The sequence below is a fragment of the Phyllostomus hastatus genome, unplaced genomic scaffold (assembly GCF_019186645.2).
Source record: "Phyllostomus hastatus isolate PE091 unplaced genomic scaffold, TTU_PhHast_1.1 phas_scaffold_193, whole genome shotgun sequence".
Lineage (NCBI taxonomy): Eukaryota > Metazoa > Chordata > Mammalia > Chiroptera > Phyllostomidae > Phyllostomus > Phyllostomus hastatus.
Window position 1 is genome coordinate 4,112,623 of NW_025334015.1, and position 72,089 is coordinate 4,184,711.

The 72,089-nt window shown below is 37.6% G+C and overlaps 2 protein-coding genes and 1 pseudogene across 2 annotated transcripts; 1 reads left to right on the forward strand and 2 right to left on the reverse strand.

Annotated features, from left to right (window-relative positions):
• Window positions 1-31,279: 31,279 nt before the first annotated feature.
• Window positions 31,280-32,226, forward strand: LOC123832515 (annotated as a pseudogene).
• Window positions 32,227-35,322: 3,096 nt separating this feature from the next.
• Window positions 35,323-36,264, reverse strand: LOC123832516 (olfactory receptor 958-like). The gene has a single exon (XM_045860189.1). It carries the CDS (start codon window positions 36,262-36,264, stop codon window positions 35,323-35,325), a length of 942 nt encoding a protein of 313 aa, XP_045716145.1.
• Window positions 36,265-62,173: 25,909 nt separating this feature from the next.
• Window positions 62,174-63,109, reverse strand: LOC123832517 (olfactory receptor 149-like). The gene has a single exon (XM_045860192.1). The coding sequence runs from the start codon at window positions 63,107-63,109 to the stop codon at window positions 62,174-62,176; it is 936 nt and encodes a 311-aa protein (XP_045716148.1).
• Between the last annotated feature and the right edge of the window lie 8,980 nt (window positions 63,110-72,089).

The following is a 72,089-nucleotide window of genomic DNA, read 5'->3' on the forward strand; positions in this document are numbered from 1 at the left end:
CCAAATGCTTTCACAGAAGAATTCTATGAAAGAACAAATAATTCTAATACTATTTAAACTACTTGAAAGCCCAGCAGATATTTCAGCAGCATAAAAAGTAGTAACTCATCATACCTAAGTAAGTTTTATTCCATGGATTCATGATAGTATAATGTTAGGAAATCTAATATGATTTACTAATAGAGCTAAGGAGGAAAATCATATGATTATTCCCATGGATGCTGAGAATGTATTTATTAAAATTCACTATAAAATCTTGATTAAATTGACCTTATAAAATAGGACTTGACAGAGCCAATCTGAAGGTTAGGTCTCTGTTCCCCACCTTCCCAAAGATAGAACTGAAAATCCTATTGGCTCTATTCCATTTACTTTATTTATAGAGATACACAGTGGTCAGCAAACTGCCTGCCTTCTTTAAAGAAAACTCACAGAGACATTTTATTTGTCAAATTTCTTTCCTGGGCCATGCTACATTAGGTAAGATATAATATTCTCACTGTCTTATTTACTCGTATTTATAAGTCCTTTTCTTCTGTGGCCACTTTCAAGTTCTGGACAACTATTCTGGGCTCCATAATTATAAGACCAGAAAAACATAGCGTATTGTCCTTAGCTAAGGCCAAGTGCCTATATGTGGCATGAAATGTCTGTTTTCTTAATTGTGCAAATATAGCTCTCTTGTGTGAATGAAGATATTTTATCCCCCTTTGAAAATGAAAAAAAATGCATCCGAGAAACTTCTAAGGAGTAAATTGAATACCTTTTCATGTAACTCCCATCTGTCCTTAGCTTCTTAGAAGGTAGAAATAAAGAGTATTCTCCTGGCTACCATCTTTTAAAGAGGAGGATGCTTTCAGAATTAAAGAGTCTGCTGAAAGTCACCAGAATGTGGCAGATTGATTTTAAACCCCACATTATCTGGCTCCAGCTCCATGTTTTTTTGTGCTAATACGCATTGCCTTCTGGGAAGGAATGGGAAAAAGTGGGAAAATGAAATAGAGAAATATGAGAGCACAGAAGAAAAATGGCAATCTGGAGAAGTATGTGCAAATCCACACAGCAGAGGGGGAAGCAGGACAGTGGGGTCCCAGAGCCCTATCAGTGCAATAGCCTCACTGGTTTAGATTCCAGAGTGGAGGCTTGCACATCCTGGGTTTTCAAAAAGTTTGTATCTAGGACTTGGCAAAAAAAGTCTGCTACAAAGGAACATTTGGCCTTGATTTGTTTCCAACAACAAATCTCACAAGATTGGGGAGAGTCAAACTGGTTCCAGGAATATGTCAGAACCCTCAGGGACATCATATGTACTTAAATAAATAGTGTCACATACTTTTTGCATATTGAAAGTAAAGTTAGTACAAACAAGTCCATAATTCAATTCAGTGATACAACATATTCTGGTAAGAATACAAAAGAATTTATGTTCCTGGCACCATTTATTCTAAAGGATGGGGGGAAAGGCTATTCCTTTTACATATGTCAAAGACTTGAGTATTATAAAATTGGAATTTTAAACAAATGGTTTTAATATGGTTAAAAACACAATTTTATAAGAAATTTCCACCATAGGTTATATTAGTAAGCATTGAAAATTAGAAAATAAAAAGAGCTATGTTCATAGAAGTTTTTATAAACATTTATTATATACTAATTAATTTATCAACTATTTTATTCAGTCAAAAACTATTTATTGTACTCCTAATGTATTCTAAATATGGGAATAGAGCAGTAAGCAAAATAATTTTTAAAACATTTATGCTAACAGTCTAATTTTTTTATGTTTGAATAATTTGTGTATTACTTATATTGTGATTGTCATGTCTTATTCATTACTTCTTCATAACACTTCTTCACTTAACACTTCATACTTCTTCATAGTAAGAGCCCAGTAAGTTTTACAAATTGAATATATTCAACTTGTTTATTTTTCTATTTTTTATTTCATCTTTACTGTATTTTTTCCATTACCATTTAGTCCCTTTACACACCCCTCCCCCAGCAATCACCACACAGTTGTCCATGTCCAGGAGTCCTTCTAACCTGTTTAATTTAAATCTGTTCTAAAGAACATCTTTTTAAAACATTTGTTTTAATAATGAATTAAAATTTTTATATGTGTTATATAAAATCAATGGCTATACATTCTATGGGCATAAAAATGCAAAGTATAATCTTAAGTAAATTCATATATATACATGTGTGTATGTATATGTATGTATATACATACAATTTGATTTAAACAATGTTATTGAGTCAGCAGCACAACCTGGTGGCTGCTTAAGTGAACTGCTTGGTTCTGTGTTTAAATTTTCTATTGTGAGCTCTGTTTCCATTCTTCTATTGGCTTGGTCTTTTTTTTTCTTTTGTATTTATAAATCGCATTATAAATTTTATAACTATTATCACTAAAATTTACACAAATTTTCACAAAACAAATAGGTATTTCAAAATATTGGTTCTCCCTGGCTGGCGTAGCTCAGTGGATTGAACGTGGGCTGCGAACCAAAGTGTCACAGGTTCAATTCCCAGTCAGGGCACATGCCTGGGTTGCAGACCATGGCCCCCAGCAACCGCACATTGATGTTTCTCTCTCTCTCTCTTTCTCCCTCCCTTCCCTCTCTAAAAATAAATAAATAAAATCTTTTAAAAAATACTGCTTCTCTAATAACAAAGTAATTAGAAGATTCCCTCTCCCCCTCAAAGTTAATTTCTACAGGGCCAAATGAAGTGTCATTCACCTTTGAATTATCAATGTCCTGCTCCCTTGTAGGAATTCATCCATTGTAAAATGAAAGCAATTATTGTTTTATTTCTTTGCAATACTTTAATGGGTTTGTGGGTTTTTTGGGTGATTGTTGCCCACTTAAAAGAGTTTGCTAAAAGTATTCTTTGTCATATTCATACCTGTAATCTGCATTGGAAATGGCCCTTCTTCCAAGTGACCATGACTAGAAATATCTGGATACAAACCAAATGACTATCTGCCAGAGAAATGTCTTGAAAGGTACTTCACCATTGATGGGAGTGACTGTCCTGGAAGAACTCTGATTCTAATATTTTAAAACCACTAATAATTTATTAAAATAGGTAGGGTTTTTTTAAGTTTTATTGATTTATTGGAGTGACCATCAGGAAAAACACATACCTTATGATTTTACTTGTATATGGAATCCAATGAACAAAATAAAATAGTTTTAATCTGCTTGTGCTTCCACAAACTAATTCAGGAATTCAGCTCCTGGGAAATCCCCTTAAGGATTTCTGGCGGTTTACAGAAGGATCTGGTTGTGCTTAGAAATCAGTCATCTCTCTGGTCCCTTACTGACCCTCTCCTGCAGCCTCCTCCTCCCTCCTAGTTGGAAAATACACTGTCTGGCAGAAAAGAAGGGTTGCTTGTGCCCCAGAGTTTCTGTAGGATTTACTACCTGTAACCCTCTCGCATCAGAAGTCACGGGAGTACAAACACATTTTATGAGGCTCTGTTACCAGCCCCTGGCACAGAATTCCACTTCTTTGATCCTTCATTTCCCACCACCCACACACCTCGGCTGTTGTCTGGAGGCTGACCCCTTTCCGTGCTTTTTTCTTTTTCGTGTATCCATGTAAGAAGCGTTAACCCGCACGCCTGCAGTGCACTGGGCTCTGCATTCGGCATTGGGCATACAGCTTGGAACTATGCAGGTACGGTCTTGGTTCTCATGCAAATAAATGCAGACATGAATTGTTAATGAAGCCCACCACTGAATCGGATTTATGAATCTGCTTGGGGTACTCCTGTTAAATAAGTATTGATTTTAATAACTTTGGTAAATAATACATTCTTTATTGAGTTTTAGGTGAAAATGTAGACTTAACCTAGATTAAAAAAATAGAAAAAAATTAAAAAAATAGAAAACAAACAAGGGAAGTCCAAGTAAATATGCTGTGTTAAAATACATACATATGTATTTTATGTATGATCTGTGTTAATATATGCATGTATGTGTGTGTGTGAATATATACACACACATTTTTAAAAAATGTAGATGATATAGGTAATGGAGTTCCTAAACCTTTAGGGAGTCCAGAAACTGAGTATTTTGAAAATTTGGTCTTCTGTTTTTCCTTTGCGCCCTGGTGTTTTAATTGCTATAAAGCTGCTAGAAGACTCAATGAAATGAATACTCCCTGGGAAGAAAGAGCATGGATGCTTTTGGCAATGGAGAGAATTAGAGGTTTCTGGTAATCTATTTTAGATTTGAGATAACTAAAAAAAACACCTGAATGCAGAAATACGGGAAGAGGGTAGGGAACTGAGGTGGCTTAAGGCAGTGTTGGACATGGGCAACCCTGTGCACCAAGAGAATGAGTCAGACAAATGTGTAAGGATTAGGGATATATGATCAATGCTTTCGTCCTGAATACAAAGTCTAAGTTGCTTGGATGCAATTTTATTTTAATCAGTGTGAACCAATGTGGGATGAAAAAAGCGTTTAACACATGCATTTCTAGTGGGCTCATTTGAACCTTGGGAATCATTTGGAATGTTGAGTGGCTCTATAAGTGGGGAGAAATTAATTCAGGTAGGAGCAAAATGCACAAGAGGATACCCCACAACAGTGTGTATTAAGGACACACCAAAGCCTAAAAATGCTGTTCTAGTATGTAAAATGTTTATTATACTGAAACCATACATTTAAAATAAATACAAGATAATGGTAAAGTGAACCTAAATGGATAATATCTTAGGATTTCACTTTCAAGGATAATACAATTTAAAAAACATTTTTGAATGCCTCAACTTTCCTGTTTCCGATATAAAAAGCATATACTTTCAATTATTTAGAAATAAACTTTTAATTTAACTACAGATTCATGTGCAATTATAAAAACATTTCAGAGAGATCCCATATATCTTATACAGGGTGGGGCAAAGTAGGTTTACAGTTGTGAATATGTGAAACAGTTTGGTTTTTTTAAAGATTTTATTTATTTATTTTTAGAGAGGGAAGGGAGGGAGATAGAGAGAGAGAGAAACATCAATGTACGGTTGCTGAGGGTTATAGCTTGCAACCCAGGCATGTACCCTGGCTGGGAATCGAACTTGCGACACTTTGGTTCGCAGCCCGCGCTCAATCCACTGAGCTATGCCAGCCAGGGCATGAAACAGTTTTTCTTCATTATTTTCCATACTCACAACTGTAAAACTACTTTTGCCCCACCCCGTAGTCCACTTTCCCCAGGGGTTACATTTTGAGACTATAATATAATATCACCCCCAAGATATTGACACTGATACAATCCACTGTATTTCTATTGGACAGTATGGTTCTAAGGAATATTGAATGAGAGAAAACAACTGTTTACATGCTCTTTCATTTCAATCACAGTTTACACCCATGAAGCAAACATCTGTGGCCTCTATGTAATAAGAATGCTCAGAAACTTTGAAAGAGTTTGGGGATACTTAAAGGAGTTAATTGCAGAGAAAGATGTTTTACTAAATCTTGGCTGTGGAGGACTTAGTAATAGTCACAAATCAGCTAACATCTAAAATATTGAGCATACCATTTGTAAAAGCATGGGGTACAGACATTCCCATTCCATGTAATCAACAAAGGCTCTACCCAGGGGACACTCTTATGAGTAACAGCCCTGACCAATATGGGCCTGATCTATGTACACCCATGGTTAGGGAACTGTAATTCCTATACTCAGGGCCTCACAGTTTTTCACCTTGATATAAAACACTAGATTGTTGAGTAAATGATTTGATTTAAAGCAGAGAATTATTAATTAACCCTCAAGTCAGAGTCAGGATAACTGAGGGAGTCAGGACACAGAGGACTACAATCTCCACTGAACTGGGGAATAGACATCTCTAGATAGAATTTGAGTAAAAGATGGTGTCCCTGAGGAGACATTGTGCACATCCTAGCTCAAATATAAGTATAAAAGTGTCAGTTTTCTGGGAGATGCTCTATCTCTGGGTACTAATCAGTTACCTAATATGACCAAACACAAAATATTTTCCTTTGTGCTGTATTGCTAAGTTGTACATCTGATAATGACCAGGCCACTTCTTCTGCTGCAACTGAAGTAGACTTGGCTGAAGGTCAAGACATGGAAGCTAGATCTTCAGCTCCAGGGGACTCCTGGAGCCATTGTGAGGTTGAGGTCTATGCTCTGATGCCCTCAGCACTTAGAGCAGCTACAGCTTTTATTATCAAAACTATTTTATCCAAAATAGTAGCAAATGAGAGAAAATAGGGGCCAACACTGACTTCTCAAAGGGGTAACGCTTTGAAGGATTTTTTTCATCCCCTAAAGTCATAGCCAGTAGAGTCAAGGGCTGTGTGAGCTCCATCTGTCTCTTTGTGGCAAATAACTCTGAGCATGAGGTCCTCTGATTGCAGAATCTGCAAGGGAAAATGTAGCCAATGCAGAGAGAGAATGAGAGTCACTTCATAGCCAGACAAAACCTTGCTCTTGAGACTTTCCTCTGTGAGCTCATCTAAACTCAACAGTCTTCCAGCAATTTGATCTTGGGTGAGGCCCAGTTGCTATGCTAAAATATTTTCTAGCCATGCCTGGAACAGAAAGAACAGTTACCTTGAAATGTCTACACTGTCAAGGAAATATCACTGATGAAGATAGTAAGAGTAAGTAATGGGAGTCACATGGGAGTAATATCCAGAGAAGGATAATTTTGAGTTAGTTTTTATTCCACAACATCAAAAATGTGTAAGGTGTGTAATGTGTGTCTGAAATATATTATACAGAATGGATGCACAGTGAATGAGGCAGGCAAGGGGCTGGTCTTCATGAATAAAGTTACACTCTAGCAGGAAAAAAATGACACTAAATAATTAACTACATAAATGCTGTCCTATCCCAGAACTTTATTTTATCTGAGTCTTTCTCTTGTTTCATTCCAAGTCTTTACCAGCCCCAGAAATTTCATCCACCTAACTCCATGTTCTTGCTCCCCTCCCAAGAACTTCTCTGTAGCCCTCATCTTAACTCTGACTTTGCCTCCATACTTCATTCCTTAGTTTCTCCTTATCATTCACTCAATCTCTGATTCTAATTCTATCATTAATCCTTACCAAGTTCCAGATTTTAACTCTTTTTCACCCCTGTCCAACTTCCTGATTTTATTGAATCCTTATTTCAAAAACTCTCACCCTATTCTTTATATCTGAACACTGTCCTATCCACTGAGCCTTAAATAATATTTGAGGTTCCCTTCAGTCCTCACTCTGTCTACCAGCTTTACTGTATTGTTGGCATTCTCTTCATCTTTGGACCTCGTTCCATCAATCACCACATCCATTAAACTCACTCCATCCTTGAACCTCACTTCTTTTTGCACTTCACCCATGTCCTCCACACATTTGTGACCCTCACTTCTAAGAATCTGACCCACACCATGTCTTATGTTCATCCACCTCTCTGAGTGAAGCTTAGAGATTGGATGAGGTTTAAGGACATGGGACACAGTATGAGGTTTAAAAAATGTGAAAGTTCAATGTTTTAGCATCAGGAAACAGATGTGTATGCCAAAGTGTCAACTCTATGAATAATGCTCTGCCAAGTTATCATATGCTTCAACTCTTCCTCACCCTTTTATCTTTATATTTGCTCTGATTACTCCAGCCTTCTCTCCTCAGGTATGCTGGAACAGCCAGCTGTCTGACATGGTAGCCTTTCTGTACATTTAATGTTGCTGCATATCCTAGGGCCTGAAAAGTCACCCCAATGATGCCAGTCTGCATGCCATTTCTTGGGTGAGAAATGGCTCAGAAAACTGAAATTTTCCTCATGGGCTTTTCCTTCATCTCAAGGATGATAGATTAAAATTACTCCTTGGTCCTGGGGTTTGTCCTCAAGGGTTTAACCAGATCCACACCTTAGGCCAGGACTCCAGATCCACACCTGTTTCCTATTCCTAGGGATCTGGTTCCAGTGGCAGCCAATTTGGGCTTGATTACATTAATTTTTACTAAATTCATACCTTCACATAACCATCTAATATTTACTCTTTAATCTATTTTCGTATATATCTATTACACTTCTGTCTTTCCCCCCAAAATGCTAATGAATTTTGTGTTGGAGGAAGACATCCTCTCATATACAGGATGCCAAATGCAGCTCTATTTCCTTTTTGTATCGCACTGCTAAATGTTATGTATTGACAGAAATGGTACACAATAACATGTTTTTGTTGGTAAACCACTGATATATAAGAGATACTGTCCTCTTGTGTTTGGGATATATGCGATGGGATGCTGGGGCTCCCTGGCCTACACTCTGTGTAGTGAGACTGGCCTTCTGTGATGCCAATATTGCCCACTATCACCTGTGTGACATACTCCTTGTGTTCCAGCTTTCTTGCAGCAGTACCTACAAAAATTAGATTGTTGTGTTTGTCTAATTTGCATGAATGTTTTGGTGTTTACAAACACTACTTTCACCTCCTGTTTTTAACACCTCCAGCATCAGCTCCATAAAGAACAGGGAGAAAGCCCTCACTAGCATCTGTAGGTCCCACATGATGATGGTTTTACTTTGCTTTGGGTCAGCAGCATTGAGGTACCTCCAGCCTCCCAATGAACCAGGGGAAAGTGTCTTTAGTCTTTTATACAAATGTTGGGCCCCTGCTGAACCCCTCTATTCACAGCTTAAGAAATGAGGATGTCAAACTTGCTCTGAAGAAAATCTCTAAGAAGAAAAGTATTTTTTGAGCAGCAAATGTATTTGTATGAGAAATTTTCAGGACCGAATTATTCTGCTGATTCAGTGAGGGTGACTTCATGCCTGGAGTTTTAATGTAATCAAATGGAATACATTTTCAAATGTTGAAAACACTTTCTCCATTGCTTCCTCCCTTTCTCCCTCACTCTCTTCCTTCTTTCTTCCTTCCTTTCTTTCTTTTCTCAAATTTTTCTCCTGCTTCTCCACTTAGCTTTTATGAACATAATTATATAATTGCAACATTAAGAAAAAAGAAGAATTATTATTACCTTATTTTTTATGCTGAATGACATGTATGTGGGACAAATATTGTAGGTTCTATAATTAATTGAATAACATTACAAAATATACCTACACATCAAAGTAATATGTTTAATAGCCTGAGGACTCTGCTTTGCTACACATGTCTTTTTTGTCAGTAGTGGAATTCATATGACAGAGTTCTAAATTTGTTCACAAAAGCAAAAATGGTCAATATGACTTTTTGATTTACTACTTTCATTTTTTCCTTGTTTTGTTAACAGTTGCAAAATTCTTACCAACTGTTATTAGTCTTTAAAAATTATTAGAGGGAAAAATATAAAATGGCAGCTTACATATCTGTGTATTAAAAATAAATACTATGATTGTTACAGAACAGATCTGGGGGTTGGGGGGGGTTGAATGATATACTGTTGCCAAATGGACCCCCCTTGTGCTTCAGGGGTCCCCCACCCCACACTAGGTTCACCTTGCCCACCACCAGGGAAAGACATCTCTCAATGCCAGAGATTGGTGAAAAGGAAATGGATTATTTATTTAAAGAGTTATACAAACTTAAGAGCAATAGCTTAATGTCTTCATTGAGATCCCACAGTCCTTTAGACTACCCACAAATGCACTGTCCTTCCTTCTCCCTCTGCCCAGTCCAGGGTACCATATCTCAGAAAAAGAAATAGAAGTCCATGGTTCTTCTCTGCCCAAGTGGCATGGTCCCAAGAAGACACCCCATGGCTGCTTCACCATTAATCTTCCTCTGCCTCACCATTTCCAACTCCTCCCACAACTGGCCACAGCTGCCAGCATTCCTGTGTTTTCCCAGCTTTACTGGACTGCCATAGTAAGTCCAGGCAGGTGTGGCCCCATGGTGTGGAGCCAATGATCTCCAAGCTCTTACGCAGGCTCTATAACCAGGGGGAGTTGCCTCCCGGTTACATCATGGGTCGAAGTCACTCCCATCCCCCTGACTCAAAGCATGGCCACAGCTGTTCAACATATCCATGAAACCAGTTAAAAGCTGTAGATATGTTAAACAACCATTCTAGAAGTTATCCGCAAAATTGTTGCTATTCAAAACAGCTCTAAATGGCCCTGCTCCATGTGTCCCATCCCCCAGCTCAGACTTGTGGAGGTGAGGACATCCTATATATGTATACATATTTTTTTCTAATATTTCCTGGACACCAAGTCTGGACCCCATAATATATCCCTGTTTGGGGCCCCCTCCTTGGCTGTACCCTCTTATATAATGAGTACTGCCTTTTACAATTTGAATATTTTACTTTTTTTGGCAGAGTTGATCTTGAATAAGAATTATTCTCTGATACACCTAACAGATCATTAACTTTTAGAGAGTACAAACTCTTTTTACCTTTGTATCTCTGGTGTTTGACATAGTGTTGGTTTTGAAGTCCTTGACTATTTAATGCTATTAATGTTATAGTGTATAACAAGTTATAATATTTTCCATTTTCAAAACATAAAGGTTAGTATTTCTCTCTTTGCAAAATTCAGTATGATGAAGATAGTCAAATTAATATAAACATTTAAAAATGATTAAATGCTTATAAAATTCATGCAATGTCTATTTTGCAGATAATATTAGTAATTTTTAATTCTAAATTTTCAGAAAGCCAAAATAAAACATGAGTGTATGTTCTATTTTTATTGATTTAGAGCATGAACTCATTACTACTCATATTAAATTTCTACAGTTTCTTTTCCTTTTTTTTGGTTATGATATTATAGTTGTCCCAGTTTTCCCCCTTTGCCCCCCTCCACCCAGTACCCCCACTCTCTCACACAATCCCCACACCATTGTTCATGTTCATGGGCCATGTGCACAAGTTCTTTGGCTACTCCACTTCCTACACTGTACTTTACATCCCCGTGGCTATTCTGAAACTACCTATTTGTACTTCTTTTTATTTTATTTTGTTTTAGTTTTTGTTGCAGTACAGTTTTCTATCTTTTACTCCCATCCCAACCCACCCACCCATCCCTCCCCTCCTCCCTCCCATTTTCCACCCACCCCTAGTTTTTATCCATGTGTCCTTTATACTTCTTCCTGTAAATCCTTCCCCTTTTCCCCTGAAATTCCCTCTCTTCTCCCCTCTGAACCCTGTGAGTCTGTTCTCTATTTCAGTGTCTTTGGTTATATTTTGCTTGTTTCTTAATTCCTTCACCTCTTCACCCATTCCTCCACAACCTCCTCTAATCTGGCAACCATCGAAATGCTCTCTGTATCCATGATTCTGTCTCTGTTCTTCTTGTTTGCTTAGTTTGTTCTTTTAGATTCAATTGTTGACAGATATATGTATTTATTGCTGTTTTACTGTTCATGGTTTTGATTTTCTTTTTCTTAACTAAGTCCCTTAACATTTCATATAATAATGGTTTGGTGATGATAAAGGAACAAGTAAGTACAATATGTAAACATGTTTGTTAACATTTGCAAATAGTATCAGTATCCAGTTTTTGAAAGTAAATGTCTGAAGTGAGTATCAGTTTCTCAGCAGGTCATAGAAAAAGCTTTCTATGATGGCTGGGTTGATTCTACTTAATACTCTAATTAATGATTTCTTCTTCACAATATTAGATTAATAGTATCAAACATATAACAATTCATATGTATCAGGGGCTTTTTAATAATCTCTCTTAACTAAAAAAGAATTATGAGCTAAATGTTACAGATGAGAATATTGAGTCACAGGTGATATAATTTGTCTGTGGTCACATACCTGTGAATTACAAAGCCAAGATCTGATCCCAGGTAGGCTGGCTCCAGAGTGGTATTAAAGCTCTAATTGCTATACTGTTGTATTTATTTGTTTTAAGTTTGTATGTGTTTGTTTTATAAATGACTTAAAAGAACATACATTGCAAAACAGGCCAACTGTTCTGAAAGGTAATCCTGAAGAAAGGTTATTCTCAATTTTCCATGTATGAACGTATTTACTTTCTTTCAGTAATACACTGGATGACTTCATTTCCTTGATATGATGTCCCATTATTTGCATTTGATTTTCCTATCAGAAACTCCAGTGAGCCAAGCAGTTTGCACAGACCCCAAAATTTAATGGCCCCTGTCCTATTACATTGGTTTAAGTAAAAGATTTTGCTTGTGTGGATTGCTTTTTTTAGTAAAATGATATCTAGTGAAAGTCACAAATGGCAAATGAAACACCGAACTGTCAAATTGAAGTTGCTGAGCTGTTAGCCATCATTGTTAAAGTTGAAGAAATTTGTAAGAATATAAATATGCAAAAAGGCTGACATGCTTGGTGTCAGTGACAGCAGTAATGACCTCACCCTCCTGTGGCTTCCATGCTTATCTGGGGGTGTGGCGGTTACTTCAACAGCTCTTCTTAACAGTGAAGAAAAAGAGATTGGCACAATTGCCAACACAGCTCCTTCTTAAATTTGAATCATAATATCCCATTATTCATAGCTTGCAGTATGCACCCAACTCTTAATAATTCTCCCAAAGTCACTGTATGAACCCCAAGAATCTCCTGAACTCTCTGTTCCTTGAATGATAACTTTGTAAGTATTGTAGTTGAAAGAGAGTGCTCTTGATGAGGCCAACAAACAAGCACTGTTTTTCTCTCTAAATACACTCGTCCACTTTCCAGTGTATGCCCTCTGAGTAAAGGTGTCTGTTGTTTGGGAGATCTTTGGAGTAATACAAAGTAAAGTCAGAAATTATTTTATAAATGTAAAAGAATTTTTAAAAAATAGTGACTGATAATTGATTCTACATCAAGTGTGTTTAGCCTGTACTTCTGACTCCAAAAAAGATGTTCTCCATCTGTGTCATTATACAATCATAAGGTATGAGATTTGAAATTAGCAAAGATTTTGTTACTATGAAATTCATAGAGATTTTGTGTCATTTGCTCTGGTTAAAGTTGCAAACACAGCAATATCGCATCCCAACAGTATCTGAATCCCATGAAAAACTAAACTTCATTCTCTACTTCAAAAAACTGAATTAAATAAATTATATTTTCTTCAAATTATACCCACTTTATTAGAGCCCAAAGAGACATCCATATTCCCAATGTTTGGGATTCTGATATCTAACCAATTTTATTAGTTTCTCTTGAATGAAGAAGTTACATCACAGGAAGGTATTGGCCCCAAGAATGAGTGTACCTGTTGGAAAGGGCTTGTATTGGCTAACCGGGCTCAGACTTAAGAACAGAGGCCAGCAGCTATTACCTACCACACAGGTGGTCTCGCACACAAGCTGGGCTTCGGGGAGCACCCACACCACTGCCTTCCTCCTGCACTAAAGTGCTTGTCTTGCTGTTCCCAGTTTTCTTTAACAGTTCTCTCATGTCCCACCTCCGTTTTAAATTGGCTGCCTTCATTCTAAATTCCTCCAGATTTGTTAAAATCATTTCTTTAGCAAAAGAATAATGTGGAAGTAAGAAAGGATCGATGTGGACTGATATCTTCAATGAAGAGATACTGTGATGTTGATGTTGATGTCTTACAGATGTTTTTACTTACATTCAGTTTCCTGGCAATACTAAAAGTTTTAAGTCACTAGATGATATCCTCAGATAAGTCAAGTATTACTACACAGTTGTTGCTTTCCTCAATCTACTGGGCTCTCTCAAAGCATAATACAATGGGTTTGTTTATTCTGACATTGGCAATTTTAGCCACAATATCAGCAGGAATACCCCTACAGTCACAGAAAAATAGATATTTTTGTTCTGACCTCTGAATGACCCCTCCTAGTGGTAATGCCTTAAATATTATTTGGAATTATAAAAGAAAATTTAGTAAGTTTATGTGTGAGCCTATTAAAAAATGGTGATACCCACTATGTGGATCTCAACCCAAAATGCCCCACCTGTTTCCTGACTGACTTTCATGGAGTGTTGGCTTCTATATGAATAACAAAAACATCAGGCAAGCCCTGGTCGGGTAGCTCAGCTGGTTAGAGCACCAATGATATGTCAAAGTTGCAGATTTGATCCCTGGTCAGGGCACATACAGGAGTCAAACAATGAATGCATCAATAAGTGGAACCACAAATCAATGGTTCTCTCTCTTTCCCTCATTCTCACTCTCTCTCCCCCACCTTCCTCTTTCTCTCTAAGATCAATAAGTACAAAATATTTTAAAAATCAGTCTTATTCCTATGAATCCTTGAACAATTTCCAAGCTTGTCTGGAAATGGCCTTATGGTCATTACTACTCAGGCTACTTTCAGTTGTATCCTGGAAACTCCGGCTTCTTCTCTTAGAGTGTCATCCAATTTCCTGAACCCAGAAACATGGCTCTCTCCTCGTGTGTTTCTGGAGCTAACACCCACACAAATGTACCATACTTTGTCATGTATAATGTGCTCCCTTGTATAATGTGCACCCACATTTTGGGCCCAAAGATTCAGGAAAAAATCTTCATTTTAATTTTTTGATTCAATTTTTTTATTTATTCATATTTAGAAATAAAACTGATTGTCATATTCCAGGATATCATTTTGCATACAGATATCATTATAACTTTCTAGAGTTATACTTTTAAGCATAAGCATAAATAAAATAATTCAAAATATTTTATAAATACAAAATTAGTACTACCCATATATTATGAGCATCCTTACTTTTCCCTAAAAAATTTAGGCAAAAAAATGCTTATTATACATGCCAAAATACCGTAATTAAGCCTCTTAATCAATTATAGAGAACCCTTAATATGCTATGGAGAGTATAGAGAAAAAATAGATTGCAGCAAAGTTTCAGAAATATTTATTTTTGATAATATGAAACTGATCACATGTTACATATATTTTTTAATGATTTTATTTATTTTTAGAAAGAGGAAAAGGGACAGAGAAAGAGAGGAAGAGAAACATTGATGAGGTAGAGAAACATCCTTTGGTTGCCTGTCATATATGCCCTGACTAGGGTCCTGGCCTGCAACCCAGGCATGTGCCCTAACTGGGAATTGAACTGGTGGCTTTTGCTTTGCAAAATGACTCTCAACCAACTGAGACACATCTGCTAAGGTAAATGTTGCATATCTTTCATGCGAAATCAAAGCAAATTATGTTTTTTATTCTATGTAAGAAATTTTCCTCCATTGATATATTTTCTCCTTTTGGAAAATAAATTTAAAATCATACCAAGGCCTAGATACTACATATGTTCTTGCTTAAGTACCATGAGACAGGAGCATTTGTACTATTTAACATGACTAAATAAAACTTTATCACTTTATTCCTTATGTTAGCGATTTTCAACCTTTTTCATCTCATGGCACACAAACTAATTGCTAAAATTCTGCAGCACATCAAAAAACATATTTTATGGCAATCTGACAAAACTAGGTATAATTTTTATTCACTCACACTGAACTATTCTGTTAGCTGTTGTCATTTTTTTATTTGACAATCTCAGGGAAAAGAGCTCAGTGCCCTGACTGAATAGCCAGGCACTGCAGGTGTTCAAAATTTTTGCGGTACAACAGTATGTCTCAGACAGCGCACCAGTTGGAAACTGCTGCCTTGTGTAATGTATAATGTATAAGCTGAAATCAGGAAACCCTTTCCTCTGAATCTTCTGCTTCTACTTTAGGGAAAACTAAGTTAGGAGAGGTGAAATTCCCCTCCTGTTCTGATCTAACAGCTTTGAGAGAGAAAGGTCAGTGAGAGCCTGGCCTCTTAATTATGGACAGCAGGGAAGAGTCAGGGAGAGATGCAATGACTGATGGTTCAGGTATCACACCTGAAAGACAACCTCACGTTTTTGCTGGTTCTTACACAGAAAAGGTTTAAAATATAATCTAAGAATAGCTTTGGGACCACATCTCTGTCAACCACATTTATGCTGAAAAGAAGAATTTCCTGGCCTACTGGAGTTTTCTGTCAAAGAACAGAAGTGGGAGAATGAGCATCTGAATTTATTAAAGCCATTTCAATAATTTCTTTTTGACCTCATGGTATCTGTATAGCAGGATTTTATGCTTCTAAGTGCCCAGTTTTAAAGAATATTAATTATGTTGACTCACGTAGATGGCTTGAAAAATTGAAATGAACTACTTTCATATTATCAGAGCCAATTTGAAAGCCATTTTACAACCAAAACAGAAGATTCTATTATTATATGCCCAGAAAAAGAAGGTGAGCAATGTCCTTTTCATAACATTAATGAAAACTAATTAGGTCTTAAAATTTTTGCTTTCTTTCAAAGTGAGGTGGTTAGAAATGGAAGGTTAAGAGCAAAATGAAAGGGTTTTGACTTAAAAAGGAGACTTTGAAAGTGTTGGGGGGATCCGAGGGTCTACATGACATTCTTGGTTTTTGTCCAGAGCTTTTAAGTAGCCCCTGGAAATGATCAAGTCATGTGACAATGAGGAACAGAACCAATCAAGACAGGGCATGTTGGTTTGCTTATAGCCCATTATGTTACAATATTATCATGTCCCTTAGGGGCTGTTCTATAATGATGGCTGTGGTGTATTCACTGGGTTTGTTTAGGACCACAGTCCATGCCACCTGTCTGTCAGTGCTGTCCTTCTGCGGGTCTCCTCTTGTCAATCATTTTCGTGATAGTGGCCCCTCATTGACTCTGTCTTGCTCCAGCACCCACATGGATGAGATACTGTTCTTTATTCTTGCAGGAGTTAGTACCTTAGCACCTGTGCTAACTGTGCATATCTCTTATGCTCTCACCCTGTCTAGTATCTGCCATATTTGCTCCACTGAATGACAGTCCAAAGCATTTGTAGCTCCCATCTTTTTCTCATATTTCACATCCCTATACCATCACTGTGTCAGTCAAAGGTCATTGGCACCAATCAAATGCCAATTTGATTGGAATCCCCAATTTGGAGTGAAGTAAAGAAGGAAACTTTATTTAGCATAAAACAGGTCAATTGTGATATAGCACAGCTATGAAAACAATGTGACTGTGAGGCGACCCAGGGGCCAGGTCCCTCTCCTGCTAGACAGCTCTGTTTTGCTCCTTGCTGGTCTGTTCCAACCTGTAATGGTCTGCTCTGCTATGCTCCTGTGAAACATCTTCAAGATATCTTCAGTGTTTCAGCTCAAATGGGAAAAAGCAGTTGTCAGGCTTCAGTGGAAACAAAAAGAGCACTACAGAGTCAAAGGGCAGCTGATTTACATAGACAGAAGTCCCCACCCCTAGTCCCTACTTGGCCTGTTCTCATGTAAATGAGGACTCCAAATTCTTGCAGTCTGATTGGTCCAGAAGGCACTGTTCTAATTGGTCAGAAAGGAGCCACTCTGCTCAGTGAAGAATCTGATGGGGATACTGTTGCACAGCTATGATTGGAGAGGGGAAGCCTCCTATTGGTGCTTGAAATAGGATTCCAGGAACTCCTTTAGAAGGGCTGGCTCACATGGCAGGAACACAGTTCAGGCAAGCAGTTCAGTGCAGGTTTCTCCCTGAACTGCAGTTTGCATGAGAGGTCCCTGTGCAGAAATGGTGACTAGGGTCTGTTTTTATCTTGTTTTTTGTTTGTTTGTTTTTTTAACTGGGGTCCTGTTAGCCATGGGGAACCCTTTTTAGTAGGTATGTTTTCACTCAGGGCTCATGAGTATGTGTCTGTGGGCTGAGATCTTACACTGCTTCCAGTTTCAATGTGCTAAATTCCTGGCCTGCACAAAGGCCCTTATAAACTGAGGCATATTTAAAGTATGGGAAAATCCTTCTTTTCAATCCTATTATCTAAGGTGATAATAAACAAATCTCTGTCTTGAGCTCTATATTAGTTTCCTGTTCTGTCAAATTACCACAACAGAACTTTATTCTCTTGTAGTTTTGGAGGTCAGATATCCAAAAATAGTGTCAGCAGGCTGAAATAAAGGTACTTGCAGAACCCAATTACTTCTAGAGGCTCTAGAGGAGGGCCTGTTTCTTGTCTTTTCCAGCTTCTGCTGGCATTCATTCCTTGGTTTGTGGATACATCACTACAATCCCTACCTCCACAGTCAGATTTCTTTCTCCTCTTCTATGTGAAATTTCCCCATGCTTTTCTCTTAAAAGCACACATTTAATTGAATTTAGGGTCCACCTGGATTATCCAGAATATTTTTCCCATCTCAAAGTCCTTGACTAGTCACATCTGCCAAGTCCTCTTTGCCATGTAATATTGCATTTACAGCATCCAGAGATTAGAATGTAAATATCCTTTGGGAGATATGTCTTTTCAGACTCCTTCAGGCCACTGGGGAACAAGAAATTGTAAGACTATTTTAAATTGCATATTCTTTCTGGTGTTCTCAGAGGATTGACTTAGGCAAATAACATGAAAAATGATTTAAAACTCTGTTACTCATAAAACTCTGTTACTATAATTCCTTCAGGATACATGTCCAAGTGCCTAGAAAGGGTCATTCACTGAGTCCAAGTTATTCTCAGGTTCTGTCAATACATAAAAATGATGCCTTTGTTTTATATTCTACATCCTGGTGGCTTCTTAGAGGCATTGTCTGTTCTTAGCAAGCACTGGTACCATAGCCAGCCATAATGATCCCACTTTTTTTTGCTTGGGGAACTGTTTGATTACTCGAATTAATCAAAGTAGAGTCTCTTCCATTTTATCTGACTTTCTCCAGTTTAGTCAGCTAGTTTCTGAGACATCAGGAAAAGGTCCTATATGTCATATTTAGCAAACAAATCCATCCCCACCATTACCAACATACAGAACATTTTTGCCCAGGGAGATATCTCCATTAGTAAGAAGAAAAGACATATATGAATGGTACAACATTACAAGCATACCATTGTGCATGCTTCTTGGGTTGTCTGTGAGGTGGGTTATGGAATATATTAGTTCATTATTTCTTATAGTACATCATAATTTACAACATTAATTTTGTATCATATGTGATCTTATTTTATGACTTTCCTGTGAAGCAGATGGGGATATTTTAAAGTTGAGGAAATTAAAGTTTAGTAAGCTTAAAGTGACTTGAACACAGATAATGAGGTAGGACTGGAGCTGGAGTCTCCTGAATGTCAACCCAGAGCCCTTTCTGCCTCCCCAACACAAACAACTATTGGAATAAAATTGAAAAGATTTCTAACATGGCTTCCAAATTAAAGGCTAGTTGGACCACAAGGAATGCCTTTCTTCTTTTGGTAGAAGTCTTTCTTATTATAAAAGTTACAGCACTAAGACATTTGGAAAGTACTCTATTTGATTTCCGTTATTCTACACATGAGAAGCTGAGTGTCAGAGAGTATTAATGACTTCCTCAGAGTCACAAAGTCATTTTGATCAAAAGAATATTATATATGTAAAGTGCCTAGTCCTATGTCTACTATACATAAGCATCTATAAATGGTATTGCTAATCATAATTGTTAGGATGGGCGGGGTAGGACAAAATGGCAGCTGGACTACAATCAATCATGGCGACTGAACTACGACCTGGAAGAGATGGCTAATGTCAAACCAGGGCACGAGGGGAACCACCAACGATATGTTGCTGCTTTGTTCACAAAGGACCAATCCCCAACTCCCACGGAGAGGCAACCCAAAATAAAATCCCACCATTTTCCCTGCTCCACGTGACTTCTCTGGCCCCCTTTCTCTGGACCAGAGAACCTCACCCGGAAGCGCAGACCCCAATAAAAAGCTTCATACTGCCTAACTTTGTGGCTGATTAGCATTTATTCCTTGGCGGAGCCTAAGAAAACTTCAATAATAATACACAGAGTAGGTATTATAGTCAGTGCTATTTTTTTTAAATACTTGAAACAGATTTGGGACTAAAAGATACTACTGAGCAAATCCAGCTCTGATTCAACTCTGCTATATTATCTCTGTGTGAACTTTTCTAGATACCCATAATGCTTTACAAATTGACTTCATTAAATCAGGGATTTCGCTGAGGAAACCCTGGTATCTCTAGCAAGCCCAGCACAGAAAGGCTGAGGTAGCCCTTAAGTGCTACCATCCCTTTGGAAAGATGAAGAGTTTGCCACCCCAAAATATGCCTTTTGAGATATTGATTTTAAGCTGGTTATTTTTAAGAAACAAAAGACTCGGGAGAAACCTGTGACCTTCCCCACAACTGTCTAAGAGGAATTTGATAGAAGACCTGTTCCCAGAAGGGAGATGTCACCACAGATAATAATACTTCAATACATTAGTGTGTGATAAAGAGGGGCCCAGCAAGGCCTACTGGACCAAAGTGCTCTTGGTGTCCCACAGTTAAAGAAGGCCTAGCAAACATTTATTAACCCAACACATGCTTTTCCTTATGCACGTGAGTCACCTCCTTGTACCCTGAAGTCCCCAGTCACAGGCCCCTCTTCTCCTCAGTTCCACACAATGGCATACAAACCTCCACCGCCCGATGTGTCGCTGCCTCATGCTCTCGTGGCACGCCCACACATGTCCATCATAAGTTTGGAACATTTCTTCTCATAATCTTCCTAATGCTAATTTTAATGTGAGCCCAGTCGGAAGCACTTAGAATAGGAAGAAAATTTTGATACCCACACATTTGACAGTGGCTCTAGTCAGGAGAACACACCTCTCATTTACCCTGGAATGGGAAAGCTGTAATAATGAAAATGTATTAAAGCTGTTCAGGCTGTTCAATGCTATAAACTGCTGTCACAGAAAACAGTGTAGGAGCAGAGGTGAAATAATCACTGAGTTCTGGCAATTAAAGATCGGCTCACAAGCAAAGAGTTCATGGAAAAGAAGTTTCCGACCTGTTAAAGGCTCTGCTTACACGGACAGGAAGGGCAAGCAAGACTTTTCTCTATGTCACAACATGGCACAGATCTCAGGGTTTGGGCTTCCTAGGACATGGACATGCCGATGATGACACCAAAGAGTTGTCAACATTTCAGTTTGCTGCATGAAGGCATTCACACAGAAAAGAAATGAGAAATGTAACTATTATCTGCCATCAGCACAATATCACTGAATAAAAGGGTATTCTGAATCCCAACCATACTGGAAAAAATGAAGTGAAAACGATAACCTGAAGAGAAAAGAAAAGCCTGCGCACCCACACTCATCCCAGCGCTACTCACCGCAGTCACAAGGTGGGAGCAGCCTTATTTTCACTGACAGGTAAATGAATGATCAAAACGTGGTCCATACACATATTGAAAGATTATTCGGCCTTTCAGAAAACACTCTGGCACATGTTTTAACATGCATGAATCTTAAAGTCATTACACTAAGTGAAATAAGCCAGACACGCCAAAAAATATTGTATGATTTTACATATACTCATATGTAGTACCCAGAATAGTCAAATTCATAGAGACAGAATGTAGAAAGGTGGTTCCTGAGGTCTGGGAGGGAGAAGAGGGAGTTAGTGTTTAATGAGCACTGAGTTTCAGTGAGGGAGATAGAAAAGTTCTGGAGATGGGTGATGACGATGATGGTTGAATAACAATGTCAATGTTTTTCATGCTTCAGAACTGTACACTTAACGTGGTTAAAATAGTAAATTTTATGATATGAGTATAGTACTATGTCAATAAAAAGAAAAAATAGAGCAAGGTGTTTACACTGAATAAATTTAACTTTGAGAAAAAATACATTTTATTATATTTCTCCAGTTTTTCCTACTGGCTGATGAAATCATAGTCAAGAATCAACAATTGTCCACAGATTTGCTTGGGTAATCATACATCTATTTTCCTTGTTTCAGAATCCTCATTGGTCACATGGTATTATTATAAAATAAGAAACTCCTTTTAGGGTATTTATTTCTCTTGGGAAATATAGCAAAAAGGAAGCCCAGGGGATGATATAAATATCTTTTGCAGAGTTATTATATGCCAAGCTCTCCAGTAATCTTTAGGCTCAGTATGTCTTGGACCTGTGTATGCAGGGGAATTAAGTATTTTTAATGATGTTTTTAAGCTCGATAAGCTTCAAATGAAAGTGATATATATCAACACCTTGCTTTTAAGATTGGGGATGCTAAATACCATAATTTGCTTCAAGATCCAGAGGGTTTGTACTTTCAGATGAATTTTGATGTTTTGCTTCTAGCCAACCAAATAATTCAACCACTGACATAGAAATATAAACATCAGGCAGCATAAGAGCCTTTCCTCTTTCTTACTCTAACAAGAACCTATGACAAGAACAACATGAACGAGTCCTAATAACGTCTATCTCTGTGCAGGATCAAAGTAGGTGCCCAGTTTCATTTTGGGGCAATTGTACCCTACCTAATAAAAGCTTTGTTGGTGATTAGCAGCAAAGTTAACCATGTATAATGTTTTGGCTTTTCCCAGAAACACTTGCCCTTTATTCTTTCTACTTAGTTATATTCTTTCTTTCCTTTTTATTCATCTTACCTTGTCACTTCTTTCTAATTTGGGTCCCAGTCCCCTCCAGTAGTGATTCACAGGCTAAGTTCACCCAACTGTGGTACGGGGAATGGCACCAGGATTTCCACAGGACTCTGAAGCTTTTGCTTCCCTGAAGTGCTTCTGGTTTATGTATTTAGTAGTTTTCCTCATCTTCTTCTACACCAGCCTAGACCAAGTACTATCTAAGAAATAAAGATACAAAAGCAGATAGAATCCTAGGTAGGGTATTAATTATTGGATAGACTATTAAAGATGAATTCCTACCTTTCATTGATCTTGAATGAATATCCTCTGCCCAGTGAGGGATAGATTAAGAATCCATTCAGCCTGCTTAGCCCTGCTTTGCTTCCTCCTGGCCTCAGAAGCACTTGACAAAGGTATACTTTGGGATAAAGAAATTTCTATACTTCAGTTAAAAAAAAAACTCAACTCTTTCAATTCCTTTCAAAATTTCCAAATGAAGAGACACAAATCTTTAAAAACTTAATCACCCCAAATGCTTACAATATTTTCACCATTCACATTAAGGTGAAGGATCTAGGATAAAGAAGAAATGCACATGTCTCTTTGCTTCATAGCAAGGTGATGCATTTCCATGTCTCTATATTGTGTTCCTTTCTATATTCAATCATATTTTTTAAAATGCACTAAATTTTGATTTGCATTTTTAGATGGTGAACCTTTAAATGTGAAGCAGACACTGGCTCACAGTGTCCGCATCATTATGGATGAAATGAGATATTCACAGACTACCAAATTCAGTGGAGGAAAAGGGACAGAATGGCTTTTCTCTCAAGGGGAGCAAAAGCCTTGGCCTCTGCCATGACAGGCCTTTTTTGAGTTTCTCTTTCTCCACCCATTACAAGATGGTCCTCATTTACTATGCATAGGTTCGCTTTAGGTGGTTACCTTTTACAGAAAACAAAGGACCAATGTTGCTAATCACATCACAGAAGAGGGATATTTGCAAATGAAAAGGCAAAAGTGGTTGAACTGGTTACACTCATCCTTGGAAGGTTTAGCATGGTTTTTAGGAAGTTGCTTTGCAGTAAATGTCCTCAATTCAGGGTGAGGGAGTTTTAGCAAAAAGCAAGACTCATAGCAGCCTAGGTGCATTGCAGGCCTAATTCCCCACAAGAGAACCTATCCATGGGTGTGGGTCCTGTGCATCTCCCAGTGGAAGCTGGGCCCATGACTGCAGAATGGTCTACTACATAAATGTACTATTTTCATTGATTACAATAAACCTTTGAAGCAAGTACAATATTATTATTCCCACTTCACAAATTAGAACACTGATGCGTATGTTACATGATTTTGCAAGATGTTGCAAACTGGTCAGTAGAGAAGTGAGACACTGAATCAAGCTGTCTTGGACACCCAGGCCTTTCCACTGGTTTGCTGAGGGTACGCAGTCTGTACAGAAGGTATAAAATAGAGCCATGACTCTGTTTTATGAAAAATAGAGACATTTACTGAAGAAGATACAAGATACAAGAAACATTGTACACAGGACAATGACACCTCAGTCCCATTCAGTGTAGGCACCTTGGGACCTCACACAGTTCTGATCACTATCAGCTGCCCTGAGGTATTTTCCTGAATCTCACTGATGGTCTGAAATCTCTTCCCTTTCAAAGACAATTTTAGTTTTGAGAAAAGGCAGAAGTTATAGGGCACCAAATATGGGTTATAGAGGGCTGTACAAGATGTGATGCATGAGCAGGCACATTGTTGTAATGAAGTTGTTAATCACCAGCTGCCCATAGCTGTGACCTTGTGAATCATCCCAATAGTTTCCCTGGAGGAATGTTCAAGCTTGATGCAAAATTTGATGCAGACTCGTTGTTCTGTTCACTCAGTCATTTTGAATGTTATGGCCACACAGCACACATGCTCATTCAATGGCATCTACTGACCCCACTGACTAGTACAGTGAAGTTATCATTGTTCACACATGTGCATTCCAGTCCACTCTCCTTGGCTGCCAGGTTACATGAATGTTGGTCACACAATTCTCATTATGTTAACAATGGCTACGCTTTTTCTGGGCAGACCTTGGAAATCCTTTCTTCCTTGTTAAGTTCATTAAACATTTTTTGTTATCAAATAAATATAAGAAGTACTGAGTTTACAAGGATGAAAACATTTCTTTCTACCAGAACTATTTAAAGCCTTTAATGCACATATCTTTACTACAGACTTCCAGAAGTATATGAAAATACTTACTTGGAAATGAAAACACATGTATTTGTTTTGTTTTGTTTTGTTCTGTTCTGTTCTTTTTCTTTCCAGAGCATCATAAGTATTGTCTCAGAAATGCTGTTCTAAGCTATGAACATACAGTGCCTTGGTGTGTCACTTTAATTTCTTTTTATCCTTACCAGAGGACTTTCTTCCATTGCTTCTAGAGAGAGAGGAAGGGAGAGAGAACACACATGCAAGAGAGAAGCATTGATTGGTTGCCTCCTGTATGCACCTGGACTGGGGGTTGTAGGCACCCCAACAGAGGATTGAACCCACAACCTAGGTATGTGCCCTGACTGTGAATCAAACCTGCAACCTTTTTTGGTTATGGGATGATGTTCCAACCAACTGAGCCACACTGGCCAGGCTTCAAGGTATCACTTTAAAGAATGTATGAAAAGAAGTTCTTGAAATAATTTTGTGTACATTTTATATTCTATTAGATAACAGTCTCTTCAAAAGCAAAACTATGTTTTTCTTTTCTGTGTTTCCTCCAAGCCACAGTCATTGTTAGGTAACATTCTGAGATCTAAAAGTTTGTATTAGATCTCCAACAGGCCTGTTTTAACCCACTTCAGGATGTGCTGTGTCCCCAGGTGGCTCACGATACATGAGCCGCATGTCCCTGTAGTAGCACATCACCTAGGTTTGTTCTTTCCTTGAATGTTTTGAAATCTGAACCGTTCTATAACATCCCATGATGTCCAAATTTCCTTGTAGTCTCAGTCTTTTAGGGTTTTGTAGTGAGTGAGAAGATAAGAGATGTAAAAAACAGGTATTAATCTATCATTTAAGTAGAAGTAGGGGGTTCTGTAGACAAGAACAGGAAGACTGTGGCACTAAATTCTCTAGGTTTAAATCTTGACTCTTAAATTCTCTGTGCCTCACTTTCTTCACTTGTAAAATAGGGATAAAATTGATACCTACTATTTCAAGGGTGCTTGAAGAATTAAACACTATATGTAAAGCACTTAGAAGTGGTATGAAATCAGTGAAGGAGAGGATCTTTATCATCTCTTTTCACCTATTCTAAAGATAAACTACCTCCCATGTGTATTATAAATGCCTTAACACAATTAAAACATGTATCCTCAGGAAGTGTTATTGGGAAGCCTAGTTTATTACCTTTGAAGAAGTGGCAGTGAAGTATTGCTAGAGAGTAATTTTCTATCTTTCCTTCTAACCAAGCCCAGCCCTGCCTTGCTATTCAGTAATAACTAGTGAACAGCAGACTGAGCCCATTTCAAGTTCCTCTCAGAAATTTTCCACTAGTGACCCTCAGACCCCAAGCCTGGACTTTTCCCTACTTTTCCTACTAAAATAGTCACATTCTTTACCTCTCAGATGACTGGCTTGCTTTTACTTCACCAATGCTACTCCTTTCTTGACCTTCAATGAGGGAAATTGTCTTCAAGTTGGAAAAGGAAATCAATAGAGTAAAGTTTTGAACAGATATTTTCTGAGGAACATTTGATTTAGTGAGAGCCTACTATGTTCCAGGTACAATATTAGCATTGTAATGCTTCTTATTTAAGTTTTAAGTTTTGATTATAGTTTTAAAAAATGATTTAGATCTCTGGTGCTCATGGTTTGACTAAACTAAAAAAATGTGATGATTTTGTGCATGTCATTTGACTGTAACAGATTTATACCTCATGTAACTCCCTTCCACATCTGCACATTCAAGCTACCCTTGAAACTTTATTTTCTCTTCAATGTTTCTCTAAATTTTCTTTGTAAAAACCTTTTTAACCAGGTGCCTTGTCAGCACAGTAGACAGCATGTCAGTCTCATAAAAATCTTTTTAACCAATACTGAAAATCTAGAAGCTATAAATTAAAAAAGGTAACTATAGTCAGCTATTTAAATATTTAAGAATCTATAGCAAAGATACCATAAATAAAATCAATACATAAGTAATAGCTGAAAAAATCACAATGCAAAGGAGAGACAGAAGGTTAATTTTTTAATGACAAAGAGTATCAACAGTTTAAAAGAAAGCAATGAACATCACAATAGACAATTTAAGAACAAATCAAGACAAATTGCATAATAATGAGTTATCATGAATACCCAACACACTGGGAAAAACAGATGACAAATATTGCTGGTGGGGATGCACTAAAATGGGTACTTATATCTTGCTACCAAAGTGTAGAAGTTGCAGTTTTGGGAAATTAAAGTTGCCTCCTTTATATTTAAAAAATTATAAATTATTTAATACATAAATATCTCTCCTTGGGAATTCCTCCATAAGAATAAAAAACAAATATGTGTATGTATATATTTTAAAAATAGCATTATACTTAATAGTGGCATTTTTAATCTAAAAAAAGTTCATGCTTATCAATAAGATGTAAATATACTGCAGTGTATCTGTCACAGGTAGGCATAGGTAACCAGGTTCTTAGTGATCGGGACAAAGAATTGAACTAAACACCCAGAGTTTATAGCAGAGAACATGGGAGCAGGCCAACTACAAGCAGAGTTGACTTCATGGGCTGGAGGGACTCTATTTTTATAGGGCGGACCCTTCCTGGCTAGTTTTGGTGGGCTTTTACTGAGTATATACAAGTAGTTGTATTACTTTAAAGCTACCACTCCTTCTCCTGGGGTCTCCCTGTACTAGGTTCACCTTTCCCTTCACCAGAGAATTATAGCTCTCCATGTTAGAGATTGGTGAAAAAGAAATTATTTATTCAAGTTATACAGACTTAAGAGTAATGACTTAATGTCTTTGTCAAAATCCCAAAGTTCCTTAAAACACCTAAAAACACACACAGTCCTTCCTTCCCCACTTTGCCCAGTCTGGGGTACCATATCTCAGGAAAAAAAATAGAAGTCCATGGCTCAGGCAGCTCCCAGTTCTTCCCAGTAATCCATGCTCGGCTGGTAGGCCTCCCTCGGTTCCTAGCACCATCAGCTGTGTTGCCAGGATCTCCTGCTAAAGCCGCGTGGTGGTTCTCTGCTAAAGCCACATGGTGATTCTTCTCATGACTGCTGGGGGGGTTGGGGGGGTCCTCCTGTGCCAAAAGTGCATGGTCCTCCTTACATGGCTGCAGCCACACGCTTCTCTCTCCAATGGCTGCCGAGTCTGGGTTTAAATATCCTTCCAGCTTTACTAGGCTGCCATCCATGAGTCTGTGCGGGGGTGGCCCCATGTCATGGAGCCAATCATCTCCAAGCTCTCACACAGGTGCTATAACTAGGGGGAGTTGCCTCCCAGTTTCATCTTGGGGGAAAGTTCCGTCCATCCCCCTGGCTCAGAGCATGGCCACAGCTATTTAACATATCTATGCAACCAGTTAAAGGTTATAGATATGTTAAATGACCATGCCAGAGGTTAGCTGCAAAGGTTAGTTGCAATGCAAAACAGCTCTGAATGGCCCTGCTCCATGTGTCCCTTCCCCCAACTCACACCTGTGATGGAGGGTGAGGACATCCTATATATCTTTCTAATATTTCCTGGACACCTTGAGTTCTGAACCCCATTACAAATCCTTCTTTTGGGGCCCCTCTGGCTGCACCCTGCTGCATATCGACACCACTAAATATCACGGCACTATTTAAAACAACCAATCAGAGCTCCACATTTGCCTTGAAGGAATATTCTAAAGGCACTTTTAAAAGATAATAAATTGTATGTAATAATATTATCTTACATTCTAAGCAAATGACAAATGTGTGTGTGTGTAAAATTATTTGAGCACATAGAAACTTAACTGAGAAAACTTAAAGATTCCATGAACAGGGGAAACAAGAAACAGGAAAAAAGTCTATATTAAGATAAAAATAGTACACAAATTATAGTTATTCACTTGTGTGTAGTTACAAACATGTTTGATATGTAATGGTTTAAAATTCTGGCATCTAAATAAAGAGAAGAAAATTTAATTTTTAAAAAAATCTTAATTAAAAGACAGTGGCTAGTGAAACTGTCACAGGTGTGCACAGGTGTGCACAGGTAACCAGGTTCTTAGTGATCGAGGACAAAGAATTGAACCAAACACACAAAGTTTATAGCATAAAGAAAGAGGGGAGGTTTATTAAGTGATAGTACACGCCACAGGACACGGGAGTGGGCCAGCTCTGAGCAGAGGAAAAAAAGGCACACGTGGGCTGGGGGATTCTATTCTTATAGGGACAGAAGCTCCCCTGCTAGTCTTTGGCGGGCTTTTCCTGCGCAGGTACAAGGAGTTGGATTTCAAAGCTACTGCGCATGCGTGGTTTCCCATGACTTTCTTGATTGGCTACTGGAGAAGGGAGTCCCACAATGTTATTTCATTATAATGATATTATAATGAATCAGGGGTAGCGCGCAGGTGCATTCTATGATTCAGAGTTATCCCAGAAAACAGGAACAACCCATCTTAGGGGGTCTTTGTCATGTATAGATGTTTTCTACCTCAGCCCTGCGGGGCCTCTGGAGCTTCCCTCCTGACTACCTCCTGCCTCAAAACTGCACACACAAAAAAATGTGACTAGTAATTTTTCCCACTCCCTCCAATAACCTCATTATCCTTGAGGAACAGCCATGAACATCACGCCTTCCTACAATAAATATATATTGATTGTCCACAATGATTTAGGCAATAGGGGCACAAGCTGGTTATATACTGTCCCTAACCTTGAAGAGCTTAAAGCCTAGTGCAGGGAGTTTTATGAGTAAACAGCTGTCACATACAGACTTCATGTCAAAATGAAAGTATATGGAATGTTTTGGGGACATGGCAAATGCCAATGATTTTAAAATGAGGTGCTGGTTAAGTTGAGCTAAGAAGGATGAAAATAGTGCAGATGGTATACAATCAAGAGAGAGAGGAGAACATTTAATGGTGTGTAGGCATGAAAACCTTCCAGTGTACTAAAATAATATGCAAACTCTCTTATATAGATGAAGCACAGCATGTGTGAGTGGATGTATAGGGTCAAAGAACTGTGGACAAAAAGGGGCCACATACTAAACCCAGCAAGCTCAAGGGAGGTCTGCGTGGCAGATTTACAAACTCAGAGACTAAAGTAACCACAAAGGGTGGTCTGAAATGAAAACTTTCTAACTAAAACAGGTCATGGTGGACAGTCATGTCCTAGGCTAGAATCTTCCCTGACAAGTCAATCATGACCTTAACTGAGTCTGTCTGTTGTCTTTTTGCATCTATGATCTCACACCTTTGAAATGTCAGATTTCCTTTTTCTGGACCCCTCCAAGCATAAGCACCCACTGCAGCAGAGACCACAAAGCTCCCAATTGTCATTCTTACTGTGTTAAAAGTTGTTAACTATCTTGTACTCACCTGTGAAAAAGAAGTGTGTCTGTCACTTTACTTTTTATTCAGTTCCAGAGACTTCCCCACTTTGCTTTCTCCCACTCCCTAATCCATCACCAACAGGTACCATGAAACTCATTTACACCTCTTTCCATTGTAATGTATAAAATAAGGCGCCAAACTTCCATTCTCAGGGGTATTTTCTCAATCCCTTGTGCTTTTGCTTCCTGGCAATTGTCATCAGTTTGTTTCAAATAAACTCATAAAAATTCTTACAGGTTTGGATATTTCTTACATTGACAAAATAGAAGCTTGAAAGTTCAAGTGGGGCCCAATTGTGATAGGTCTTAGGTGTCAGGTAAAGAATTTGGATTTTTTTGCAAAGGCCATGAAGAACCACTGAGTGGTCCTAAATGGGAGAAGAGAATAACTAGAATACCACCAAAATTTACATTCACCTAAACGGTTCTAGTTGGGAACCATTTCATCCTGCAAGAGGACAGACTAATTGGATTTCAGCACTTCTGGAGAAAATGCAGCATTCCACACTCCTTTTCTTCAGACCCAGAAGCCAAACCACTGAGGTCACTGAGCCAATAACAGCATTCATCTCCAATGTCCCCAGAGGCACCTCTTCCTTTCACAGTAGGGAGTGTTCCCTGTGGCTTGCGGTCTCATAAGTAATGGGACAGTAGTTCACCCCTAGGGTTGAAGACAGCCAGCATTTCGGTTAATGGTTGAGGTCTGAAAAGATTCTCATTATAAACTTCGTAGTGAGCTGACCCCTGAGTTAAAAGAAGTTGTATTTCATCAGTGATTCTTACAGTGAATTCCTGGTCTCCTTCCCCAGCTCATCCTCCCCCAGCTGAGTGGAGAACCAGACAGGGGTGTTATGAGTAATTCTGCTTCTGTGGTGCTGTAGACTATTGGAGGCATATTCGTTGAGAGGATGTTCATACACACCTCATGCCCAATGCCATGCCCAGCTCCACACCACCACCATTCCAGGTGGAAATGGAAGCCACTGTCAGCACCCAAGCTGTTATTCTCCTCTTGTTTTCAGATGCTGTGGGGGATGCCTGCAGGCCTCAGAGTATGAGAAAACTGAGGACATTGGAAGACTAATTAGAATTTGAATGAATCTTTTCTTCTGTTTAACTATCAGCAAACACCTCTTGGCTGATAGAACTTCACCACAAAAGGGGCTTCGATTTCCCTGGTTAACCCTTCTTAACCAGACAAGGAACACTTGTGTGTGCATGTGTGATGGAAATCCTGGGACCCACTTGGAGGAAGCTCGGAGTGTTTTAGAGAGTGCCTCTGTTCCTGGCCACCTGCCTTATGTAGATCTGGTTCCATTTGGAAAGTGAAGATCCATTTTGGTATATTTCTTATGTAACATTCCCACAGAAATTTCTAAAGAACAATGGTCACAGGAAATCATTCCACAGCAACCCTATTCATCTTAGTGGGTTTGACACAGTAGCCAGAGCTCCAGCTGCCTCTCTTCCTCCTGTTCCTGGGCATCTCTGTGGTGACAGTAATCGGGAACTTGGCCTTGGCCCTACTGACTGCTGTCAGCCCTCCACTCCATACCCCATGTACTACTTCCTCATCAGCTTTTCCTTCATCGATCTCTGCTACTCTTCGGTCATTACCCCCAAAATGCTGGTGAATTTTCTAAGGAAGAAGAATATAATCCTTTATTCTGAGTGTATGACACAGCTCTTTTTCATTATGGTCTTTGTGGTGGCTGAAGGTCACCTCCTGACTGCAATGACATACAACCACTAAGCTGCCATCTGCAACCCGCTGCTCTACAGTGTGATCATGTCCTCTTGGGTCTGCTGCCTGCTCATGCTGGTTGTTTTTATTCCTGGGCTTTCTCTCTGCCTTGTCCCATACGTGAGCCATGATGAAACCATTCTTCTGCAAGCCCCACCTCATCAGCCATTACTTCTGTGATATCCTTCCTCTCCTCAACCTTTATGACTCCAGTACACACCTCAATGAGCTTCTGCTTTTTGTCATTATGGGATTTAACACCTTGGTGCCCATCCTAGCTATCTTCATTTCCTACGCCTTCATCTTCTACAGCATCCTTAGCATCCAGTCCTCAGAGGGCCAGTCCAAAGCTTTCAGAACTTGCAGCCCTCATCTTGTGGCTATGGGGGCCTTCTTTGGTTCTATCACATTCATGTATTCCAAGTCCCCTTCCAGTAACTCCCTAGAACAGGAGAAGGTCTTCTCAGTGTTTTACACAACAGTGATCCCATGCTGAACCCTCTGATATACAGTCTGAGGAACAAGGATGTGAAGGAAACAGTAAGGAAGATTTTGGTGAAGAAATGTTTTGCTGCTGGGAATTTATAGTCTAGAGAAATAAATAATTTTAATGAAAATATGTTTGTGTTCATCATGTCCTTTACCATTTAGCAGTCATACTGAAAGCATCAGGGGAAGAGCCACTACGTCTAGCACTCTGCTATGCTCAGATAAAATAACCAGACCTTGTAACAGAGCTTGGTAATTTTGTCAAAAGAATATTACAAGGTGCCTAACCAATCTTTGTGGTGTTTTATGGATGGGATACAAATAGAGGGATTGATACCAACAGAAGGAAGATGAGCAACTTCTGAGAAGATTGTTATTATGAGTAAGAGTAATGACCATTTATATCATGCCTAAAAAATTGGACACAAATTTATCTCTACTACAAGTATAACAGGTGTGGAATGAGGTCCAGAACTTAGGGGTTTTGGCTAGGGTTCTCTCCAAACAAGAGAATCCCCTCCCCCAGGAATATAGAGAAAAAAAAACCAAAGCCTCCACAACCTGGCAGGGGGGAAGGGAAAGCACAGCAGGGCCATATCTAAAGAACTTAGCCAGTATTTTAGTAATGTTAAGTAGTTGTGCCTGCCATGTTGGAAGCCAGGAAGGTGGGCATGACCCTAACTCTGTGATGTAGCTGGAGGGGCTTGCTGCACCTGCAAGAGAGGCTTGGAGGTGGCTCCTACTATTACAGAATGGACCTGTGGAGGGGTGGAAACAAGATAGTGTTACTGAATGGACACCCTTCTCTCCTAGGGTCCCTCTATACTAGGTTCACCTTATCCACCACCCTTAGGAATTATGGCTCTCATTGACAGAGTCTGGTAAAAAGAAAAGGAACTGTTTATTCAAAGGTTAATCAGGTTTAGAGTAATGATTTAATGTCTTCTCTAAAATCCCAAAGTCCCTCAAACCACCCACAAACACACACAGTCCTTCCTTCCCCTCTTGCCCAATCAGGTTAGTCAGGTGCACCATATCTCAGGAGAAAAATACAAGTCCATGGCTTGTCCAGGCCCCAGCTCTTCCCAGTAATCTGTGCTCAGCTGGCAGCCTTCTGCAGTTCCCAACACCATCAGCTGTGTCTCTTGATCCAGTTCTCAATCCAAACCCACATGGCACCTCCTCCTGGCCCACCAGTGAGAGTCCTCTCACCCCTTTCCTTCTTGCAATGTTTCTCCTGCATTCTTGTAAACTGCTAAGAGAGAGCCCTGAATGGCTGCTACATCTTGCTTTCCTGTTTCCTAAGCCCCATGGTTAAGGGAGCCCCAAACCCAAGGAGTTAACCCCCAAAACCACATGTTTCAACCCAAAACCAGTGCTTCGCACCACATGGCTGCCGTGTATAGGTTTAAATCCCGGCAGGAATCTTCCTCTGCAACCCCATTTCTGACTCCTCCCACAATCAGTTACACCTGCCAGCACTCCCATATTTTTCTAGTCTTTCTTAGCTGCCATAGTAAATCCAGGCAGGCATGGGCCCATGGCATGGAGCAAACTGTCTCCAAGCTCTCACACAGACACTCTAACCAGGGGGAGCTGCTTCCCAGTTACATCATGGGTCGAAGTCACTCCTATCTTCCTGGCTCAAAGTATGGCCACAGCTACTTAACATATCTATGAAACTAACTAGCTGTTATAGATATGTTAAATAACCATTTCTGTGGTTATTTGGAAAACTGTTGATAAGCAAAATAACTCTCAATGGCCCTGCTCCATGTGTCCCTTCCCCCAGTTCAGACTTGTGAGGGTAAGGACATCCTATATTTTTAATATTTCTTGGACACCCTGAATTCTGGACCCTGTTACAAATCCCTCTTTGGGGGGGGGGGGCCTGGCTGCACCTTGTTATACTACATCATGGGTTCACACATGTCAGGACTAACAATGGGAGCCAAGAAAGGGAGAAGAGATCAGAGTATTGACAGGTGTAACCCTTTTGGAAGGAGTCAGAAATGGGGTTATGGAGGAAGAACCGTGCCAGGATTTAAACCCAGGCATGGCAGCCATGCTAGGACTTAACCAGGCAGCTTAGAAAGGAGAAGCCTCTTGACCATGTTGCAGCAGTGTGGGGTCTTGGTCATGAGGTTTGAAAGGATGCGGAAGGACCCCTACCAGCTCACCATTAGAATGTGGTGTGTTAGGTTAAGTAAGAGCAGGAGCCTAGCTGCACCAGTATTCTGGGAAGAAGCCAGAATACTGATGGGAATCTTCCCTGCTAAGCTACAGACTTCGGTTTCTTATCCTGAGAGGCAGTACCTCTGTCTGGCCTTATTTGGCAAGGGGAGGCTGGACTGTGTGTTGGTGGGTATTTTTTGTTTCTGAAGGGTGTGGGATTTAATGGCAGCATTCCACCATTATTCTTAACTTGTATAACTTCTAAATAAGTAGTTCCTTTCCTTTTCATAAGACTCTGGCATTAGGAGTCACAGTTCTTATCAGTGGCAGGCAATAGAGCCCAGAGCAACAGAGCCCAGAGTGGTTCCAGTACACAAGCACCAGAAGCATCAATACATAGCTGAGAGTTAGTGTGGTTATATCCAGATGGACCTGCTGTAAGGAGAAGTCCTCACTAGGTATGCTTGAGGTGCTTAAAATGTCTCCTTAGAGAGTGCTCACCGTGTGCCTTAATGTCCGTCTCTTCACAGACTTTCCTTGATCAATAGTTTAACTCATGCCCTCATCAAAGTTCACTCGAACCATTATCAATATAGCCTTGAAAACAGTGTTTCAAATTTAACTAGTCTCTGTCTCAAAGGTCAGCAACCTATGGCCTGTGGGGAATATCCTGACTGCTGCATATTTGTGTAACTGAAAATATATTGAAACAAGCTTTGTCCATTTGTTTATGTATTTTTCTATGGCTGTTTTTATGCCACCATAGCAGAGTGCAATATTTGTAAGAGAAGCCATACAGTTCTCAAAACCTAAAATAACTACTATCTGGGCATTTAGAGAAAGTGTTTGCTCATCTCTGGTCTATGGAATGGGGACAATGGCACAGGTTTTTATCAGGCAAAATTACTTCCCAGCTGTCTTTATTAAAGCAACATCTTTACAACTGCCATGGATACATGTTTAAAACTTACTTTAACAAACAGATGGGGAATTGAAAAATCATCTTCACTCACAAGTAGACTAGTTACCTCCTGATGAAACAATCTGGCCCCCAGCAAGTTTCTTCAGGGCTCCTTTGACATCTTTGTTTCTCAGAGTGTAGATTGTGGGGTTTAACATGGGGGTGACCACGTTGCCAAAGATTTGCACTGGGGTTACCAGCATCTCACTCAAAGATGGCTGGGTATAGATGAGGGCACAGGGCCCAAAAAACAGTGTGACCACAGAGAGGTGGGAAACACAGGTAGATGCTGCCTTGCGCCTCCCTTCAGCAGACCGCATCTGGAGAATTGCAAGGACGATGCAGATGTAGGAGGCAAGGATGAGGAGAAAACATATCATGGGTACAAGGCCAATGTTGGTGAAGCTCACTGTCTCAATGATGAAGATGTTACCACAGGCCAACTTGACTACAGGAAAGATGTCACAAAAGAAATAGTTTACCTCATTAGACCCACAATATGGTATTTGGAAAGTCAGTGTAGTAAGAACTGTGGCATGAAAAAAGCTAGTGGACCAGGTGCCAGCAGCCAGCAGGGCACACACTCGGCAGTTCATGATGATGGTGTAACGCAGTGGGTGGCAGATGGCAGCAAATCGGTCATAAGCCATTACTGTGTAGAGCCAGCATTCAGCGCTGCCTAAGAAGTGGTAAAAAAAGACTTGGGACATGCACCCACCAAAGGAGATGACTTGGTTCCTCATCATCAGGTTGGCCAACATCTTTGGGGTACTCACAGAAGAGAAACCAATGTCTAACACAGAGAGGTTACAAAGAAAGAAGTACATGGGAGTGTGGAGGCGAGACTCAGACATTACAGCTAAAAGGATGAGTAAATTTCCTAGTAGAGTGCAGAGGTAGAAGATCAAGAAGACCACAAAGAGCAGAGTTTCCTGACCCTCTGTGTGTGGAATGCCCAACAGGATGAACTCTGTAATCAAAGAGTGATTCTTTATCTCCATAGAAGTTTGATTTTCATTCTGGAAAGGAGAAAAAAAAGACAGTAAGTTAATGACCCAATGCACCAAAATCACTACTTTCTTTAAAGAAAAAGACAATGACAAACTCTATTAGTAAAAAGATAATTTTTATTGTGACTCAGACTGTAGGAGCAGCAAATGCCGCAGAAGGTTTGGTCTCTGGGATGAGGACTGCATGCAAACAACTTGACTGGTATATGGACAGGTATTATTTTACTATTATTAGATAGATAAAAGCAAATGACAAAGAAGTAAAAGCACTGAGGGTTGAAAAAGGCAGGAAAGACAAAGAAAAGAAAGGAAAACAAAACAGAAAAGATGAAAAAGATGAGACACATTTACTGATTATATCACATTTTCATAATATTTTTCTAATGAAGCCTTAATAACATTCTATAAGATAGATAAAGTTTTCCATTTTTATAGGTATTGAAGAAATTATAATTTGAGGAAGTTACATAACATGGAACTTTTAACATACAATTTATGGCAAATATAGGATGGAAACCCAAGGATTCTAAATTCATTGTAATATAATTAGAAAAGGAGAGAAAAAGAACTACAAAAATACAAATAAGACACAAATTAATATATTCTCTAAACTGAAAGAACCTTAAAAACAATGTACCTCAATCATTCATTTTTTAATTTATATTTCTTCATAAGCTTTCCTTTTTATTTTCTTAATTTTTATTGAATTTATTGGGGTGGCATTGGTTAATAAAATTATATAGGTTTCAAGTATACAATTCTATAGTACATCATCTGTGTACTATATTGGGTGTTGCCAATTTATCATTGAGTTCCTCCCTGACAATTTGTGTATTAACTTTACTCCTTTTGTCTACCAGTGTTCAACACTCCAGACAGTTACACAACAAGAAATGTTTCCAATGCAGTTCTCACTCTGTTTGTCAGTGCACTTATGCATCTTATGAACCTTCAAATCAACTTTCAGAATACTGTAATACAAAACTGAATTTTGTATTACAATTCAATATACATAACTGCAAAGAGGCTTTCACACTGGTTTCTGCTGTTGAGTACTGGAACCATTCTTTGTTTTATTTTGCTTGTACAAAAACACAGTTCCTTTCATATTTAGTTTATAGGTGTCCATTTCAAAACTGCACACTGAATTTTAATATTCACCTATCACAGCAGCTTATCAAAACATTTTTGTGAGTCTGTATTGTCATACCACACATTCTGTGTTCTTTCCAGCATGACCTTCCTTTAATCATCAAATCCCCTCCTGTTTGCCTTGAAGTTCATGCCCATAGAGACACATAACAGTTTTTACTTAGGATACATTGGTAAACAATCTGTCTAAAATGTTAATAAATTATCCTTTACTAAAAGAGTTAGAGATATTATACATTGTTTTCCTGATCTGAGTAAAAGAGAGATGTTAGATTATCTTTTTCAATTATTTCAGTTTAACTAATTGAGTGGGAAGAGTGTTATTTGGCATTGCACAAATGTACATACAAAAAATTTTTTAGATCCTGTGGGTAAAGTCAGTCACTGAGAAAACACAAATGGCCTCCAGGTACATGGAAAGGTGCTTGACATCATCAATATGTAAGGAAAATACAAACTGAAGCCATAATAAGAGACATCACTTCACAGCTATTAGAATCAGTAAACAAGAACTAGTAAGTGCTGGAAAGGATAAAGAGAAAATTTGGTATATCCACTGTTGAAAACAGTATGTAGGTTCCTCAAAAAATTAAATATTAAACTACCATGTGATTCAGCAATCTACTTCTGGGTATATATCTAAAGAGATAAAATATCCATATCTCAAAGAGATAGCTGCACCCTGATGTTTATTCCAACATTTTTTATAATAGCCAAGATAGAAAGAACCTAAGTATCTATGGATAGATGAATGGTTTAAGAAAATGTGAGAGATTTTTATATATTCATGAAAGAGAAAGAAAGAAAAAGGAAATTCTGCCATTTGCCACAACCTTAATAAACATTAAGGGCATCATGCTAAGTGGTATAAGTCAGAGAAAGACAAACACTACATAACCTCATTAATCTGTGAAATTTTTTCAAAAGCCAAGCTCACAGGAACAGAGTGAACCAGTGATCAGCAGGGCTGGGGTTGGGAAAGCAGGATATGGGGTGATGCTGGTCAAAGGGTGCAAACTTCCAGCCGTAAGGTAAGTGTGTGCTAGGGGACTAATGTCCAGCGGAGTGATTATATTCAATACTTTATTATATATGTAAAAGCTGCAAAACCCCCAGATTTTAAATGTTCTCACCTCATGCAAAAAAGATGACTATGTGAGGTGATGGATGAATTAACCATCTTATTGTGGTAATCATTTTATAATAAAGACATATCAAATTATCATGTTGTACACCTTAAAATTACATTAAGAAAATTGGGATAAAAATTTCTAAATAAAGTAAATGCTAAGATTATATAACTTCAATGCTGAAGTCTACCAAATGTTGAAGGACGAATTAATGCCTATTTTTGTCAAATTCTTTTTAAAATAATTGAAGAGGGAAAAACATTTCCAAACTCACTTATGGGAATAGCATTACCTTGGTACCAAAGACACACACACACACACAAACTACAGACCAATATCCTTGATGAACACAGACTAAAATATTTAACAAAATACTAACAAATTTATTAGCACATTAAAATTATCACACAATATGACCAAGTGGGATTTATCTCTGGAATGTATGAGTGCCTCAACATATGAAAGCCAACTAACATAATAGTACACCACATTAACAGAATAAAAGGGAAAAAAACCACATGATCATTTCATGTGATTTTGGTCTGGAAAAAGTATTTGACAGAATTTAATAGCCTTTCTTGATTAAAAAAAAAACTTTCAACAAAATTGGAACAGAAGAAATGTACTTCAAAATAATAAAGGCCACATTGAAAAGCCCACAGCTAATCTCATACTCAATAGTAAAAAACTGAACGTTTTTCTTTAAGATCAGGAAAAAGAAAAAAAAGTTTAGGAAAAAGGCAAGAATGTCTAATTTTACTGCTTTTAGCTAGAAAATTAGGGGAAAATAGAAAAAAGAGAAAAACAGCCAAATTGAGAAGAAATAAGTAAGTTGAAGAGGACATGATTATTTATAAAGAGAACATATCAATGATTTCACACACACACACACACACACACACACACACACAAACCCTGTTAGAGTTAATCAACAAATTCAGTAAATTTGCAGGATTTAAAAAAAATACAAAAATCAGTTGCATTTTTAATACACTAACACTATCTAAAAAGGAAATGAGGAAAATATTTCCATTTTTTACAATAGCAACCAAAAGAATAAAACCGAAGCAAACTTAACTATGAAGAAGAAAGTTGTATACCAAAAACTATAAAACATTGATGAAAGAAATGAGAGATGGAAACAAATGGAAAGGGATCATGTGTTCATGCATTAGAAGACTTAATTTTATTTAAATGTCCCTGTCAACCAAAGTTATCTGCAGATTCAATGCAACATCAAAATCTCAATAGCATCATTTACAATAACAATTCTAAAATTCATATGGAAACACAGCAGACCATGAATAGCCAAACCAATATTGAGAAAGAAAAACAAAGCATCACAAGTCTTGATTTCAAAATATATTATGAAGTTACAGTAAGAGAAACAGTATGATACTGGCATAAAAACAGACATATAGAACAGTGGAACAGAATAGACAGCCCAGAAATAGATCCAAGCATATACATTCCACTCATCTTAGACAAAAGTGTCAAGGACACACAATGAAGAAAGTTTAGTTTTTTCAACATATGGTGTTGGAAAAACTGTATCTCACTTGGAAAAACTATGAAACTGAAAACCATCTTGAATCATAAAAATGTCAACTAAAAATGGATTGAAGACTTAAATGCAAGACCTGAAATTGTAAAACCTAGAAGAAAACTTAGGGGAATGCTTTATGATAATGACCTTGACAAAGAATTCATGGCTACAACATTAGAAGTATATACAACACAAGCAAAATTAGAGAAATGGGATTACATCAAACTAAAAATAAGTTTCTTCACAGCAAAAGTAACAATCAACAGAGTAAAAAGTCAACCTGTGTAATGGGAGAAAATATTTGTAAACCATATGTCCAATAAAGGGTTAATCTTCAAAATATGTAAGAAATTCCTACAACTCAATAGCAAAACAAAACTAATAACCAGATTTTAACATGAGCTAAGATCTTGAACAGGCATTTCTCCAATGAAAGCATATAAATGGCAATCAGGTATATATAAAAATGTTCAATGCCAATAATCATCAGGAAAATGGGACTCCAAACCACCATGATGTATCACCTCACACCTGTCAAGATAGCTATTAATTACCTGAGAGACAGAGAGAAAGAGAGAGAGAGAGAGAAGTGTTACAAAGGCTGTGGAGAAATTAGAATCTTTGTAAACTGTTGGTGAAAATACAAAATGATGCAACTGCTATGGAAAATAGTATAAACATTGATAAAAAATTAAAAATAAAAATACTATATGATTCAGAAGTCCCACTTTGGGGTATCTAACCAAGTCATAGAGAAATTTCATATTTATCACTGTGCTGTAGGTAATATAGAAGATGTAGAAACCACCTAAATGTCCATTGACAGAATAGATAAAGAAAATGTTATACTTACATGAAATAAATTATTAACCTTAAAAGAGAAATTTTACCATATGCAATAACATGAAAGAACCTTGAGGATGCTGTGCTATGTGAAATAGGACATTTACAGAAGGAAAAATACTGTATAATTCTACTTACATAAAATATTTAAAATAATCAAATTCATGGAATTAAAGAGTGGAAAGTGTTTGCCAGAATCTGTGGAAAGAGCAAAATGAGAAATTGCCAATCACAGGCCAGTGCATTTCATTTAGGCAAGATGAATAAGTTCCAAAGATCTGATACACATAACATTTTACCTATAGTCAACATGCAGTATTTTACACTTAAAACCTGTTAAAGTGGTAGAACTTATGATAAATGTTCTTACCTCAATAAATACATTTGGAATAAAATATATTTCTAAAAACAAAAACATTAATCACTCAACCTAAAGGAAAACAAATAAAAATAAATGAATACTATATCATGTAATAATTACAGCATTAAAAATATATGCATGAAGTAGTTATAAAATGATTAACACTTGGGATTTTGAAAGTATTTACAAAGGAGGAATGTATCTGAGGTCTCTGCACTGTAAAAGGCCCTATATGAAGGTATACAATCTTTGGATTTTAATCAATGATGTAAAATATGAGGTTCATATTTGAGATAACTGACTGCCCATGTATAGGAAGTTTTACACAATAACTAAGAGCTAAAGAGACAAGATTACAATCTAAAGCAATCATCTGGTCAACAAAGAAAAAAATTGTAAACTCACATACACTTATGAAGTAGATTTAATGTTTTAGTAAGTAGTGGAAACACTAGGTGGTTGGTAATCCTGTTAAATGAGATATGGAATGAGATATGAGAAATGGATATGAGATGTGAGATATTAAGTGAATTACTGAATGAAAATCTAGCCTTTTGAAGGTCAATTATAGGATTGCTTTTGTATCTGTTGATGGTGAGGAACCCATGAACCAACTAATTGGTGATATCTGAAGGGTAGTTGGATGCATGACTCTGAAACTCCAGAGAAGTTCAGGATTAGGCATGTAACAAAAAACAGAACATATAGAAGTAGGAGAATACTGGAGGTAGAACCTAAGGGCTGGGAGCACTTGGGAGTAGTTCTGAGCCCTCTTCCAACTGTTCCTTCACCATTCCCCAGATTTTTCTGTAGCTTAGATGCACTGTTGAAATCAGTAAATTTAAATAAGTAAATAATAATAACAAATATTTAATTAGCACTTACTTTGAGCTGGAAGATGAGCCTTTATATACACTAACATATTTCATCTTATTAACAGCCATTCATAGAGGACACCGTTATTATTCCCAATTTGCCAGATCACTTAAGATTACCAGACAGTAATTTCTGGAGTCCCCCCACTCCCCCTGCCAAAATAGAGATCTGGTGAGATCTTGGGCTTAGCTTTAGTACACGATTACAGTTTGTCTCTTTTACAATATGACTATTTCTGAGTTTTTCAGAGTCTCAGTCCAGGTTTCATATTGGTGAAAAAGCAGTCTCATGCAGTTGTGTGGCTGAGTTTCATAGGTGACTCAAAGACTTAACTGGATATAGAAAAGACTATTAGGATGAGCGTTCACTTCATGTATGATATAGTATTGAAGTGAATACCAGAAAATGACACATCAAGCAATGCTAGTCATTTGAATAATTCTCTGAAAACAACACTGTAAGTTTGTTAAGAAAGTGACTTTGAATTTCTTCTCTTCAGCAAGTACTGAAATCTATGAGAACATTTATGCTAGAGGAGCCCACAACAACCCAGGCACCCACATCTTGAGGTTTCAATGGATGATCCTACAGTAACAGTTTCTTAACTGTAGACATGTCTTTATGGTTATCAGAAAAAAGAGGATCACAGAGCAGGGCTATATATTCTAACCAATGCAGAACAAATCTTACATGATTAAATCTGGAGGGTTGCAAAAAGGTGATCTCAGTTTGTGCCTCAAATACTATTTGGAGAGTTAAAGGTCAAAGGTCATAGATTCAGAATCAGAATTTAGGTCCAAGGTAGGTTGCAGTGATTCTAAATCAGTTTTATCTGCTCTCTTAGCATTGATGTTGACACTTTATGGAGAAGAAGATGCACACACACACACTATTTTCTGGGGAAATATTCAGTAGTATGATTGTGTTCTTAAAAGAGTTCACAACCAACAAAATGGTGAATAATACTACATAACAGAGTAAATTAGAAAAATGATACATGACATCTGTGACTGAATGGGTTAAAGAAATATATTTTTGTTTATTTTCAATGAAGAAATAGTAAAAAAATGTAGAAAAATAGAACTAGTAAAAAGTAGTAAAATATAGTAAAGAGAAATAGTAAAAATAGTAAAAAAAAATTGTAGTCCACATAATATGAATGTTAATTTTTTTAAATAGAGTAAAGGGATGCAGCAGAAATGGCAGCAAAGAGAGACTGTGATGGGAAAAGATAAAAGGAGAGAAAGCAAAGTGTGTAATAAAAGTGTATGCTTACCACTGTTATGTAAACATTGCTCTGATCCTCGTCAAATGCAGGCTTTTTCTCTTCTATTCTTCTGGTACCATTGGTTAGTGCTTTTCTTATTAAGAAAGAATTCTACAGACTGGCTTGGTCCTAGGTCTTAAAACTGTGGTGTTTCTTGCTACCCTTAAGCTAGTCAGGCCCTGTGCAAATCAACTCCCAACCATATCCCAGTGATTCTCCAATACTTTCTGTAGGTTCTAAAGCCTCCACCAAGAGTGAGTATCAGAAGCTTAAACAGAACAGGTATCACTAAGGAACCAGATTCCCCAGAGTCTTGTTTTGAGTTTCTAAGGCTTAGAAGTAACATTATTATCTCACTAATTGGTTCGGAGAAACTATTTCTTTAGAAGTGACAAATTTAATTGGTTCTTGTACATAAGATAAAACTTCTACCCAGGACCATTCTGAAGGAGCTGTCAGATACCCTGAAGAACATTCAACTTACTATCTGAAAATCAAAGGGATAGTGCTACTTGTAAGTTCTTATTTCTGACACTTTAACAAAACTCTCAGTGGTTGATTCTTTCCAAGCCAATTACAAGATTTGTAATTATTTTAGAGAGCCACAGCATGAGGTTTTTCAATCTAAATATTTTATCATTTATGCCATTACAGTTGTCCAAATTCTCCCCTTTTGTTCCTCTTCACCCAACCTATTCCCCACTCCCACAGTCAATCCCCACACTGTTGTCCATTTCTGTGGTTATTCATATATGTTCTTTGACTAAGCCCTTCACCTTTTTCCAGTTAGTCCCCACCTTCTGCCTTCCCTCTCACCGCTGTCAGTCAGTTCCATGATTCTATGCCTCTGGTTCTGTTTTGCTTATTAGATTTAACTTATAAGTAAGATCATATAGCATTTGTCTTTCACCAACTGGCTTATTTCACTTAGCATAACGGTCTCAGGTTCCTTCTGTGCTGTCACAAAAGGTAAGAATTCCTTTGTTTTTACTGCTGCTTACTATTCCATTGTATAAATGTCTCACAGCTTTTTAATCCACTCATCTACCGATGGGCACTTTGGCTGTTTCTAATCATGGTTATTGTAAATAGCACTGCTATGAACACAAGAGTGCATATGTTCTTTTGATTTGGTGTTTCAGGATTCTTAGGATATGTTCCCACCAATGGAGTCACTGAATCAAAAGGCAGTTTCATTTTTAATTTTTTGAGGAAGTTTCACACTGTTTTCCACAGTGGCTGCACCAGTCTGCATTCCCATCAACAGTGGATTAGGGTTCCCTTTTCTCCATATCCTTGCAAGCATTTGTTTTTTGTTGATTTATTAATGATAGCCATTTAGGCAGGTGCAAACTGATTATCTTATTGTGGTTTTAATTTGCATCTCTCTGATGGCTAGTGATGTTGAGCATTTTTTCATATGTCTATGAGCCAACTATATGTCCTCCTTTGAGAAGTGTCTATTCAGGCCCTTTGTCCATTTTTTAATTGAAATATTTATCTTCCTGATATTGAGTTGTATATATACATAAGTTCTTTATATGTTTTGGAGATTAAACCTTTGCCTGATATATCACTGACAATTATGTTCTTCCATATAGTTGGTCCCCTTTTCATTCTGATAATGATTTCTTTAGCTGTGCAGAGGCTTTTTAATTTGATATAGTCCCATTTGTTTATTGTTTCCTGTTTCCCTTGCCCTAGGAGATACAAGGTCTGGACAGAAGGTATCCAGCCATCTAATATGGAAAATAGAGACATTTATTGAAGAAAATACAAGAAACACTGTACAAAGGACAATGACACCTCAGTCCCCTTCAAAGTAGGTACCTTGAGACCTCACACAGTTCTCCCAATTGCTACCACCTGCCCCATAGTATTTTACTGAATCTTATTGATGGTCTGAAATCTCTTTCCTTTCAAAGGTGATTTTAGCTTTGGGAAAAGCCTAAAGTCTCAGGGCACCAAATCTGAACTGTAAGGGAACTAAGTCACCAGGGTGATTCGATGTTTCACAAAAAAAAAAAAAACCCTGCCTAAGACATGATGCATGAGCAGGTGCCTTATTGTGATAAAGCTGCCAATCACCAATTGCTCATAACTGCAGCCTTTTGAATCATCAAAATAGTTTCCTCAGAAGAATTTTGTTCAATCTTAACACAAAATTTGATGGAGATTTGTTGATGTACTCGCTCAGACACTCTGAGTGTGATGGCCACACAGTACACATGCTCACTCAGCAGTGTCTACTACCCCCATTGACTAGTGAAGTCATTATTATTCACACATACACATTCCAGTTCACTGTCCTTGGCTGTCAGATTACACTAATGTTGTGAAAACTGTTCTTCTTATATTATCAATGGCTTAACTTTTTTCCACACAGTATTTATATATTGGCAAAATTATTGCTATGTGAGAAAATGTACTGTTTTCCTCTAGGATTTTTATACTATGGCAACTTATGCTTGAGTCTTTTATCCATTTTGAGTTTATTTGGTGTGTGGTGCAAGATGGTGGTCTAGATTCAACATAGTGCTAGAAGTCCTAACCACAGTGATCAGACAAGAAGAAGAAATAAAATTGGAAAGGAGGAAGTAAACCTGACATTATTTACAGATGACATGATATTGTACATAGAAAACACTGAAGGCTCCACCAGAAAACAACTTGACCTAATAAATGAATTGGGCAAAGTAGCAGGATACAAAGTCAATAATGAGAAATTGGTGGCATTTTTATTCACAAATAATAAACTATTAGAAAAAGAAAATAATCCCATTTACTATTGCAACAACCACAACAGGCAAATATAGTTCCTAGGAATAAATTTAACCAAGGAGGTAAAAGACTTGTACTTGGAAAACTATAGGACACTGAAAAAAGAAATTGAAGAAGATACAAATAAGTGGAAGTATATACCATGCTCATGGATTAGAAGAATTAACATAATTAAAATGTCCATACTACCCAAAGCAGTATATAGATTCAACACAATTTCTATTAAAATACCAATGTCATATTTCACAGATCTAGAACAATATTTCAAAAGTTTACATAAAACCAAGAAAATAGCCTGAATAACCACAGCAATCTTGAAAAAGAAGAAAAAAGTTGGAGGCATTCTACTACCTAAAACTATACCACATAGGAATCAAAACATAGAATCAGAACATAGGAATCAAAACAGCATGGTATTGGCATAAAAAATAGGCATATTGATCAATAGATCAGAATAGAGAACCCAGAAATAAATCCACCCCTTTATGGTCAATTAATATATGACAAAGGAGGCAAGAAAATACAATGAAGTAAAGACACCTCCTCAATAAATGGTGTTGGGAGAGTTAAACTGGTACATGTGGAAAAAAATGAAACTAGACCATGATCTTACATGCAGCATGAGATTTTGAATCATAAGATTGGGGTTTAAGTCCTGACCATGCAATGGACTGATGTATGAGAATGAACAAGTTACTTCAATAGTCTGATCAACAAATTTCTTTATCTATAAAATTTAGTTGATACTACTACTCACATTATATTTTTATTAATTTCAAGTAAGATATTGTGTATATAAAGCAATTTTTGAAATGTAAATTTCTCTGTAAATATGAATAATTAAATTATTTTGATTATTTCTTATTTAATTAAAAATACTGCCCTGGCTGATGTGGTTCAGTGGATTGAGCACCAGCCTGTGAATCAAAGGATCGCTGGTTTGATTCCCAGTCAGGGCACATGTCTGGGTTGCAGGCCAGGTCCCCAGTTGGGAGTGAACAAGAAGCAACTACAAATTGATGTTTCTCTCCCTCTCTTCCTCCCTCCCATGCCCTCTCTCTGGAAATAAATAAATAAAAGATTTAAAAAATACTATTAAGATGGCTAATGTCAAAGAGACCTAGACTATTGGCATTTTTACTAACAGGTTCAATGAGATGTAATTAAAATACTATAAAACTTATCCTCTTAAAGTATGCAATACAATGATTTTTAGTAAATTTATAGAATTTTGCACCCAATACCATGATCCAATTTTATAACATTTCCATCACTTCAGAAATATCTTTCATGCCCATTTGTAACTACTGCTTATTTCCATTCCTAATTTCAGGTAGCCACTACTCTACTTTTCTGTATGTATGGACATGTCTTTCCTGGACATTTCATTTTCATAAAATTATATACTATACAGTCTTTTGTGTCTGGCTTCTTTCATTTACCCTGTTTTAAGGCTCATCCATGTCATAGCATCTATCAGTACATTATTCCCTTTCATGATTGAATAATAGTCTACCATATAAATGCAGCACTTTTATCCATTGTTAGTTATCAATACATGGGTTGTTTCCACTTTCAATTATTATTAATAATACTGCTATAAAAATTTATGTACAAGTTTCTGTGTATAAGTTTCATATGTTTTCAATGATCTGAGTTTATATCCAGAGGTGAAATGCTGGATCCAAACTATTGATATTTCAAGTTGAGTTATACACAATATACATACACATTTGTGCTACTTATAGATTCTCTGATATGTTTTGTTATCTCAAACATAAAACTATATGTGAACTCTTCCATGCCAACTTTCTGTAGTAATAAAATAAAAATAATTGAAATGCAAAAACCCTATAAAACCAATTAAATTTTAATTGTATTAATTTGATCTAATGGATTATAGCGTTTTTCTGTAATCACATACTTTATACTAAATTTAATAAAATATATATATTTATGTTTGTATGTCTTGTTTTACTTGTCAGCTTGATTCTATAATTCAAGTTATAATGACCATCATTTGAATTATCTTTCTTATTGTCATAATGTTAATTCATTTTAAAGTGATCTTTTAAACTTAAAATATTATTTTCACTGACCAAATAATTAAATTTTAGAGAAACTATAATAATTAAGTCTTGAAGGAAAATGGTCAGCCCATGTCTCCAGTGTGTGATGAGGATGTGCACCCACCAGGACAGTGTTAGGCATCACTGCAGAGCCTTGTCACAGGAGGGAGGCTGACCCCAATGGACATGATGTGTATGACCCAGTGACGTCACAGGACACTGAGCATATCAGAGGACACTAAAGGAAAGCATATGAGGTGAAAAAATGGGCATTCACCCCCACCAATGTTGCAGTGTCACATACGTCCCAGAGCACCTGGGGAAATTAAGGATAAGGGCAGAAGTTCAAAACTGACTGGGCCTGTAACTTGAGTGTAATGACTCCATAACTTGAATATAATAAATGTAGCCTGGATGTCAATGTCTTTGACTTAAATGTAACTAGAATATTTTCCTACCATTTAACAGAAATGGAGTTTCAAATAAAAAAAAAATAAGCTTAATTATGGGAAAAGAAAGGAAGTTACATTTTGCACATCTGAGTTTGTAGCATATGAACAACAGTTACCCACTATATATCCTTTTAACATGTTTGAAATCACCTTAAATTGTGGCTGCCCAAGAAGTAAACAGTGATATAAGTTACACCAGACATACGAGCTCTGTCCAGAAAGTCTCCAGACAAGTAATATGAAAAATAAAGACATTTACTGAAGAAGATATAAGATACATTGTACATAGGACAATGACACTTCAGTCCGCTTCAAAGTAGGCACTTTGGGACATCACACAGTTTCCCAGTCACTATCAGCCACCCCTGTCACATTTTCCTAACTCTGATTAATGGTCTGAAATCTTTTCCCTTTCAATGGTGATTTTAGCTTTGCAAAAATCCAGAAGTCACAGGGTGCCCAATCTGAGCTGTAGTAAGACTGAGTCACCTTGGAGATTTGATGTTTTACCAAAAACTGCACAAAACGCGATATATGAGTAGGTGCATTCTTGTGATGAAGCTGCCAACCACCAATTGGCCATACATAGCCAAGGTCTTTTTAATCGTTGAAATAGTTTCCATGGAGGAATGTTCAAGCTTAACACAATATTTGATGCAGATTTGTTGCTCTACTTGCTCAGTTATTTTGAATGTGACAGCCATACAGTTCACAGACTCAGTCAATGGCATCTACCACCCTCACTGACTAGCACAGTGAAGTCATTCTTGTTCACACATGCACATTGCAGTCCACACATGCACATTACATTCATGTTGCACAAACTGTTCTCATTACATTAACAATGGCTGAAATTTTTCTGGACATACCTCATATATCTAGGTGTGAATCAAGGGTCTGAAAGTATTATGGTTAGGAGAAGAATTACAGGTGGAAGATGATAAGCCTAATTACATTTCATGGACTTTGAAAATGAATTGACCAGTGTGTTAGTTTACTTGCAACATTTTAAGTGACCTTAAATCTTACATCTCATTTCACAGAACACAGCAAACCCCCTCTGGCCTGGTGCTGACTCACAGGGTCCTCTCTTGAAGGACTCCAGGGAAACCAAATGCAGAGAGAGAGAAAGCGTAGATTGCCTAACAATTAACTTTAAGGTGGCTGTTCTTTTTCCTTAAGTCCTGGCAATGGAGCCAATGTTTTTAGCATGTTTTATGCCAAATGAATATAAATATTTATATAATACTGTGTAATAAAAAATCTAAATACTATAAAATATCATACTTTTATTAATAATGAAAAAGAAATAATGTGTATGAAATATAATTATACATGATATATACATATTCACATATACATATGTGTACACATGTATCATATATATGTAAAACTGCCTATAATACCAATATATTATTAATATATAATACTAAAATATGATATATTTCTGATTTTTAACAAAAAACTAATGGTACTTTTCTTACTTTCTTGCCATTTTTATGCCTTAGCCTCTCTTAGGTGTTTCCTCTGATACCACTTCCATTCCTAAATTTTCAAGTTCTATTAGTCAAAAAGACTCAGTTCATAACTTGTCACCAGATCAAATTAACCTCTCTCATTGAATGCACTTTATATCTTATGTGTATTTTTCTTATAATAGGTAATATATAATATGTTCATAGTTAAGTCCATAAGATTTTGATTGACTTTTTTATTCTCCAGAGCACCTAGCTAAGGGACTTAATAGATCCTCAAAAATGTTTGCTAAATTAATGCATCAGTTAATTAAAATAAGAGGAAGCTTCCTCTAGCTTCAGATGCCTGTAGGAGAGCAGAACTCTCTGTTTAGTACACTCTTTCCCCACACTCATTTAGCTGTACAGGCCTCTTGCCTCGTTTTTAGGAGAGGTGTTTATATTAGAGACCTCTGAGGTACCTTCTAATTCAAAGTGTTTAAAATTGTGCTATTAAAATAAGATATCATTATGGTGCATTTTGACTAGCTTTTTTTGTGGGGCCTGTCCAAATCCGTTATTTTAGTTCTGCTTACCATTGGCTTCCCAGTGGGCAGATTTAGTTCCATAAACAATACAGTGATCATCTCAAATGCATTAGAGGAACTGTGAAAATTTGCCACAGAAAGAGTGATGGATCCATAGTCAGAAAAGTTACTACAGCTTAAACAGGAAGCCCTTCTTGTTCAGGACTGTCATAACTGCAGCTTGCAAAAAGTGCAGCTATTGATTAATGCAATGTAGTGTCAATTGGATGTACATTCCTGAAGTGTTTTATCTGTTGTAGCTTTGTCTTTTTCATCTCATTACATCAGGTATATTGCCCTGTAAATTGTGGTAGTGGTATCAGGAATAAAAAATTAAGGAATTTTTAACTTTTCAAAAAACAAAACAAAACAATGATCAGAGGACTGAGGGGCTATGCTATGTAAGGAGATCATTTACAAGAAGGTATCCAGCTCAGTAGTACAAATAGAAACAGATTTCCAACTAAGCCCAGGCCCTTGCAGTGAGCCTCTGAAAGGGAACTGAAGATGGGACTGAGGGCAGAAAAACACATGGGCACACAGTTCTGGTTTTCAGGAAATTTGCAGTCTATGAGGTGGGTAAGACAAGTACTAAGATAATTATAAAACTTACTCTAAAGCAGAAAAGAGCAATAAGAAATTTAAATTGTAAATTAGATACCAATGCATTCTTTTCATTGTTGTTCATCTTTTTATTTTTTATTAAATTTATTGGGGTGACATTGGTTAATAAGATTATATAGGTTTCAAGTGTACATTTCTATGATCTGTATATTGCATCATGTGCCCACCACTCAAAGTCAAATCATCTTTCATCACCCTGTATTTGGCCCCCTTTAGCCTTTACTAGTACCTCACTTTTTCCTTACTTGTTTTATGTTATTGTATGTATGTCGTTTGGCCTCACTGTATCTTGTTTCATGGTACCTAAAAATTTCTTTATATAGTAAGGTCCCATCCATCTCTATCCTTTTATGTGTAAAAGAATTTCTCTTTATTTTGATTTTTATGATTAATGATTTTTATAATATTTATTTTAAAAACAACAGATTTAATTCTATCGATGTATTATCAGAATTGTTGCTATTCCTATTGATTATATTGTGGGGGTTTTCTCTATGTATTTAAGGATTAAATATTTGTTAATGCCCTCAAAATAATTAACAATGTACAGTGCTTCTAAATTTTGGATTTGAAATTGTGGGGGAGCAACATGAGATAGGATAAATCTTCACAGAATGCACTGATGAAAAGAGCCAGAAAAATCTGATTAATTTAAGTCATGAGAACTGTCATGGTTGAGAAATTGAGCTTTCTGCATTTACTCTTGAAATGTTCTGATTCTCAAGTTGCTTACCCTGGTCATGCCGCTCAGCCTAACTGCCTTATTTTAATTCTGTTAGTCAAAGCCAGCCCTGAGCACTGAAGTGTGACAGACAGATTCTACTAATGCTTCTCGAGAGTGAGACGATTCCACACTCAGAATGTGGAGACATCTGAAGCCTTGACATTAAAAGCTCCATGTTTTCACTGTTGTGTCAAGTCTATTAAATTTCACTGTAACTGGTTAGTGGAATTTCTATCACTAATTATCACAAGAAAAGTAATATTATAGGATCTTCTCTTTCTGTGTCTCCATCTCTCTCTCTCTGCAGTGATTTAGAAAAATATAAGCTGCATTTTGAAATTGCTAGAAAAATCAATATGAATAAAATTATGCATAAATATGTGTGTGTAAAGGAGGCTGAATGTCAGTATATGCATCAGTATATGCATGAACTCATATGTTTGTGTTACATTTACCCTTAGCTTTTCCTTAGAGTAATAACTGCAGAGAGAACTCAAGACCATAAACACTTTAACAAGTTTTCTGTACTTCCTATGCCAATTCCCAATCTTATTAATCCACTTTGCTCCATTTCACAATTCACAAGTGGGGACCAAATATTATAGAGCAATAAGAGACAAAGTTATAATGAGCATGAGATGCATCTCATAGAAATGAGTACCTTTGAGATTAATTAACTAAAAAGTTTTTAATGATTCCCTTAGAGAAATCTCAAAGCTTAATGTAAGTGGCAAGAAAAGTTCTGTAAATATGTTTTTTTCTTTTTTTAATAATTTAAATAGTGATAGTTTTGACTTTTTAAAGATTTTTTATTTATTTATTTTTAGGGAGGGAAGGGAGGGAGAGAGAGAGAGAGAGAGAGGGAGAGAAAGGGAGAGAGAGAGAGAGACAGAGAGAGAGAAACATCAATGTGCGGTTGCTGGGGATTATGGCCTGCAACCCAGGAATGTACCCTGGCTGGGAATCGAACCTGGGACACTTTGGTTCCCAGCCTGCACTCAATCCACTGAGCTATGCCAGCCAGGGCTTGTAAATATGTTTCTTATATGGAGTTTTCCCATAGCTATGTGAGAAATGAGGGATTAACAGTAATGCACATGGAAAGTACATGCCATTGTGGGCAGCAATGATCATACACTGTACCTGAGAGGCATTAGAGTAGACCGGGGCTTGCACAGGTACTAGTTAGATAGGGCAATCACAACACCACACTATTAGCTTGGTGGCTAAACAACAGAAATGTATTTTCTCACAGCTCTGGAGGCTAGGAGTATAAAATCAAGGTGTCAGAAACGCTGGTTTTCACTAGAGGGACAAAGGAAGGGTGTGTTTCAGCCTCTTGATTTCTGTATGGCCACTCTCTTGCTGCTTCTATGTATGGCTGTTCCTCCGCACATATACCTCTTTGTCCAGATCTCCTCTTCTTTTAAGGACCCCAGTCACATTGGATTAGGGCTCATCCCATCAGCCTCATTTTAATTTAATCATCTCAGTAAGGACCCCATCTCTAAATACAATCACATTCTGAGACAGTGGAGGTTAGGGCTTCACATGTGAATTTTGGAGATACCGTTCAGCCTATAACAGAGAGTAAGCTAACTTAAGACTAAATGTTAGCAAGAGCATACACTACATATATGATTTTAAGCAAGCTGTCCCAAGTTCCCAATCTCATTTTTCTAAAATGTAAAATAAGGACAATAAAAATAAGCATTTGCCTCATAGGTTTATTATGAGAAAGAAATAGGGTAAGAATGCAAAGGGACAAGAACAGTGCTTAGCACATGGTGAATGTCCTATAAAATCTCAGCTGATCATAACATAATTTTACATTTTTGTACCATTTTTTATAGTAGCTTTAGTTTACCCTTTTTCATCTACAGTTATAATTTAATAAGACTATCAACCGGCTTCTCTAATCAAAGTGATATTCAATCTAATATAACCTTTAATATTTTTGTTTCTTTAAAATAAGATTTACAAGCAGCAGTATTGTCTTCATTTCTGATATTTCCTAAGAACTTTGTATAGTGTTTACTTTTTGGAAAACTCTTTTTTTATTTTTTTCTTTCTAAATCTTTGTTTATATCTCTTCATAATTTGTTAGTTATAGCTGGAAGCCAACAGTTGTTGAGTTGACATAAACTGTGTAACTCCACTGTTAATTCCATTACCTATCACTTCTGTGGGATCATGATGAAGGAAAAGTCGTTGTAAGAACTCTTTGTAACAGGAAACAGAGCCTTGTTCAATTTTGTCTCAGTCCAACATATTACATAAGTTTAAATTAATGAATAAAATAAATATTTAATATTAAATTAAATCAAAATGTTTTAATATGCACAATACTGGCTATCATTTACTTATTATATGCTGAAGCCGTACACTGAGCACTTTACATGGATAGTATCAGGAAACCGTCACACTGATGCTATGAGTCAGGTGCTTGTATTCTCCTCATACTTCATTCGAATAAAGTGTGTTCTGAGATTTGCCTAACACCACATAAATGACAAGTGGCCCAGAGAGAAATTAAATACAGATCTGTCTGACTATGACCATCACACTATTCGTAAATATTGCTCTATGTTTGAAGAATTATTTCCAGAGAAAAATGTTGTAAACTGAATGTTGCTTTTCTATTGCATTTTTAAACTTCAGTGAATGTCTTCCTAAAGAAGCACAGAAGAGGGGAAAGTAATACATTTACCAAATCTCTATTAAGTTCATGATACAGTTTTAAGTGCTTTATTTTTGTCTGCCCTTCCTACCCACTTCCCTCTGGTAACCACCATACTGTTGTCTATGTCTATGAGTTTTTTGCTTGTTTTTTTTGTTTGTTCATTTGTTGCTTTCAGTTTTATATCCCACATATGAGTGAAATCATATGCTTCTTTTTCTGATTTATTTCACTTAGCATGATATTCTCAAGATCCATCCATGTTGTCACAAATGGCAGTATTTTATCTTTTCTTATGGCTGAGTAGTATTCTATTCTGTATATGTACCATATCTTCTTTATCCAATCATCTATCAAGGACACTTTGCTTATGTCTATGTCTCAGCCCCCATAAAAAATGCTGAAATGAGCGTAGGGGTGCATATATCTTTGTGAATAAATGTTTTCAAATTTTGGGAGTAGATACTCAGAAGAGAGGTTGCTGGGCAATTGGTAACTCTATTCTTAATTTTTGAGGAGATTGCACACTGTTTTCCATGGTGCACATACCAGTTTACATTCCAACCAGCAGTAATTAAGTTTATTTTTCTCCACATCTTCTCCAACACATTATGTTTCTTGTTGATGATAGTCATTCTAATAGATGCGAGGTGATATTTCATTGTACTTTTGATTTGAATTTCTTTAATAGCTAGTGAAGGTGAGCATCTTTTCATATATCTGTTGGCCATTGGTGTGTATTTTTTCTTCTTTTTATTTTTTCCCATTACCATTTATCCCTGTTATATCCTCTTCTACTTCCACCCACCACCTCCCCTACCACAATCACCACACTATTGTCCATGTCTATGAGTTTTTTCTCTTTTATTTTCTTTTCTGCTCCAACCCTTCACCTGTCCATTTCCCAGCCCCCACCCCACCCAGAGCTGTCGGCCTGCTCTGTCTCTATTTTGTTTGTTAGTATGTTTGTTCATTAGGTTCTACATATGAGTAAAATCATATGGTACTTGTCTTTCTCTGACTGGCTTATATCACTTAGAATAATGTTCTCCAGATCCATCCATGCTGTCACAAAGGGTTGTATGTCTTTTTTTTCTTTTAAAAAATATATTTTATTAATTATGCTATTACAGTTGTCCCATTTCTCCTCTTCACTCCCCTCCATCCTGTACATCCCCTCCCACCCACATTCTCCCCCTTAGTTCATGTCCATGTATCATAAGTTCTTTAGCTTCTACAGTTCCCATACTATTCTTACCCTCCCCTTGTCTGTTTTCTACCTACTATCTCTGCTACTTATTCTCTGTACCTTTTCCCCCTCTATCCTCCTCCCACTCCCCTGTTGCTTGCTAACCCTCCATGTGATCTCCATTTCTGTGGTTCTGTTCCTGTTCTAGTTGTTTGCTTAGTTTGGTTTTGTTTTTGTTTTAGGCGTAGTTGTTAATAATTATGAGTTTGCTGTCATTTTGCTGTACATGTTTATTATCGCATGTCTTTGTCTTGAGAGCAGTGTCTGTTCAGGTCCTCTGCCCATTTTTTAATTGCATTGTTTGTTTGTTGTTGAACTTTATGAGTTCTTTATATATTTTGGATATTAACCTGTTATTAGTGCTGTTGTTTGCAAATATCTTCTCCCATTCAGCTGGTTGCCTTTTTGTTTTGCTGAGTTTTCGGATTTTTTTTTTGTGCAGAAGCTTTTCTTTCAACATAGTCTCATTACTTTATTTTTGCCTTTACTTCCCCAGCCTTTGGGATCAAACTCATAAAATCCCCTCTAAGACCAAGGTCCATAAGTTTAGTACCTATATTTTCTTCTATGTACTTTGTTGTACCAGGTATATATAATTATTTAGGTCTTCAATCCATTTTGAATCAATTTTTGTGTATAAAGAAAAGAAGAACTATTGGAGTCAATCTTTAAAGTTCAATGAAGTGGATTTAAATATCTCCATTTTGCCATTTAAAATATAGCAATTCAGGTGAGTAACTTGTTAAAAATCATAAAATACATCCATATTAAGATCAAATTTAAACCACATCTGTCTGACTACATTATGCCTCTAATGATAAACCATAACTATTCTTCTCAAAGTAGAACACGAGTCTGTTTCTAGCAGATACTTAATAGCATCTCAAAATGTATAGACTGAGGACCTTATCATCAACAGAATGTCATCTAAAAGTCACATTTTCATTTATTCACTCAGCAAATGAAGGGTTGGATAGTTCCACACTGTTAAGTACCTATCTGTCTCTCCTCATCCCTCTGCATTTAAGGTACCTGTTACTCTTGTGAATCACTTTGTCAATCTTATTTTCACAGGACAATTTGATACTTTATGTGATGATATAAACCTGAAACACAGAAAAATAAGAACTTAATTGCATCTTAGATAGGAAAATTTTGCAAAGTAAATAGCTAAATATTCAGCTTAGGCTTTGAAGGTTAAGTAGAGGTGTTCCAGCAGAGGAATCAGGGAAGGACATCTCAAGAGGAGATAACACAACTTACAAAGGCACAAAATTGTGAATGGATATATTTTAAATGGTTTTTGAAAACTCTTCAACTTCTGCACAGGATTAATTATTTCTGTTTCATTTTCTTGTCTATTTTATATATTTCTGTTAATATTCATTATATTTTATCTTAATCAGGTTTATATCTGACTCCCATGCTTAGCTATAAGTTTCTTAGGAATATGACTTGCAGCCCTGGCTGGTGTGGCTCAGTGGACTGAGGGCTGTCCTGTGAACCAAAGAGTCACTGGTTCAATTCCCAGTCAAGGCACATAACTGGGTTGTGGGCTGGACCCCTAGTTGGGGGCAGGCAAGAGGCAACCATACATGGATGTTTCTCTTGCTCCCTTCACCTGTCTCTAGAAATAAACTTTTTTAAAAAGAATGACTTGTAGATATTTGTTAATCCAGTGCCTAGCACAGTAATTATTCAATAAATGTGTGTTTATTAAAAAAAACAAGACAATGAATGTATGAAAACATGAAGAGGTAGCTTTAGGGAGTGGTCAGGATAGTTTAGCTAGAGAGAGGAGTATTGCATGTGTTGCTGGGTTCACATATAGCTTTGAAAGACTAAAGAACCAGGTGGGTCAGACTGTGGATTCCATGGATACTACACTAAGTTATTAAGTTATTTTAATTTAACCTATGAGCAACAATTATTAAATATTCTAAAAGAGTGGACTGGTATTGTAGGGTTTGCATTCTGTATGGATACTACTTTAAGGTGTAAATTAATTATGGCCACTGGACACTGTCAGTCCACTGCAGCAGTCATCTTCAGAGTATCTTCATGTCCCAAGAGCTCCCTATGTCTTCTGTCTGGGAGTCCTTTCTGGCCAAGAAAATGTTTCGGTCACCATATATGGAGCTGACCAGGAACGCCTGATAATTAATAGTCCCCAAAACATCCACCTACCAGGGTGGGACAGAAGTTGGCATAAAAATACCCCAGCTTTCTTTACACTCCAGTGCAACAACCTAGAGGTTTATGTACACCATTTTTCAGAGGATTTCAGGTATGACTGAGTCCCAGTTCTCCACAGTGGTAAGCCACTCCTTCACACTTGCTTAATTGGTGTCCTATCCTGTCCCACTTTCCTGTTCCCTTATCATGGTTCCCCAGATCATCCTCCAATAAACTGTTTACAGTGAAACCCTTGTCTCAGTGTCTACCATTGGGCAAATCCAAACTAAATTAAATTTTCTCTTTTCTCTTTCCTCTAGTAGAAGGAACTCTTGAGGAAAGGCCAGTGATGATATCTTTGTGTGACATCTATGCACACTGATAGGTATGAGGAACCCAACAATATAATGGGGCTTTACAAGGAGTTCTTATACTCTGCAAATCATATTTATTAATGAATAAAAACAACAAGAGAAAATAAGTGTTTATTTACACAATGGAATGCTACACTTTGGTAATAATGAATTAATTTCAGACATATACAATGACATAACTGTCAAAAAGTAACATTTAAGTTAAAAAAAAGCAAATTTCACTATAACTCAATTCATATAAAGTTCAAAAACTTCCAATGTAGTATTTAAGGACACAAATATAATGGAGAAAACTTAGAGAAAAACATGAAAATAATAAGACAAAATTCAGGGGAGTGATGCTTTTTAGAGAGAGTGAAAGGTTTGCAGTCATCCAAGGGGTCCAGAGAAACCCAAGGCATTTACACTGTGCTACTCCTACACTGGGGGAGTTGGGTGGATGGGGACCCAAGCATTCACTGTGTCCATGTTCTCTCTACCTACCATAACTTTATTAATCTTACTTTCTAATTGTGTGTTACTTAATAAAAACATTTTTTAAAATGCAACAAGCTAGACAATGAAAGATGGCTTTCTGATGTCATCTAGAATATTACCAATGCAAGGATGAAAACAATATTTTTATAAAATGAAATATAAAATAAAGGAATGATAAATAATAGACTATTTCTCACCAATCTTTTATTGTAATATCACAGGCATTAATTTCTTCAACAAAAAATGCAAACCAAGTGACTAAAACATTAATTCTGACTATTTCTTTATCTCAATTAATTTGATTGGGAACAAATCAGGAGGGTGCCAGGGAGAGCATGGAATGAACAGAATAGGTGGCTTCTGTGAACATTCCTTAGAAAACATCTATCCACACCCCTGCAGTACAGGTGAGCAGCTGTTAGCTTGGCAACACTCTCAGGTTTCTAAGTCAGCTGCCCTCACCCTAGGGTCTCTCTCTAGGGAATGTAGGTAAAACACAACACAGGGGTGAACTTCGGCACAGCCACTGGCTATGTAACAAATATAGGGGAGGGAAGAAAGAAACTGATGACAGATGACAGTGGCATATTGCAGGATGTGCTGAAGAGAGCAGAGAACCCTTTTAAAGAAATTGGGATCTGCCTTGGGTCAGATATTAGGTACCCCTCTAGACCACATTTGAATCCAGGGCCTCAGGAAATGCCAGTGCTGCAGTTCACTCTGTTCAGAACACAGTTGAATCTCTACTTCATTATTTGTGTTCTCTCCCACACACCCCACCCCAGCTCTGAGCCTTGAGCTGCTGTCTGAGTTTCAACCCTGTAGATTAAATATCCTGGTTTGGGGTTACTCCCACTGAAGTTCTGTTTTAAAAATTCTTCTAATGCTGTCCCTTTACACCGAGTACACAAAAAGTTCTCATTCCAACATCAAACCCAAATGAAGCCTCCAAACACTATGCTCCAACTGACATTCTGGGCTCCTGCTTAGGTAGAAAGAGCTCAGACACTCCTACAGACAGGAGAGCTTCCTGCATCTTTCAGAAACCCTACAACAAGCTGAGAAGTCCATTTGTTTAAGGAGATAGAGACAGAGTCCTTCTGTGTAAGGCATTTCCCCAGTTCAGATCAAAACTCCAAGCTGAAAGGAAGAACTATGAAAACTCAAATTAATTCATTTTATTAAATATTTTATTATTGTTCTATTACAGTCATCCCAACTATTCCCCCAATGCTCTCCTCCACCCAGCCTAACATATGCCCCGTTTTTTTTTTCCTAAGAACATTTCCTTCCAGATGACAAATAGTTGAGATGCCTACCCAAGGCATTATGTCTCATCCCCATCAGCCCAAAACCAAAAGTTTGAGAAGTACATCACTTTTCCCTGTAAAACATTTCTCCCTGTAAAAGCCATTCTTCATGGGGAATGGAGAGGAAACAGACAAAAAACCCTTCAACCCTCAACACCTCTTTTCTGAGGTCCCTCAACAGCCCCAGAAAAATGTACTCTACGTTTTCTGCTGCATTTCATACCTTTATCATGGGATGTTAGTTATATATCTGTTTATTTTCTAAGCAGACTATGACTCATTCTGCTGCTCATGTCTTCTTCAACTTTTCATTACTCCTCCCCACCCCCAGCACAAAGTTATTTATCAAATGACATCTGTGTGAGTGAAAAAGGAAGAGAATTGGATCACATCGTTCATTCTTACATATTGTTCTGTTCTGACCATCTGAGCAGCTACTACCAGGACATGGGGGAGTGGGAAGGGATTCTCAAGTGGACTTGGAGAAGCTTCAGCAAGGATTTGAAATAATGTCAGGTATATTTCCACATTCTTCTGTAAGCTCCTGTTTCCTGGGAAATGAGAAGAATCAGCATGGAGAGGGCTTCTAGGCTTTAAGGGAAGTGACATGAGAGTGTGTCCCCACTGCAGGTGCATGTGCTGGCTCAGCTGAGTGGCTGGAGGTAGACATGCAATACTGGCTTGGTCTGGCAGGTTCCTTGGTTGCTCTCTGATTCTGGGAAGCACAAACTGGTCTCCACCTCTGACTCTTGCTTTTCCGTCATCCTCAGTTTCCTTCCCACCCTAATTCACTGTTCGAATAAACTTCATAGTGACTATATGTTCCAAGAGCAATAGGATTCTCACTGCATTCAGTCATATAAAGCTCACTGCAATGAAATAGCTCATTATTTTCTCCTTAGCTTATTTCAGAAAAAAAAAACATGAAATGGGAAACAATATCAAACACATAAAATGAAATAGAGAAACTATAGACACAAAACAGTGACAGCTTGAACCCAGAAACATCCTCTGACTATGCTGATAGATGGAAAGCCACATCCAGATTTTGTCACGAGGTGTCAGACCACAGTACTTAAATTTGCCAGCTCCCGTTTCCATATTCTCACTCACCTACTGTACTGCTACAGCTAGAACCTGCTTCCAGGTCAATGCCCAACAGATAGGGTTTGTGAGTGACAACAGTACACTAGTATCTTTGCTTCATTTGTAAGAAACCTGCCTCCAATCCCTGCTACAAGTCCTTCTCTTCACACAACTTCATTTTTAGGGTGCTACTGAAAGCCATTGGGAGGCATCTCTACCATGTTCCAACAACCTCTGAACCAATGCAACAATAGTTTATTCAATTCGGGCATTTGATGAGACAATCAATGCAGGCAAGATTAAGAAGTGTCACAGTGAGGGGAAAAAACAAAGGAGAAGGAGGTGTAGGTGGGTGAAGAAAATGAAGATCAAGAAGTAGAAGATGCAATTCTTCCTGCCTAGTGTGGCAAATCCCTTTCTTCCCTCATCAGAAAAATGATGCCTGTGCCAGAGAGCACAGGTCCCAGCATCAGGAAATCAGTCCTAGGGTCTTCATTCTGCCATTACTCCTTATGCATCCTTTGACAAGTCACTTTACCTCTTTGAATCTTAGTCCCTACATTGTGAAATGGAGACAATCATAATAACACCTGCACTCTCAAATTGAAAAGTATTTGTGAGAACCACATAAAATATTTTATGAGCTACAAAGTACAATTAAAGTGTAAGCCACTGTTCACTCTCTATGACTGCTCAGGAAGACAGCCCAGTTGATGTAGGACTTTCCTCAGAGAGGATATTACCTCCTTATTCCTGAGGCTGTAGATCAAGGGATTCAGCATAGGGGTGACCAAGTTATTCAGGACCTGAACAGTTGCATCCAGCCATGGGCTTGGGGTTGGCCTCAAGTAGATGAGCACCACTGGCATGTAGAACAGTAGGATGGCAGTGAGGTGGGCACTGCAGGTGGAGAAGGCACGACGTTGACCCTCTGCAGAGCGGATCTGCAAGATGGAGTAGACAATGCGACTGTAGGAGGAGCAGATGAGAAGAAAGCAGCTGAGGGATATGAGGCCCACACTGATAAACCCCACCATCTCCAGGGCTGAGGTATCTGCACAAGCCAGCTTCAGCATCACGGGGATGTCACAGAATAAATAGTCCACCTCATTGGGGCCACAGTAGGGCAACTGAAAGGTGAGAGTGGTCAGAAAGGTGGCATGAATAGAGCCGAAAAACGAGGTACCCATTGCCAGGATGGCACACACTCTGTGGCTCATGATGACCTTGTAGCGTAGAGGATGGCATATGGCAACAAAGCGGTCATACGCCATCACTGTGTACAAGAAACACTCAGTGCAGCCCAGGAAATGGTAGAAGAAGAGCTGGGATGCACAACCTGCATAGGAGATGGCTCGGCTATGCCCTGAGAGGTAGAAGAGCATCTTGGGGGAACTCACAGAAGGGAAGAATATGTCACACACAGACAGTTTACACAAGAAGAAGTACATGGGAGTGTGAAGTTGGGTGGAGGAGACGATTGCCAGTAGAATGAGCACGTTTCCCACAAGGGTGAAGATGTAGAAGAACAAAAACAGGACAAAGAGCTCAGTCTCCAGGTCCTCTGTGTGAGGGATGCCCAGCAGGATAAACTCACTCACCACAGAGGCATTGCTCATGGCTTTGATGAGGTCAGACCTTGCAAAAAGACTCAAGACACCAAAGTCTGAACACCAGTATTGAAGTATCAAACTCTGCAGCTGAGGGTTTGGCTGTGTTTTTAACAAGCCACAACCAGCCCACTTATGAATGGCAACATCTGTATAAAAATATTGGTTACTAAGAAATGCTAATTTTGGAGCCACTGTCTATCCAAATCTTGGAAGAAATGTTTTTGGAGGTAGGTGGTCATCTTCAATGATAAGATCAGAAATTTAAAAGTATATTCAAAACATTCTTTTATTAAGTTCAAAAATTTCCACAGTTGTTTAGTTCCTGGATTTACCTTCTTTAGAGAACTTTATATTTTCAACTGTCACAATATCTTAGAGAAAAAAACACCTACTATGTATTACTCTGAAAAATATCAGAAAAAAATCAAATTAGACATCAGAACAGTTAATTTAAGTCATGGTTTTGTCACTTATTACCCATACTAGTTTATGTAATTTATGCAAAATTTTTCATAGACATAGTTCCATTACCTACAGAATGAAAAATATAACGATTACAACAACTGCAACTTCAACATCTAAAGACACCCTAGTACCACAGTAAAGTCTATGAAATGTCCAAAATTTGGCAAAATCATAAATCCCAATGAAAAGTGTTCCCTTCCTTTATGTATTTGAAATTTATCTCTATAAGTGCCTTTCTTTAATGTACCATGTAACTATCTACAAATAAATGTTTCATTAAACAACATTGTTGGGTAGACTTAGATCATACCCTTTTCAAACTCCATCCTTCTGGACCTGTGAGGCCTCATATCCCCAAATCCCTCAGGAGCTGCTGCTCTGGTTCTTCTGCTCTTTTCAACCTTTTCTAAGTGGACTTGAGGACACTCAGAAATGTGAAGCAAAAACAAAAACATATAGCAGCAAGGAAAACAACAAACACATGTTACTGTGATGAAGAAAGGAATATAGTGACCCATATAGCAGAAAGGCAAAGAACAGCTCTGATGAGGAAGGTTAAACAAGCCAAGAGCAGGACATAGTGTCAGAACAACAGAGACCTCCTTCTCTGATAATGCAGGATAATTCTAACACTAACACTAACAGTAATACTAATACCAAAAAGACAGAAGTTCATGCCTACATACGCATTCCACTTAATGAATATTTACTGTGTTCTGAGGAGTGGGCTTAACACTTAAAACTGTAATTAATTTTTCAAATAAGCCTACAAGAAGAAACTGTCATTACTATGTGCATCTACAGATCAAGAATCTGAAACTTGGAAAAAGTAAACAAGTAGCCCAAATTTACAAAGCAAGCATGTAACAGAGCTAATGCTCAAACCGTTTTTGCACCATTGCCCATAACCTTAGGCATGAAAAGAATTGTCCTATATGGCCTCTGCTTTTTGAGGAGACCCCTTTTCATTCTCAGGCACTGTCCTTTTCCAGATGAGTTCACATCATCATTTTATGCTGAGGTGGGAAAGCATTCTTGTTTTACCTCTTGCTGGTCACTTCCAGTCCTGACTTTAGACCACATCCAGTTAGCATCTAATTTAACTTAAAAGATCAGACAGCAGGCTTATGCCTTAACTTTGACACTATACCTTAATGGTGACTCCAGTATAGGAGCTTTGAAGTTATAGAGACCCATTCACCACGGGAATTCAAATCATTAACTGTGGCAAGTGCCACTTAAAAACATACCTAAAGAGAACGGCCACACCAAAATGGGTGACTCACATACCACCCTCGAACTGAACAAGAGTGGAGATGGCAAGGAGAGAAACAGTGACATTATGGGGGGAGAAATGCTGCTGACAACTTGCTTCTTGTGACTCATTTTAGCCAAACCTGAGTATCATCTCTGAGCCATGCACATTTCTGTGAGATCTGGATCACCTCTCCCTGGCTGGCAAACACCTAGGATCAGACACCATGATAATGTATGATTCCACAATCCTATTTTATTTTTAAGTCCGTTTTAGGGAAAGAAGCCCACAGGGACCAGAAATGACCGTGTGTGAGGCCTTTCACATGTGAGGAGAAGAGGCTTACAGTGAGACATGGGCAGCAGTTTCAACACTCACACAGTCCACTGAGAGCACAGTCAGGCTTTCTACGGGGCTATCATAGGACCCGACATTAGCTGCTTCTGAGCAGATCCCGAAGTGCTCCAACAAAGGCACCTCCGTTCTCCTCCTTATAAAGAATTCAGTCTCCTAGGGTTTGTTCAACAGAGACCTGGACACACTCACTCTCCCTGGATTGCTGCCTTGGAGGCTTTTTCAGGACCCCTTAAGCCCTACTTTGGATTTACTGATGGCTCTGAGGGAGCAATTAGTTGTTCAAACTAATTTATCATCTAGTTATAAAGCAAGAGCAAAGAGATCATCAGAAAGGGGTGCTGTAAGTGGGAAATATCTCTCCAAGATAGTTTGAATAGCAGAAAAAGCTCCAAATCTACCCTTTCATCACATGCATTGGTATGCCTTTTTTTGGTTCATTCGTTTTTGGGGTTTTTGTACATCTTCAAGCCTTCACTTGTGATTGCATGTATCTCATGCCTTTTGAAATTATCTATATATCCATATGACTCTATAGCTATCTCTAATGAATATCAATATTCAAGACAGAAACCTAATCATTTAGTAAGTATTCATTATGGTCAACTCTTATTATGTGCATCTTAAGTAATTTTTAAAGAGAAAGAGTCACATACTAGGCACATTCATAGGGTGAAGGGCGTGTAAATGATGTCAAATGAAAAATGTGGCAAAATAGTTGATAATCACTTAATTATTTACCGTGAGCCAGGGGTGTCAAACTCATTTTCGCAGGGAGCCACGTCAGTCTCATGGTTGCCTTCAAAGGGCTGAAATAATTTTACGACTATATAAATGTAACTGCTGCTTAACTGTTAAAGAGTTGAAATTACATTTGGCTTTCTGCGAGCAACCAGGAGGCTGATGTGGCTTTCAGTGAAAATAAGTTTGGCACCCCTGTTGTAAGCACTTACCATGTTCCAAGTATTTTGCTAAATTTTAAAGTTATGACATTTAATCTCCAAAATAAATTTTATAAAGTATGTGGTATTATTTCACAAAAAAGCTGAAAAACAGATTAGATAACTTGACGATGACATAACCTGAAAGTGACTAAACTGAGACACTTTAATTTCCAAACCAATGCTTTCAAGCTTTATCTTGTAAATTCCAGAGATTTGGTTTTGTATTCAAAAAGTAACAGAGATATATTATGGTCTTGAAGTGCCTGAAGGGCTGCTAGAAAGTTGATAAGCACTATTCTATGTGGTGCCTTAGGAACTATGGGCAGACATGGCAGAAAGACATTTATTTTCGATGTAGACAGAAAGTGTTTAATTTTTAGATGTACATCTAAATGGAAAACAATGAAATAAGCAGCCCTGTAAAGAAGTTAGCTCTTTGTCACTGGAAACGAGCCAATGATCATTTACTGTGTTCATGGAGTGAAAAAATTAACTTTGTCAAAGTGTCCAGTCTGCCAAAAGCAACTAATAGATTGAATGCAGTCATTAAAATACCAATGACGTATTTCACAGATATAGAACAAACATTTCAAAAATTACATGGAACCAAATATGACCCCAAATACTGCAGCAATTTTGACGAAGATGAGCAAAGTAGGGAGGATCACAATGCCTGATATCAAAGTATATTACAAGGCCACCATAGACAAAACAGTCTGGTACTCAAATAACAAAAGACACATAGACCAATGGAACAGACTACAAGGCCCAGAATAAACCCATGTCTCTGTGGTAAAATAATATACAGCAAAGGGGGCAGAAACATAAAAAGGAGTAAAAATAGCCTCTTCAACAAATGATGTTGGAAGATCTGGGCAGCTACAAGCAAAAAAATGAAACTAGACCACCAACTTACACCATACACAAAAATAAACTCAAGATAGATAAATGACGTAAATATAAGTCGTAACACAATAAAAATCCTAGGGGAGAATATAGGCAGGAAAATATCAGATATTCCATGGAGCAATATTTTCAGCAATATGTCCTCTAGGACAAGGGACATAAAGGAAAGAATAAACAAATGGGACCTCAACAAAATAGAAAGAAAGCTTCTGCACATGTGAAGAGAAACATCAGCAAAATGAAAAGGGAACCAACTGTATGGGAAATTATATTTGCCAATGATAACTCAGACAAGTGTTTGATCTCCAAAATATATAAACAACTCACAGGACTCCACTCCAGGAAGACAAACAACCCAATTAAAAAATGGGAAAAGACCTGAAGAGACACTTCTCCAAGGAGGACACACAGAGGGCCCAAAGGCATATGAAAAGATGTTCAGCATCACTAGCCATCAGACTGATGCAAGTTAAAACCACAATGAGATACCTCTTTACAACAGTCACAATGGCCATCATAAACAAAGCAACAAACAACAAGTGCTGATGAAGATGTGGAGAAAAGGGAACCCTAATGCACTGTTGGTGGGAATGCAGACTGGTGCAGCCACTGTGGAATTTCCTTGAGAAAACTAAAATGGACCTGACTTTTGACCCTGCCATCCCACTGCTGGATTACACCCTAAGGATCACGAAATACCAATTCAAAAGAACCTATGCACACCAATGTTCATAGCAGCACAATTTACACTAGCCAAGTGCTCGAAGCAACCTAAATGCCCATCAGCAAATGGGTCAATCAAAAAACTGAGGTACATTTACACAATGGGCTACTATGCAGTGCAAAGGAAGAAGGAGCTCTTACCCTCACAACAGCATAGATGGAACTGGAGAGCATTATGCTAAGTGAAATAAGGCAGGCAATGAGAGGCAAATACTATATGATCTCACCTATAAGTGGAACCTAATCAACAAAACAAACAAACACACAAACAAGAAAAATATAACCAGGGATATTGAAATAAAGAACAAACTGACAGTCACCAGAGGGGGAGGGGGGGGGGGGGGATAACGGGAGAAAGAAGGGAAAGGGTGGTCAAGGAACATGTATAAAGGAGCCATGAACAAAGCCTAATGGTGTTTGTACTGAGGGTGGAGCAGGGGAGAGTGGTGGGGGGAAAATGGAGACAACCATACTTGAACAACAATAAAAATAAAATAAGTAAATAAAATGAAAACTGAGGAAGAAATAAATAAATCTCTAGAAATATACAATCTCCAAGACTGAATCACGAAGAAACAGAAAATCTGAACAGACCAAGTAGAACCAACATAATAATCAAGACAGTAATAAAAAAATGTACGAACCCAACAAACAAAAGTCCTGGACAAGATGTCTTCACAGATTAATTAACCAAACATTTAAAGAAGAAATGCCATCTATATTTCTCAAATTATTTTAGAATTCAAGAGAAAGAAAGAGACCCAAGCTCATTTTGCAAGACCAGCCCTATCCTGATTTCAAAAACCAGACAAGGACAAAGACATTACAAAACTGAACATCATAGATTATTATTCTTGATGGACATAGATACAAAAAATTATCAAAAGAATACAAGCAGTTAGCCTGGCTGGTGTGGCTCAGTGGACTGAGCACTGGCCAGTGAACCAAAGGCTTACTTAGATTCCCAGTCAGGGCACGTGCCTGAGTTGCATGCCACACCCCCCAACAGGGGGGCATGCCAGAAGGTAACCACGCATTGATGTTTCTCTCCTTTCTCTCCTTTGTTTCCCCTCTGTCCCAAAACAAAATAAATAAATCTTTTTAACAAGAATATAAGCATTTAAAATTCAGCAATACATTAAAAAGTATATATGCCATGTTCAAGTGGGATTGATTCCTAAGATACAAGGTTGGTACGATATTGGCTAATCAATTAACATGATATACCACATACACAAAATGGAAGACAAAAATGATATGATCAATCAATCAATAAATAAAAACCATTTAACGTGATCCAACCCTCCAAAAACAATAAAGATTCTCAACAAAGTAGAAATACAAGAAACATATTTCAACATTATCAAGGATATAGATGGCAAAACCACAGCTAACTTCACACTCAATAAGGAAAAGCTAAAAGCATTTTACTTAAGACCAGGAATGTCTCCTATTCAGCATAGCACTATAAGTCTTGGTTGTAGCAATCAGACAAGAATAAGAAATAAAAGCCATTCAAAAGGACAAGAAAGAAGTAAAACTATCATCATTTGCATATTACATGATACTGTAGGTAGAGAACCCTAAAATTGTATTGAAAAATTGTGAGAACTACTGTTTGCTGATGACATGATAGTGTACATAGAAAATCCTATAGACGCTACCAAAACCCTGCTTGACTGAATAAATGAATTTGGCAAAACAGCAGGATACAAAGTCAGTATCCAGAAATCAAAGACATTTCTGTATACCAACAATGAAACAACAGAAGCAGAAATCAAGAAAAAAATCCCATTTGAAATAGCAAAAAGAAAAATAAAATATCTAGGAATAAACCTAACCAAAGCGGTAAAAGACCTGTCTGTATTCAGGAAACTACACAACACTGAGGAAAGAAATCAAGGAAGACACAAACAAATGGGAACATACACCGTGTTCATGGATTGGAAGAATTAATATCATCAAAATGTCCATACTACCCAAAGCAATTTACACATTCAATGCAATTCCTATTAAAGTACCAATGGCTTATTTCACAGACATAGAACAAACACTGCAAAAATTTATATGGAATCATGAACGACCCCGAATAGCTGCTGCAATTTTGAGAAAGAAGAGTAAAGTAGGAGGGATTCCAATACCTGACACTAAACTATACTACAAGGCCACTGTAATCAAAACAACCTGGTACTGGCATAAACACAGGCACAAGGACCAATGGAACAGAACAGAAGGCCCAGAAATAAGCCAAAGTCTCTACGCTCAATTAATATTCAACAATGGGGACAGAAGCATAAAATGAAGTAAAAATAGCCTCTTCAACAAATGGTGTTGGGAGAACTGGAAAGGTACATTCAAAAAAAATGAAACTCGAGCATCAACTTACACCTTATAAAAAATAAATTCAAGGTGGATAAAACACTTAAATATAAAACGTAACACCATTAAAGTCCTAGAGGAGAACGTAGGTAGGAAAATCTCAGATATTTCACACAAACACTTTTTTACTGACATGTCCCCTAGAGCAAGGGACATAAGGAAATAATAAACAAATGGGACCTCATCAAAATGAAAAGCTTCTGCATGGCCAAAGAAAACAGTATCAAAATAAAAAGAGAACCAACTGGATGGGAAAACATATTTGCCAATGAAACTTCAGAAGGGGTTTAATCTCCAAAATATATAAAGAACTTACATGACTACACTCTAAGAAGACAAGAAACCCAATTAAAAAATGGGCAAAGGAATTGAACAGACACTTCTCCAAGGAGGGCATACAAAAAACGAAAGACACATGAAATGATGTTCAATATCGCTAGCTATCAGAGAGATGCAAATTAAAACCACAATGAGATACCACTTCACACCAGTCAGAATGGCCATCATAAACAAAGCAACAAACAAGTGTTGGAGAGGTTGTGGAGAAAAGGGGACCCTAGTGCACTGTTGGTGGGACTGCAGACTGGTACAACCACTATGGAAAGCAGTATGGAACTTCCTCAGAAAACTTAAAATGGATCTGCCTTTTGACCCAACAATTCCACTGCTAGGACTATATCCTAAGAACACTAAAACACCAATCCAAAAGAATCTATGCACCCTGATGTTCGTAGCAGCAGAATTTACAATAGATAGGTGCTGGAAACAACCTAGATGCCTGTCAGCAAATGAATGGATCAAAAAGCTATGGTACATTTGCACAATGGAATTCTATGCAGCAGAAAGAAAGAAGGAGCTCCTACCCTTTGCAACAGCGTGGATGGAGCTGGAAAGCATTATGCTAAGCGAAACAAGCCAGGCGGTGAAAGATAAATACCATATGATCTCACCTTCAACAGGCACCTGAACAACAAAACAAAGAAACAAGTAAAATATAACGAAAGACACTGAAAGAGAGGACAGGCTGACAGTGCCCAGAGGGAGAGAAGAGGGAATTTCAAGGGAGAGTGGGAAGAGTTTACAGGAACAATTAAAGGACACAAGGCCAAAAACTAGGGGGAAGGTGGTATTGGGAGGAAAGTGTGGAGGGTTGGGTGGGTGGGCTGGATTGGGAGTAAGAAGGAGAAAACTGTACTTGAACAATGATTAAAATAAAAAAATAATTAAAAAAAGAAAATTGTGAGAACTAATAAAAGAATTCAGTAAAATAGCAAGGTGTAAAATAAATATTTAGAAATTGGTTGCATTTTATACATCAATAAGAAATTATCAGAAAGGAAAAACGAAAAAACAATCCCATTTACAATTGCATATAAAATACCTAGCAATAAATTTAACAAAAGAGGTAGAGGACTTGTGCTCAGAAAAATATAAGACCCTGGAAAATATGAAAGAAGATACAAAGTAGTGGAAGCAAGAATTAATTCATAGAGAGCAAGAGTTAATATCCTTAAATGTCCACACTACCCAAAGCAACCTATAAGTTCAATGCAATTTCCAACAAATTACCAATGGTGTATTTCATAAAACTAAAATGAATAATCCAAACATGGATTTAAAAGCACAAAAGACCAGGAACAGTCTCAACAATACTGAGAAAGCAGACGAACATTACAGAAATCACCACCAGGTATCAAACTGCACTACAGGTTTATAGTAATCAAAACAACAAGTACTGGCATTAAAAAAAAACAGACATATAGAATAATGAAACAGAATATAGATCCACAGAAGTTCCATCCAAGATGGAGGTGTAGGTGGAAATGCTTCACTTCCTCACACAACCAAGAGAAGGATAACGGTCAACTTAAAAACAATAAACAATCAGAAGTGCCAGAAAATCAAACTGCATGGAACTCTGACAACCAAGGAGTTAAAGAAACACTCAACTAGTCCCGTA

Excerpts from the sequence above, each read along its gene's own strand:
- LOC123832516 (XM_045860189.1), bottom strand. The coding sequence starts at position 36,264 with ATGGAGATAAAGAATCACTCTTTGATTACAGAGTTCATCCTGTTGGGC.
- LOC123832517 (XM_045860192.1), bottom strand. The coding sequence starts at position 63,109 with ATGAGCAATGCCTCTGTGGTGAGTGAGTTTATCCTGCTGGGCATCCCT.